This window comes from Xenopus laevis, chromosome 3S, assembly GCF_017654675.1.
Source record: "Xenopus laevis strain J_2021 chromosome 3S, Xenopus_laevis_v10.1, whole genome shotgun sequence".
Classification (NCBI taxonomy): domain Eukaryota; kingdom Metazoa; phylum Chordata; class Amphibia; order Anura; family Pipidae; genus Xenopus; species Xenopus laevis.
In genome coordinates, this window is record NC_054376.1 from 91,425,758 (window position 1) to 91,497,846 (window position 72,089).

General features: G+C 40.0%; 3 protein-coding genes across 4 annotated transcripts; 2 read left to right on the forward strand and 1 right to left on the reverse strand.

Moving 5' to 3' along the window:
• Positions 1–6,658: 6,658 nt before the first annotated feature.
• Positions 6,659–24,200, reverse strand: LOC108713173 (angiopoietin-related protein 5). 2 transcript variants are annotated; one of them, XM_018256011.2, is made up of 7 exons: positions 24,133–24,200; positions 10,013–10,094; positions 9,337–9,352; positions 8,963–9,054; positions 8,759–8,879; positions 8,257–8,442; positions 6,659–7,128 (listed from the first exon to the last, which is right to left on the reverse strand). In XM_018256011.2, the coding sequence occupies exons 1-7, from the start codon at positions 24,183–24,185 to the stop codon at positions 6,827–6,829; spliced, it is 852 nt and encodes a 283-aa protein (XP_018111500.1). In that variant the 5' UTR covers positions 24,186–24,200; the 3' UTR covers positions 6,659–6,826. The 2 variants fall into 2 exon arrangements, with proteins under 2 accessions (XP_018111500.1, XP_018111502.1); XM_018256013.2 differs by lacking the exon at positions 24,133–24,200 and adding an exon at positions 10,241–10,385.
• Positions 24,201–24,279: 79 nt separating this feature from the next.
• Positions 24,280–30,736, forward strand: mrpl42.S (mitochondrial ribosomal protein L42 S homeolog). The gene is made up of 5 exons (XM_018256014.2): positions 24,280–24,467; positions 26,986–27,049; positions 28,222–28,306; positions 29,393–29,550; positions 30,613–30,736. Exons 1-5 carry the CDS (start codon positions 24,359–24,361, stop codon positions 30,656–30,658), a joined length of 462 nt encoding a protein of 153 aa, XP_018111503.1. The 5' UTR covers positions 24,280–24,358; the 3' UTR covers positions 30,659–30,736.
• A 6,910-nt stretch (positions 30,737–37,646) lies between these two features.
• Positions 37,647–53,645, forward strand: ube2n.S (ubiquitin conjugating enzyme E2 N S homeolog). Its single transcript, NM_001087361.2, is given in 4 exon segments — positions 37,647–37,717; positions 46,478–46,724; positions 48,841–48,981; positions 52,626–53,645. Coding segments are annotated over 4 exon segments (459 nt in total). The 5' UTR covers positions 37,647–37,687; the 3' UTR covers positions 52,667–53,645.
• The last annotated feature ends 18,444 nt before the right edge of the window (positions 53,646–72,089 follow it).

A 72,089-nucleotide genomic window follows, 5' to 3' on the forward strand; every position in this document is an offset into this window, starting at 1 on the left:
AGACCATTTGTAAGCAGTACCCGCTGCAACCAGGCACTCTCAGCACGCTGTACCAGCTGTTAAACCAACCTCCGCAGCACTCCCAGAAACTGGGATATATGCTGAGGTGGGAGAAAGACTTAAATATCACACTTTCGACTCAACAATGGGCTCATTGCAGTCTTACGGCGCACAAAGGGAGCACCTGTGTGACCGTTAGGGAGACATCTATTAAATTGCTCCATAGGACATATCTAGTTCCCACAAGACTGAACAAATTATATCCTTCGTGCAATCCGCAATGCTTTCGGGGCTGTTCGGACCCAGGAACGTTATTGCATATATGGTGGTCCTGTAAGGCTGTTTCACAATTTTGGGATGCTGTTCTTCGCCTCTTATCCAAAGTACTCCATACTACCTTCCCAAAGGATCCTATGGTACTTTTATTGGGCAAGAAGCCGCACAACTTTAACAATTCGGCCCACAGATTAAGTCAACATATTTTGATGGCGGCGAGGCTTACCGTATATACTCGTGTATAAGCCGACCCGTGTATAAGCCGAGGTACCTAATTTACCTAAGAAAACTGGAAAAATGTATTGACTCGTGTATAAGCCTAGGGGCCCCATGTCAGATTTCAAAATGTGAATGTGTAAATGTGTAATCATGTTTTATGGCATAGAAATCTATCTAAAACTATTTAAAAGAGCCTCCCCATAATTCCATCAGCAGGAACATGACACTGCAAAAATATGCTTACCCTGAGAAGGATCAGTGTGGGCCAGGTTATAAATAGCCATTGAACCTCACATACTGGCACCCAGTACATTTGAATGTTGGAGTTCCCTGTGACTCCCACCATAAGTCACAAGCTTGGCATGTTTCTATCTGACAACAGCAAGAACTTGCCAGGCAGCATTGTTCTCCGCCCTATGTACCTGGCGTAATGATGACAGAATGAAAGGGGAGTGACAAGGCAATTTATATGTACATGTACAGCTCCACAGATAGCACTCTGCTGCTGGCAAACTTGGAATCAAGCTTTAGGACCTTTTAACAATGGCCGCCAGGGGCCCTGTGAAAGAGCTGCAGGACGGTTCACTGTGTCCACTCTCCGGGCGGCGCGTCCTTCCCTGCCGGCGTAGATACCGTAGATATGCCCAGCAGTGCGACCCCCTGTGACCCGAGCTACCCACGTGGCGGCCATGGGCGCCGCCATTTTGGGAGCGAACGCCGGCAGGGAAGGACGCGCCGCCCGGAGCTCCTGGACCTGCTCCGGGCGGCGTCACAGACAGTCCTGCTGGGGCCGGGTCACAGGGGGTCGCACTGCTGGGCATATCTACGGTATGACCCGTGTATAAGCCGAGGTTGAGTTTTTCAGCACATTTTGGGTGCTGAAAAACTCGGCTTATACGCGAGTATATACGGTATCATTGCAGCTAATTGGAAAAAACCGGGAATACCTCTGGGTTCTCTCAAGGCAAAGATAATTTGCATCGCCGCTAATGAGAAGCTTACTTATACTTTGAAGAATGATATGGCGGCCTTCGACAAAATTTGGCTTCCATGGCTAGCTCATGAACACGACCCTCAGCTTTTCCAAGCCCTGCATTCATGATGCGGACTATATTGGTTGGCTATAGATAACTCCCACGCCTAGACTCCCTCCCAATTGTACCATTATAGATACCCCACCGCCTTATGACTTTGTTATTCTTTACATTGTATGCTAACAGTACGCCCTTCCCCCTGTATTTCTGATCTTCCACCCCCCTCTTTTTTTTTTTTTTTTTTTTCTCTCTCTTATCCTTCCCCACCTCTTCTTTCTCTGTACTGTATAATGTTTGTATTGTTTATGTCAATTTATAGCAGGTTGCCGTGTGCCACGGATAGCCTGATTTATGCGTACTGATCTCAATAAAACTTGTCAGTTTACCTTTTTCTGATTGGACTACACACAGGGCAAGCGAAGGGGAGGAGGTGGTGATCAATTAAGTATGCTAATTATTACAATTGGATACCTGTTGTAATGTCTGCACTTCTATTTTGTGGTATGCTTGATAAAGGGGCTTGCCCCGAAACGTTGCACGTTCACACGAAATAAATAGCAAGGGGTAACCCTGCATTTAAATTGCCTTGAGTGCCAGTGTATTTCTATACAACTACCACTGTACTGCTCTGCTCTCCTAATGCCAAAATATACATTTTAGTCTTCTAAACTGTTCTCCCCGCTAAAATGTTAGCTTTGAACAAAAGGTACAGAGAAATCGACCTAGTTACTGTTGGGGGGAGGGAGGTGCAGGAGGTATAGGGGGTCTACTGCAGTGTCTACTGGTTTATATATGTGATGACACGTTACCTTTAATTTCAGAGATGAGGAGACAAAATAATATGTATCCTAAACAGAGCTGCCACCAGGTTTACCTAGAAGTTACTGGGCCTACAGCGAAATTCTTTAAAAGCAATATTTTAAATTGTATAATATATTATATACAGTATATATTAAAGCAATTATCAGTCTAAGGGCCATGTTTATTTAGATTGGAGATAAATATCTGGAGAAGTTGCCCATAGCAACCAATCAGCAATTAGATTTAAACAGCCACCTATAAATTAGAAAACAAAAGCAAAGATGTGACTATGGGACATCTCCAGAAATCTCTCCAGATATTTATCACCAATCTAAATAAACATGCCCCTTAGACTGATAATTGCTTTAATATATACTGTATATAATATATGATTTAATATATTGCTTTTAAAAGAATTTCTCTGTAGGCCCCATAACTTCTAGGTAAACCTGGTGGCAGCTCTGTTTAGGATACATATTATTTTGTCTCCTAATCTCTAAAATTAAAGGTAACATGTCATCACATATTTAAACCAGTTTTATAAGGCTATTTAATTTTTAAACAAGTTTTTTTTTTCATATTAGAGTGATCTAATTTCATGAATCCTTAGGCAAAAAGTAGTAGTAGAATCCTGCATGCAAAATTAATTTTTCAAAAGGGAAAATGTTTATATTTAGTTTTGAAATTTGACATATTCTCAGTTTCCCAAGTGCTTTTAGTCATGTAATTTCTGCTCTGAAACTTCAATCACACGTTACTGCTGCACTGCAAATTGAAGTGACATCCTGCCCCTTTACTCCTCAGCAGCCTATCAGCACAACAATGGGAAAGTAACCAAATAAAAGCTCCTTGACCCCTGCATTGTTAAAAATGCTCCCATGCCCCCACCTGGTGTTAGTGGTAGATATGAGAATAGCATTAACACCTAAATTATGACTGCTCCAGTTACATTTAGTTGGTGAAACAATAGCTTTCTGAAAGCAGTTATATTGTGTAGTGCTGGCTTGGTATGGTATAATGAATTACAAGCAATGTACATAGTGTAATTTAGTAATAAATACTATACCATAAAAGTCAAGTGTTTCGGAACACTCAATATTCTGATGTAATATACTCTGGGGGTTATTTACTAAAATTAAATTTTTTTCTGGTCAGAGTAAAAATGAAAACACCATTTTTTTGTGGGAAAAAAACCCTCAAATTCTTCAAGATCTATTACACCCCGAGACTGAAACCTGCTGAGGTAGTGTAGAAGTCAATGACAAATGTCCCTTTTACAATTGGAAGATATCATGATCTACACTGGGTTTTGTACGATAATCTGAAAAAAATTTGGTTTTTGGGTGATAAGCCAAAAAAAGTTTCTGGGCATCAAATCCAGTGTGTTCCAGTTTAAGAGGGTACACATAAAGGGGCATGGTTGGGCAACCTAGCTGCAGACAAAGAAAGTGAATTCCTGACTTCTTCAATCTATTTTTGTTTTTTATGACTTTTAGTGCCTAAAACAAGAGTGACACTTTAGGTATGCCGTAGCCAGCCCAGGAGAAGGATCTTTTATTTAAAAAAAACAGGTTGTACATGTGCATTTAAAGGCTCTACTGCTTAATCATTGTGACTTTGTGATAAGAGTTACATTTAACTAGTCCTTGAAACAAGACTGATGACTTTCTGTATAGGACGGCATAGTCTGCTGATTGTTATCTGATCGCTATACTGATTGCTATCTGTACCACTGGGGACTGTAACCTCAAGCATACCATCATCTTGATTACTCTTAACAGGTCTTTCGTGAAATTATCCAGTTATTTAGAAAACAACTTGCAGTCAAACAAAGGAGACCTTCACTAGATTCTTATCAGGCATTTTTCTGGTTACCCTTTATTTATATCTAGGAGGAGGTCCCCTGTGAGGTAATGGTTGGTATATTGGAAACACAGGAGCATATTTATCAAAGAGTGAAGTTAGAGATCATCACAGTCCACTAGAGTGAAATTCTGCCACTCTCCATCAATGGGTGAAAATCAAAGTTCATCCTTTGATAAATACACCTTTCAAAATCCCATAGAAATGAATGAAAGAGTGGTGAAATTTCACTCTAGAGGACTGTGGTGATCTCTAACTTCACTCTTTGATATATATATACCCCACTCTTAGGGGCAAATTTACTAAAGGGTGAAGTGACTAATGCCGGCGAAAATTCGCCAGCTTGACATCATTTCAGTATTTACTAATGGTCAATGGCGTAGCTTTGCTAGCGAAGTTACGCCTAGCGGTACTTCGCTCCCTAACACCTGGGGAATTCGCACTCTGGTGAATGGACGTCACGTAACTACGCAAATTCACTAAGATGCAGATTTTACTGAACGTTAGCTCTTGCGCCAGACTTGCCTTTGCCACCTCAGACCAGGCGAAGTGCAATAGAGTAGATAGGACTTCCTCAAAAAACAGTTGAAAATTTTTCTAAGTCCCAAAAACTCTAGTGTCTTTTCCTTTTTCAGGGTGATAGGCTTCCACCCTACATTTCCTTACATTTGGCACCTAAACTATACACTGGGCTCATGTGTAGGGCAATATAATAACTTAATTTTATTTTATTAAGGTTCCCAGGCTTGTGTAATGTAATGTATTTGCTGCAACATATACGTCCATTGAACTTTAACCTCCCGCCATATGCAAATTAGGCAACGATATCGCAACTTCGCTTTGCTTAGTGCAGTAACGCTAGCGCAACTTCCCCATTGTTCGGCGCCCTGGACTCAACTTGGGATTTTAGTGAATTATTGTTGTCCTGGCGAATCTACGCCTAGTGAAGTGTTGCGCTGTGAGCAAAGCAAAGCAAATTTTCGGAGGTTAGTGAATTTGCACCTATAGGCTTTCAGGAGGAGAAATGCCTGAAACCACCAATAACATCTCCCACTCAATATAAAAGCAACTGCCTATAATCATTGGTACAGGAAGATTTGTCAGAATAAAAATAATGGTCATTAGTAGACCAAACACCATATGTAAAAGCAGAAACATATAGTTTCCATTATACTATATGAAGCATGAATGTACATTGTTTGGTATAATTTTTTGGAGAAACTGTTTACATGACATTAGCCTTTTAATTAACTCAGCTGATCATATGGAGCCAGGGCCCTTCTTCTTTCCACTTATCATACTACAAAGTAAGTGGTTGGGATCCTAGAATAGAGTTTACCTTAGTTTTATAACTTGACTACAACATAACATTATGGTGTTATTTATTAAAGTCAGATTTTTTTCTGGTTTTAAAGGTGAAAATACAATTTTTTAGGAGGAAAAAAAACTTTTTTGTGATTTATTAAACCCTGATGTAGCTAAAAGTCAGAATAAAAAAGTACTCCATCTCAAATCTACTGAGGTCATGCAGAAGTCAATGGCAGATGTCCGGTTTAAAATTGGAAGATATGGAAGCTTTCTGGTTTGCAACCAGTTCTGGGTGCTATGGTCCAAATTACCCTTGCAACTATGCACTGAATTAAATAAGTTATTGGAATATATATAGGAGGGGCCTGAATAGAAAGATGACTATTACTATAGCAATAACTATAATTTGTAGCCTTACAGAGCATTTGTTTTTTCAGATGATGTCAATGACCCCCATTTGAAAGCTGGAAAGAGTCAGAAGAAGACAAATTTTTAAAATATGGAAAGGCTGTCTCCCATAGACTCTATTATAATCAAATAATCCAAAATTTTAAGAATGATTTTTCTCTGTAGTAATAAAACAGTACTTGATTCAAACTAAGATGTAATTAATCCATATTGGAAACAAAACAAGCCTATTGGGTTTATTTAATATTTAAATGATTTTCTAGTAGACGTAAGGTATGAAAGATCTGTTATCCAGAAAACTCCAGATACTAAGCATTCTGGATAAAGGGTACCATACCTGTTTAAAAAATATTTTAAAAATGAAGACGGATTGAAAAATTGCTTGTTTTGACCATTTTATAACATTCTAAACCTCGCCCCTTTAAAGCAAAGATGATTTCAGATTGAAATTTAGTATAGGGCAACCCTTTTGAAATAAAAAAAATAACAAAAATGGTATAAAGGTGATACATTTATTGGCTAGCTATAATCATAGCAAGCTTTCAGAGCATTTTAGTTCCTTTTTCAAGCTGATTACCTAATTTTAGTTCCTAATTCAAGATGATTAGCCAATAAAGGTATCACCTTTATACCACTTTTGTTATTTTTTTTTATTTCAAAAGGGTTGCCCTGTAACATTTTTACTGGCTAACACGGTACAGCAACTTTACCTGATTGAAATTTACAAACTCCCCTTAACAACAATCACATCATATCAATTTTTTATTTTTTTTCTCCAAAACACTACATATAAAATAAAATATCATTAATAATGGAATTAAAAAAGGAAACACATCAAACGACAATATCCAGAAATGTGACTGTACATGATATTAGGCAATATCTCTAGATATACAATATAACTATCGGTGCAAAGATTATGAAATAGAGGGATCATTTCCAACAAACATGTTACTGTATTTCAGTGATTCCGTGGCTCTGTATGTCCCCCAGTACACTGAAGAGGCCCAGCCCACATTATTTCCTTGAGGGCACCACTGACCATTCAGATTCGCATTGCCGCAGCTGCTAAACCACCATCCAGAATTAGACTGGTAGCGACTGCAACTTGTAAACCTGGTGTCACCAATCTTGCATGTATTACAGTTGACATTGTCCTTATCTTTGGTGCTAAAATAGCTGCCATCTTGATTGCTGTTCCCCACTCTAAAAGCATCTCCTGCAATCAAACAGGCAATCATATTTCCTTACTTTGTGTACTTTGTCTTTTCTTATTTTAACCAGTTTCAGTTACCACATTTTTCATAAAGGATTCATTAAGGATTAATTAAAAACATGAAACTTCAAGCATGTATTGTTATCAGTGTTACTTTACCTGCAGAGCTAATCAGCAAGATTTTCATGGTCCCTGCTTGGGCAACCAGTTGTTGAAAACAAAAAGTGCTACCCGCACTTCATTTCTCGGCAATTGATTGCTCTGACTTGCTGCCGAATATCATTATAAGTTTACCCCCCCCCCACAAAAAAATATTAACAATTATTATTATAATTACAATAATAAAAAAAACTTGTTTTCGATGGCAAGGTTTTTAGCTTGTCAAATACCCACTTGTGGGAAAAAACCCTCAGTTTTTAAGGTCCTGCGGGCCAGACAGATTGCAAAAAGATCAAGGAACGGTAAGGGAAAATGAGGGTGAAGTAGAATGCAGGAGTGAGATGGAGGGAAGAAAAGGGAAACAGTAATGGGAGGAACAGAAGGTGGCAGTAATGAGGGGGAGAGCAGAGCAGAATAGGAAGTGGAGTAGAGTAACTTGACTTTCTTGATCCCCACTGCAAAAATTTTCTGTGACACTTTAGCATCCCATAATGCCAGTGGGTAGAGTAGAAGGAAAAGGCAGCAGAAAGAAAAATAGATATAAGGAATAATAAACAAATGGATGAGTAAAGATAAAACAAGAGAAGAAAGGTAGGAAGGGTAAACCATATTAAAAAAGAAGCGAGAAAAGCAGGGAGACGGAAATAAAAACAAAATAAATAGAAAGAAATAATTAGAAAATGGTAGCGTGAAGGTCGGGGGACATGTTCTCTTGGTTTTAGAGATAGGAAGAACAAAAGACAAAGGGCATTATGCAATAAAAGGCACTAAGTTTGCCCAGGAGCATTAACCCATAGCAACCAATCAGAAGGTTATTGCTCCTGGGCAAGCTTAGTGTCTTTTATTACATAAGGGGCAAAAAGATAAAATGTAAGATGGATTGCAGAAGAGAAAGGAAGCAGAGAAAGAGAGCAGCCCTGATGACTTGCATTCTGCTGGGCAACTAGCACTCCTGTCCAACACTTTTCTTACCCGCACTTCCAGAATATTCTCCCACAGAGAGCTGGTACAATGTGCTCTCAGGACCAACTATGAATGAGCTGTACAAGGCAGAGGCTTCATTTTCATCAAAGGAGGCAAGGGTGATGAGCAGCTTAGAGGTTCTGCCATACTGGTTGGTCAACATATAGATTTTATCTAATCCTAGCCAGTGTTCACCTTAAAAGGCAGATAAAATAAATTAAAACACAAATAAAGTAAAATGTATGATATTGTTTAAAATCTTTGCCTGTTCCTTTGACCACACAATAAATACTTCTACTTGTAATTGTTGTATTCAGATTTGTAAACACAGCACTATAATATAACTATCTTTATTTATAAGATATTTGGTACACCACAAACTGACCTCTTAACTGTCAATTGTTAGAGCTATGTGTACCAATGATAATTACTGTGACCAAGAAAAAGTGGCAGCAAAAAAAGTAGTCTTTTTCACTTGAAGCATTATAGCAACTACTCATAAAGCTCATACCAGAGAGGTTTCCAAATCCTAGTTTGTAATCAGCCCATGTTCTGTCGAAGAATAGACCATCTTGTCCATTGTGTCTCTGCATGAGTGTCCAGCCCCCATAAGCTTCCATTGTACAGAACACCTGCAAAGAAAATGACGTTACAAGTTTGCTATTTACATCTACAGATAAGCACACCTATTTTAGCACAGCACATATATTTATACCTGAAAAGATGTTAAGGCCCCCAGAGGTTTTATTGTGTAAATTCCACTAATAGAGTTGTTGTTCCTTTCCCAGATGTTTGAACAGTCATAACCTGTAAACAAATGGAAGATTATATAAATCCTGCAGTAGATGCATAAGAAGCAGCAATAGGCAGGTTTCTCATTAAATTAATTGTTTGGGGCTAAAATACTTCTTCTTCTGATACTTTTAAACTGTACATCCGTTTTAAAATAGAGCCCCCATATATTTAGGCAATCCCCACTTACTTTATGTAAACTAAATTGCTTAATCTGCACCATATGAAATGGTAATTTAAAGGAGACATCCCATTACATGAAAATGTTAAGAAGGAATAATATAAAATGCATCTTACCTTGAGCAGGATCAACCTGTATTAATCAAATGAAACCGAATTAGCAAAAAAAAAAAATAGTATTTTGGAGCACATAGATAAATAAACAAAATAATGGGTAAACAGGCAGACAAATGAGATGTGAGATGGGAGTACACAGATATAACCCTTCCAACTGTCTGCTGTTGTTAAAGGAAAACTATACCCCCAAAATGAATAATTAAGCAACAGATTTATATCAAATTGAATGACATATTAAAGAATCTTACCAAACTGGAATATATATTTACATAAATATTGCCCTTTTACATCTCTTGCCTTGAACCACCATTTCATGACTCTATCTGTGCTGCCTCAGAGATCACCTGACCAGGAATACTACAACACTAACTGTAACAGGAAGAAGTGAGGAAGCAAAAGGCAGAACTCTGTCTGTTAATTGGCTCATGTGACCTTACATGTGGTTTGTTTGTGTGCACAGTGAATCTTACGATCTCAGGGGGCGGCCCTTATTTTTTAAAAGGCAATTTTCTATTTATGATTACCCAATGGCACATAATACTAAAAAAGTATATTATTATGAAAATGGTTCATTTACATGAAGCAGGGTTTTACACATGAGCTGTTTTACTCAGTATCTTTTAATAGAGACCTACATTGTTTGGGGGGTATAGTTTTCCTTTAAGCATGTACTGACCTGAGCTATAACATATTGAACATGAAGTCCCAACAACAGTAGGCAGCCAATCTGGTTCAATTTTAACAGGTTCATTCTCCAACTGAAAAAAACAATTAAGTAATTCTAAATATCTCCATATCCACAACCAAAGGAAAGTCAACAGTTTAATGTTCATATTTACATTCATAATTACTAAAAAATATAATTGAGAAGCCAGGGAGATACACAGTGAAGACAGATGCTTACCTTTGTCACCACACTGTAAGTCTACTACCTAGCCTGGTGGCTCCCTATTATATAGGTGACCCATCCTACAGGATTCTATGTGAAAACCTTCAGATGTTATTGTTCTATCAATCTCCTGTCTTTTACCCTCCAGGCTGGAAGTGATACTATGTACAAACACCAAAAAGAGATTGCTTTGTTTCGGGATATGTAAATTATTTCTTTTCAATTTCAAAGACTTCACCAGTTTTGCCAGTCTAGCATGTTGGTAGACATGTACTCACTTTCTCATTCTAATAGTAAAAGTGAATGTTAAAATATTGTCTGTATTGTAGTATCCTGTCAATTTATGGTGAGGCTGGCTAATGGGAGCCAAACATTGCATTGCAATAAAAATGCAGAAATAACAATATTTGCCAAATAAAGTATATCTTTAAAAAACAGTTTAAGTATAATGGCATACAGAATCTTTTTCAAGCACTAATACAGGTTTAAAACACTTGATATTGTCACTGATTGTTTTACACCATTACTGACCCGGGGAAAATGCACCTGCACCTGCCTGTAGATTTCTTTAAAAAAAAACGTATATATTTAATTCACTGGGGTTCCTTAGATATTGGCACCAACAGTGAGACTTTTCCTTAATCTTTAACAGAGTACTGCTGCTTGCCATAGGTAGCTTATCACTGATATTTACAAAAAGTATACAACTAGTGGGCACAGTGTTGTTAAAGTCTTTGGCAACCAGGGTTGTCCGAATTCAAATAGACATCCAGTAAATATACCCATTTCAGATGTACGTTGTTTTTAAATGCATACCTCTGTACTAATATATGATCATGAATATTGTGTGAATACATGAAGACATTATGGACTCAGCATAAAATTGTCTGAAGCATGTTTATTGTTAAAGTGTGGTGTGTAGACAGTTTTTGTATTGGGTGGCTGACCTATCATCCTCAGGCCCAGATTTGTGGAAAGGCCACCAAGGCCCAGGCTTAGGGTGGCAGGATTTTAGGGGGCGGCATACTTCCCAACCACACCCGCATTGGTTTAGAAACGCTGGGGATGTGCATGAGATACAATAGTTTTATAAATTTCCTGTCTACCAATCCCCATTGCTCCGGTCCCAATGATGAAAATTTGCATGAATAAAGGGGAGGGGATGGGGGCACCCACTATGTAAATCCAGCCCTGATCATCCTTGGTCTCACCTACCCAACGAGTCCAAACACCTTTTTAGGAAATTAACATGGCAGTTTATTTTTTATTACAATTCTTATGCACCACAGTATCAGTCCCACTCTTACACACATCTCTATTAGTGGAGTATCCATCAGAGTGTAACAGAGAAGGAGAACTTCAAGAATACATGATATCAGTTGAAGAGTCCACAGTATGAGCCGCAAATTAACTTTGTTTGCTTTGGAGCACTCTCATTCTCAAGAAAAAACAAAAACTCCCCCCCCTTATGTTTCACCTAACTAGGTTTGCCCTCATGCTCCATCTGATTTGTGTGGTACTGAAGCTGGCTTTGATGGTATCTTGGCACCAACACTGGTAACTAACAATAATGCTCCGCTTGCTGACACTGGGGGTTCCAAAGCTGCTACTGGCATGGTCTCTGCTGTGCTTTGTAGTCCTTCTACTCTGGCCCCTGGCCATGTTGACCCTAGTGCTCTCCTGCTTAATTCCTGTTTTTGATCTTTAGTTTCTATGTGCTGACATTTGAATAAATAGACTGCACTTCCGATTTGCTGCCTTCCTCAAAATCTTAGGCTGTTTACAAACTTTTGTCTACTGTCTGGCAACTGCTCTTACCACTAGCAATGTCAACTTTTATGCTCATTGTCATGGTACATGGATGAACATAACATTATCTATGACCCCAGCTCAGACTCTCAATCATGCATATCTCCTTCCTACTACTGCTCCCAAGCACCATTGTCCTACTGGTTTCAACCAAACCTCTTGGGGCAAGATTAGGCTTTCTAAATCAGCATCTACACTAGTATATGAATCATGTTTTTAAGCTGGCCATGTACTTCCTACTGTGAAATCCCAAGGCACTTTTTGGCCCAAAAATACTTATATGTGCACTGCTAGTTTTAGCATTTCTGAAATTAGCCTGTATGGAAACGTAATAACTATGACTTATCTGCATTTTCTGTATTCTCTGGCCATCAGAACTACTGTGTATCTTAAGGCTAGTGTCACATAATGCTGCAGTAAAACATGATTCACTGACTTCCACCCATTTTAAGAATGCGCTGATAGAAACAGCCTGGCCTTCAGTGTGGAAATGAAAAGATGTGTTGCAAAATCTGCCCTATGTGTGGGGGCTCTCTAACAACCTAAGATCCCGGAAAAATTGAATATACCCATGGAGCTCAGATTTAAATTAGTTAGCTCTGTACTGTGTACATAATGTCAAAAAGCAATTTGACAGTATTTGTACAAAAGCAAAGATATCGTTTATTTTAGATCATATAAAGAGTTTTTGTTTATCACCGCAAGCAATACAATAATGTACATTTCATGGACTTTTAACCCAGAAACTTTAAGCCATATCTCAAATATCAATCAGTCTTCTTCTAACATATAAAAATGGACTGATGGTAAAGGGATATTAAAATAAAAAAAAAGTTGCCAAAGGCTAATTCACCTCGGGTACATTCTTGGTATTTGTAACTATACAAAAAACAGGTTTGAGGTTTCCAGCATATCTAATTAGGTCATGAGTATTATCTGGTGGAAAAAGACAGACAAAGCCAATGCTAATTTGCTGGACATGAGTGGGTTCACATAGTCTTTTAAAAAGTCAATGTCTCTTCGCTGTAAGTTTCTGTGATTTACATTTACTTTCCACTGTCTTTCAGACAGGCGAGTGATTTGCACACAAATGACAGCAACAAGCATAATATGAGCTCTAGTTAGAGTTTCATTTCAGAAGCTAATTTTTATTGATAAATGGCAAGGAGGTGGTGGTGGCAACTTGATAGAACTAATCAATTGGTTAGCACAGTCAGGCATTCAAGCAAACATGAAAAAAGTGGCCTCTTCCACCAAAGAGCTTACAGTCAATGAGCATTTGTTCATAACATGAAGAACTATAGACACTTTGCTTGTGCTTCAGGATTGTATTTTGCTACTATGACTGCTAAAATAGTTAATTTCATAGCATGTCTTATTGCTAAAGATTTAGGGTGAAGGAAATGAAGGAAAATAATTATCACAGCACATGACATTGCTTTAGCAATTTATGTGGTGCTACATGTGTATCGTTGCATAATTCTGTACATTCTGCAAGTATACATGGTATGGTGGCTTATCAACTTTATGATCATAACTTTGTAACTAAAAACCCCTGTTTCGTAAACACATGCGCTTGCATTTATACTGAATTACTTATGAGACAGGGGATCAGGGAATGTGCATTAAAAAGTAGCACTTCTATTATACTTAAATATACTTTAACTTAGCCTTTTGAGTGCTCCCACAACCCCCCCCCCCCCTTTTTGTATATTGCATTGTAGCCGGAAGCTGTGGCGGAGCTTCATATATGGTTTGTAATAGCACCCCATACCCACCCCTTTAAACTAATGGCGGTCCTATGCTTTTAAAAAAATGGGCGTTGGTTGAGGCAATCTCCCTGAGCAGCATTGTACAGCCTGCTCAGGGAGGATCTCACTCCCAAACTTCACGTGATTGGGGGCAAACAAAACCGGTTCCCTCCCCCAATCCTTTTACTCTGCAATTCTTGTTCTCATACACAAGGAGGGGAAAATTACCAAATTGTCACCCAAAAAAAATATTGTCTGCCCACGCCTCTATGCCTAAGGCATACAAATTTTTTATATTAGCAGACTGGGACACTACTCTGCAATCCCAAATCAAATGAAATCACCTACCATATATCCCTTCTTCTCAATTCAGCGACATTGTGGTTCTGGCCCATTTTGCACTATCTTTGTTATGTGATCTAAATTTGATGTAGGCATTTGTAGTGTACCAGTGTAGAGATATTAAGTAGCAAGCAGAATCTGGGGCCTCTTCCTAGTCTAAGGCAAATATTTAATATACATTTATTTTGTGATTCACCTAATATATTTTTTTTGTTCTACAAATCTGATCTTGAGCACAGCAATATCAATATTCTTTTAATGAAATTTAGCAGTTTTGCATAGTTAATGTATTTACATACCATATTGATTCAATGTTTCATTTGCAAAACTGCAACAAATGCGGAAAGAAAATGTAAAAGTTGGATTTTCCTAGAAAATCTGACCAACCTTGCCATCTTGTGGCAAACCCTGGCACTGAATGGGCACTAATGAGATAGTAAATGACCTTGACTTTTATAGAACCACATATTTTTGCACCAATGCAAAGTATTGAATGTCTTGCAAGAGACTTGTAGAGACAAATGGACATACTGTATTTCACTCAATTTTACCATTTTTCTTCCTATAATTTAAAAAGAAAAACAAATCTTTGCCCCAGAGAGTTTTATGATAGGTGAAAGGCAAAAAGAAGCAGACTTGTGAAATAAATCATTTTTTCAATTGCTTTCCATGTTTTGTTTTTACAAAATTGAAGTGGAATGTTTTATGTTCCTGTCTTGTGGAAGCTCGGTAATCCAGGTGCAGATTCTGAACTGTTCCAATTTGCTACATTAGTTAATACATTTCTCAGCAGCATCTGTGGAATATTAGCAAAACAACTGCCTTTAATGAAACTATTCAGCAGCGCCAGAGATAAGCAATGTATCAACTAAAGTTTGGCCCTAGGGCCAAATGATCGAATTACTACAATGTGGCCCACCCAAGGGGAAAGATTTACTTGTTTGGCGACTTCACCAAACAAGCAAATCTTGCAGTGAATGGCCACCTTTAAGATTAAATCAGAAACCTTTAAGATTAAATCAGACATTTGTGAGGAAATAAAAGCTGAGACACATACCAATAAAGCATTTTTAAATAATATGAGTAAATTCACATACCTGTGATTAAATATAGACGAGTCAAACATATAATTAGCCACAGTAAATGCTCTTTTGATGCAAGTTTTTCAAAAGCAAAATGAGATCAGCTACTGATTAACAATCTGAAAGCAAGGACAGATGCAAATACAATGGTTTTTGTGAGTAGATACAGCACAGCCAGTAACCACTTGGGTGTATTGTTCAGAAACACTGGCATATATTATAATCATGTCTTTCTGATGCGCCAAGCATTCAAGACCCCCTGCCCCACATGCTTGCATACAGGAGAGCCAAAAATGTAAAATATTGATTGGTTAAAGCAGAGAGTGGAAGCCAAAAAATGCATCCTATCCCACTACCTTTTTTTCAAAATCCTAGACTTGGCACCTTCCAATGTTTACATTATTCTTAAGATAGCAGGACTGTGTTATACCCACTATTGGACACTACATTATTGGGGTGACTTAATGCTCAAATTCAAATATGTGCCTGCAATTCATGCTTTTTTTTTTTTAGCTAAAACTCACATTTTAGAAAGCTATTATCGACAAAACTCGAATTTTAAAATTCAGCATCTAAAAGCAGCCAAGTTCATGGAGAATTTAGAGGGAGTGGGGGTTCCAGGCAAAATGTAAGAGATTTTTTTTAAGATAAGATTTTATAAGTATTTTAAATTCATTGTGCTTGTAAACTTTACAAATTCGAGACATTCAAAATTTGTTTTTTATATTCTGATTTTTATTTTAAGTAGAGAAACCTCTAAAATTACACAGATTCGAATAGGCCTCTAAGAAGAATTTTTTGAATTTGAAACAATTGGTTTATGGTATTGCAAAAAAAAATTGCAAATGTAAAAATGACTACTATTGGATTATGTTAAGATAAAGTTACACACTCCCTCCCTAATTGTAATAGGGTTATTTGCTTTTATCTCTGCTTTCCTCTTATCACCCTCACACTGTTTAAAACTATACCCCTCAAACAATGTAGGTCTTCATGTAAATAAACCATTTTCATAATAATATACTTTTTTAGTAGTATGTGCCATTGGGTAATCATAAACAGAGAACTCCATTTTAAAAAATAAGGGCCACCCCCTGGGATCGTAGGATTCACAGTGCACACAAACATACCAAACAAACTATACATGTTAGGTCACATGAGTCAATTAACAGACAGCGTTCTGTCTTTTGCTTCCACACTTGTTCCTGTTACAGTTAGGGTAGGACTTTTTTTTTTTTTTTTTTTATAAATTATTGGTCTAGCTCCTTCCATGAGCCTATTCTTACCACAGGATACCTCAAATTAGATGCTTACCCTTCATAGATTTTGATCGCCACCAAAATATCTCAAAAACACAAGCTCCAACACTCATGTATTCCCAGTGGACATGATAGTATGTATATATTATAATTTATGACCTCATAGGCAGTGAGCTAGTGCAAATTTAAGCTCAATCTCCATGCTTTTCTACCCACATTGAAGTTTTTTTCCATGATTCAACCATAATTGTTGTAGTTCAGTGGGACAGTCAAAGCACCAAGTACAATTAGCAAAAAGCCACTCCTGGTAACTTTTAAGAGTCGAATGTCCTAGAATTAAACCTGAAATTTGTCTCTTCTAGGGCATGAGAGAGCCATTGTGCTCTCTGCAATAGCGATGTGCCCCCCACTGGACCCGCTCCAATGGAAGATGGAAAGAAGAGCGGTGGGGAGGGGCAGCATCACATGACCTGCCTCTGGGCAGCTTGGGGGCCCCAAATCACCCATGGCTCCTAGTTTCCCATGTGCCAACAGGCACAGCTGCCCAAAATTCAGAACAGGAGGTAGACAGTGGAGCAGGGAGAAAGTATACAGATGTACAAGGAGCACATGTGAATGAATACAAGTAATTTAAACTAGTCAGATTTTCCAACTTTAGGCAACCCCAGCTACACTTTTGGTATTGACTCCTCGTGTGCTAGCCTTTGCATGTAGTAAGTTACTGCCACCACTAGGTGGCAATACTACATTTTGTACTTTTCATCCCCTTAGCATTTTAAAAAAATGAGAATTCCTATCATACTTACCGTAATTCTCTTTTCCTGGAGTTCCCCCATGGCAGCAACTAATGGGTTAATCCCCTATCATGAGAAGGACAGGCTTAACAAGCAACCAATTAATTGTCCATAAGAACCCTCTCCCTCCCCCTATTCCTTGTCTTTGTCCAAGCCCCGAGGGTGGGAGCGAGTGCTGCCATGGGGGAACTCCAGGAAAAGAGAATTATGGTAAGTATGATAGGAATTCTCATTTTTCCTGGGTTCCCCCATGGCAGCAACTAATGGGAAATAAAAAGCTAACAGGGTGGGCAATAATCACAAAACGCCATCTGCAATTCAAAAAAAAAAAACTTTACTGATGAGGAACTAAATCAAGAACTGCAGAAGCAAACTGAAAGGCATCTGAAGGATTGACTTCCAACTTATAATGTCTCAGGAAGGTTCTGGTTGATCGCCAACTAGCTGTCTTGCAAATGATGTCAGTAGGAACCTTCCTCTCTGCTGCCCAGGATGTAGCCACTGCCCTCACAGAATGTGCTGTGATTCCCACTGGAATCTCCATCTTCTGCTCTAATCACCGAGATTAACCATCTGGCCAAAGTCGCCTTCGTAGCAGGCTGACCCTTCCTTATTCCGGCTGGAATGACGAAGAGACTCTCCGAACTCCTCCAAGGAGAAGATCTCTCCAAATATACACTCAAGCTTCTTACAGGATCCAGAAGGTGAAGAGTCTCCATTCCTCTGTTCTCCATGCTTGATAATGCTGGTAAGACTATCTCCCTATTAAGATGAAACTGGGAAACCACCTTTGGGAGTATTGAAGGAAGTGGTCTCAGAATGGCTTTTTCCTTGTCACACACTGTGAAAGGCGGAGAAGCCGACAAGGCATATAAATCCGAGACTCTACTTGTCGAGGCCAAGGCGATAAGGAAAACTGTCTTGAGCGTTACAAAGTAGTCAGAGGCTTGTTCCAGGGGCTCGAACGGAGCCTTTGATACACCCTGCAGTACTAGAGGAAGGCACCAAGGGGCAGACAGTTTTCTGCTTGGGGGTCTTAACTTTAAGACTGCTTTGAAAAACTGAATTATTAATTCTTGCTTTGCCCAATGGAAATTAGTAAGGGCTGTAAGAGCAGAAATTTGCACCTTTAGTGCACTCAAGCTCAATCCTTTCTCGAAACCTGTCTGGAGAAAGGATAAAATACTGCCAATAGGTGGAGAATATGGGTCCACAGCCTCCTTGGTAGCAAACTGGATAAACCTCTCCCAAATACGATGGTATGCAGCATTAGTCGAAGGCTTCCTTGCCCTTAAAAGCGTAGACACTACTGGAAGGGCAATCCCCTCCTTTAGTAACCTTGACCGTTCAATTTCCATGCCATTAAATTCAAGCTTTGAGGGTCTGGATGGAAGACTGAGCCCGGCCTCAAGAGACCTAGTCGACTCGGAAGTTTCAGGGGAGGCCTTACTGCTAAGCTCAGAAGAAGAGGAAACCATGGCCTGCGTGGCCAATATGGGATCACTGCAATTACCTTGGCCTTCTCCTGACAGATCTTCTTCAGCACTGCATGAATCAACGGAATTGGAGGAAAGATGTATCCCAGTGGGAAAATCCAGGGTATTGAAAGAGCATCCCCTGCCAGCGCCTTGTGATGTGGTTTCCAGGAATAAAAGCGGGGAAGCTTGGTGTTCCAAGGGGAGGCCATGATATCTACCCACGGAACCCCTAACTTCGATGTTATCCATGAGAACACTCTCTGATCCAGCTCCCACTCGTGATGATCTATGAATCTCCTGCTTAGCCAATCCGCCTTCTGATTCTGTGCTCCAGGTAGATGTATTGCCATCAAACTCTTGACATGAGTCTCCGCCCACTGCATGATACATGCAGTTTCCTCTAGCAACTTCCGACTCTTGGTCCCTCCCTGCTTCCTTATGTACGCTACTGCTGTAGAGTTGTCTATTCTTAACTTTACATCCTTTCCCTCTAGGTGATCCTGAAAGGTAAGTAGAGCCATCCTCACTGCTCTCAGTTCCAGAATATTGGACGAGTCTCTCGACTCTAGAGAACTCCATTTCCCCTGTACACTGAACTGTAGGTAATGCGCTCCCCAACCTAAAGTACTCGCATCCGTGGTCACCAGACTCCAGACTGGCTCTTTGATAGGCAGACCGTCCTGCAGATTCCTTGTTACTAACCACCATTCCAACTGTTCCCTGAGTCCCTCGGGGATTACTATCTTCTGGTTCATGGAGCAACGATTCCACTCCTGTAGGAAGAAAAACTGAATGGCTCTCGTATGCCAACGGCTCCATCTCACCATCTGAAAGGACGACGTAAGAAGCCCTAAGAGGCGAAGCCACTGTCTTGCTGACAACCATTCCTTCGCAAGAACCTCCGCTACTACTTGCTGTATCCTGTTCACCTTTAATTCGGGAAGCGATACTCGATTCCTCTGCGTATCGAGGAGGGCTCCTAGATAGATCAGCTGTTGTCTTGGTACTAAACTGCTCTTCTGATAATTCACTAGCCAGCCGAATTGCTGCAAGACTCGAAGCACCCGCTCCGATATGGTCAGTAACTGCTCCCGGGAGGATGCCAGAAGGAGGAGGTCGTCCAAGTAATGGTAAATTCTGACTCCCTGTTCTCGTATCAGAGCGATTAACGCCACCAGAATCTTCGAGAATACTCTGGGAGAGGTGGACAGACCGAAGGGGAGACAGACAAACTGGAAATGACCCTGTATCGTTGCGAATCTCAGGAATTTGTGATGCTGTTGTGCAATCGGGACGTGTAAATAGGCATCTTGAAGATCGATAGATATCATCCAATCCCCTAACTGCACCATTTGAACAATTGTCGAGAGTGATTCCATCTTGAAATGTTGAGGACTGATGAATTTGTTGAGTTGTCTTAAGTCCAGAATTGGTCTGTATTCTCCTGAGGCCTTTAACACGAGAAAGAGAGGTGAATAGAAACCTTGAAATCTCTCCTCTTCTGGCACAGGTAGAATTGCCCTCTGGAGAAGAAGTTTCTGGACATAGTGATGAATAGCCTGTAACTCGCTCACCACTGTGCGTATCCAATTGTCTTGAATTGAGCCAGCCCAAACCCCAGCAAAATCCTTTAAGCGACCTCCTACTTCCTGGAGTTTGGCTGGCAGGTCTTCAGAAAAATCTTGTATTCTTGCCTCCTCGAAAGGAAGGAGAAGGTCTTTCCTTCTCCAACTTAACAGAAGATTGTCCCTCCTTCCATGTACGTGGCCTTCCATACTCTCTTCCCGGCCTATAATTCCTCTGATTATTGGAGAAGAGGTTATCTCTGAAGGATCTTTTATTAGTAGAAGAGAAGAACCGGTTCTGGCGTCTCTCTTGCGGTAGAAACATAGTCTTTCCACCTGAAACTTTCTTGATGGCCTCATCCAGCTTCTCTCCAAACAACTTCTGACCCAGAAAGGGAAACACACAGAGATTATACTTGGAATTATTATCCGCCTGCCATGAACGAAGCCATAATGCACGTCGAACCGAGACCGAAAGGGCCACACTCCTAGCTGAAAGTCGTATAAGATCTAGAGAGGCTTCTGCCATGAAATCTGCTCCCAATTTGAGTTCATTCATAGCCTCAATGATTTTCTCTCGGCTAATCTTCTTCCTTAAGGCTTCTTCGATATTCGCCACCCAGAATCTGAAAGCTCTAGACAAGGCAGAGAGAGCTACCGCTGGTTTAAGGGCAGATCCGGAAACCGTGTAGGCCTTCTTTAGCTCCTTATCCATCCGTCTTTCCATAGGGTCCCTGAAGCTGGTAGCATCCTCCACTGGAAGCGTGGATCGTCTAGCCAACCGAGCTAAGGCTGCGTCAACAGCTGGAGGAGAATCCCAAAATTTAGAGTCTTCCAGAGAAAAAGGATAAAGTTTAGCTAATCTATTTCTGATAGATGATTTCTTCTCCATCTTGCTCCATTCCGAAGCGATCATTTCCTTTACTTCCTCAAAAATCGGGAAAAAAATTGGATCTCTTAGGTTTCGACATGAATAATTTCTTAGTGGTAGAAGATTTGTCTTCTTCTTCCCCACAGTTCAAGGCTTCCTTAATGGCCTTAACTAATGAATCCACCATCTTGAAATCAAATAAATGTGTAGAATCCGTCTCTGATTCTTCCTCAGAAAGGATTACTGAATGTTCATCCGTTTCTGACTCCTGCTCGCTCCCATCTTCCTCCTGAGAAGTCTTTCTCGATCTCTTCCTAGACTTCTGAGCTGAGGAGGATTGAGTCGCAGAGCGCATTCCCTCTGTGACAGCTCTTTTGATCATCTCCAAAACATCTGAAGATTCATTGGAGGTCTCTCCAGCCACCTCAGTAAGGCACTCCCGGCACAGGTATTTCCCATTCAAAACCCTATTAGGGCATGCTCTACATATGAGAGTCGCTGTATCTTCCCCAGCGATAGGTACTGAACCTTCCTTGGAGCCAAGCTGACCTTCTATATTGCCAGAACGAGACCTTTTCGCAGAGAGCATGTGAAGAGAAAAGCACAAGACAAATGATAATAGAGCGCATAGAAGAGAGACAACAACAACGAAAATGTCTCATGGTCCCACCTAGAACTAGAGCAACGAGCGCTACGGGCAGTGGGGGAATCCATGGTAAGGGCTACTCAGACCAGGACACCGCAAACAGCAAACAGCCAAAACAGCAACCCGCACTGCTACCTTGGCGTCCTTTTAAATACCTTGGACGCCACGATCCGAAAAAAACCCCGGAAGTGACGTCACTTCCTGCCGATGGAACGCAATGGCGCTGTGGAACGCAAAGCGCTACCAGCACTGGTTTTCCCCCCCTACCAACAGCGCCTAGTCTCTCCCCAACCACGCAAGTTACCCTGGCTTCCTCAGAGGAACGTGGAGGGGGAGAGGGGGGGGAGAGACCCTCTGACAGGCAGAGCGCCGAGCGGATACCCTTTGCAGAGGCTTCACCGAAGTGGAAAAAGGCCAAGATGACCCAGGTGAGACCAAAAAAAAAAATAGCCTATCCAACTCAGACAGGAAAAAAAAAGACAAGGAATAGGGGGAGGGAGAGGGTTCTTATGGACAATTAATTGGTTGCTTGTTAAGCCTGTCCTTCTCATGATAGGGGATTTACCCATTAGTTGCTGCCATGGGGGAACCCAGGAAAAAAAAATCCTTCAGTGCAAAAGAAAAAGTCCAACTTTGGCTAAAATTCTTTTTATCTTTTTTAACAGATATGGAATCATCCCGATATCTACCCAGGTACAGCTAAAATTTCCCTTCCCTCTAAATGCAGGGGTAGTATGATACTTTGTAACCTTTTACAAATGTTGCTAATTAACCTTATCCTAATTTTGGTTGTTATTTTTGTTACTTTATTTCAATTTATAAGGGGTGTTTCCTTTTAAGGCAATTGTTGACGTTGGACTTTTTCTTTTTTTCAAGCACTATGGACTTATTTTTTGATGCTTCCAATTATGGACTATAGCATGTAATATACACCTGTGGACACTGCATATGTCCATTTAGGGAATTTAATAATAATTCTCATTGTTTACGCATTTTGCAATTTTATAACGTCAATTGTATATGCTAATTTATTAATTGATCACCCTATTTATATTTCCTGCACTATGGTTGCCACATGCTTGACAAAGGTGTGTGTCCCCAAAACGCTGCATTCTGCACAATAAAACATGCAGGGTACTCCCTGCAACTTGAATTAATTGTATGCTGATACCTTCTTCCTATATTTTTACATATATCCATTCATTCTTTTATGGTAAGTCCACACTGGGCATTTTGGGGAGATTTGGTCGCCTGGCGACTAATCGCCTCATTTTTGCGGCGACCAATCTCCCCAAGCGCCTTCCCTGACTCTGCGCCGGCAGGGGCGATCCTGGCCACTCCGCCGCCTGAGGCAGCAGCACTTGCTGCTGCCCCCCTCCCACGGAAATTCGATCTTAAAGTACCAGGTGCAGCATTTTTGCTGCCCCTGGTACCTAGTGGGGTGCTGCTGCCTGAGGCGACAGCCTCAACTCGCCTCATTGGCAAAGCACCCCTCTGCGCCGGCTTAAAGTGAAAAAAACGCCGGCACTAATCACACACGGCGGTTTGTTTTCTGAAGTCGCCCGAAGTTGCCTCACAGGAAACTTCTGAAAATGAATCGCCACATGTGATTAGCACCGGCGTTTTTTCATTTTAAGCCGGGGCAGAGTCAGAGAAGGTGTTTGGCGAGATTGGTCGCTGCAAAAACGAGGTGATTAGTCTCCAGGCGACCAAATCTCTGACCCTTAGACTTTTCCACTGCATACAGTATATATTGTGCTATTTTTGGGTTACTTTGGACCTGGCAACCCTTCTTACCCCACAAAATAAAAACACTACAAATAAACAGGCTTCAGTAACCCACTAATAAAAGCAGGACCGCCATCAGAAATCGCAGGGCCCAATACGACAAAATTTCCTGGGCCCCCTGGGCTGCGCCCACCGCAAGCCCCACCTACAGGTCCACCCTCCCCACCCCACAGGTCAGCCCCCCACCACACAGTAAAAAAACAAAAAAAATATTGGTGGCTAGGACTCCACATGTTAATAAAAAATAAAAAGATATTGGTGGTCAGGGCCCCCCATAAAAAACATTTGTGGTCAGGGCCCCCCATTAAAAAATATTGGTGGCTAGGACCCCACATGAGAAAAAAAATTGGTGCCCCCCCCCATTATGAGAAAATTGGTGGCCAGGGCCCCTTAAACCTCCATGCCTTCCCAAAGTCAGCAGCTCTCAGAAATATGGGGGGCACGGCTAATCAAGTAAGTGTGGCGCCCCTTACCCCCTGTCCCCCCCCTGATGGCTGCCCTGAATAAAAGCATAGACCTTACAGAGCTGAGACCAGGCAGCAAAAGTGTAATAGATCTTCTGCAGCCCTCCCCATGTAATCCTGCTGCCCCAAACAACTACACTGAGAGCTACAAGGCCGCGTATTCTACTTATGTATCCATTCGAAGACGGCGCCGAGCGTTCGTGACGTCACCCGAGGCTTAATGTCACGTGTGCGTGACGTCAACGAGGCCTATTCACTTTGGAAGTAGCGGTGACCCAACAGTAATGGCAGCCGCGCTGGTGACAGCCGGTCGGCTGAGGACTTTGAGCTGCGCGGCTCTTCGCTCAGGGCTCTCGGCAGTATGCCGCTTTCGACATAAGGAGCCGATCGCAGGTGAGAAAATATCCTATACGCGATTTTCTATGTATATACACACTGGTTACCTTAACCGCATTCGCACATGGGAAACGCTTCTTTGACCTTGTACATGTGCTAGACAAGGGAAGAACAGGGCAACAAACCCGTTTAAAGCACGTTGTTAATGGTTTTTGCAAATGTCATTTCTGGCTCTGACCCCTGGATATAATAATGTATCTGAATAATGAAGCTGATTAAAAGACCTGGAGGGGATCATGTGACTTTTGCTACATGACATGTTTCAAGAGTCATATCCAGAGATCAGGAAGGAAGAAACCCTGGTTTTCCACTGCATTTTCAAAAGCCTTTAAAGCGGGTGGTTCACCTTTAAGGTAACTTATTATGTTATAGAACAGCCAATTCCAAGCAACTTTTCAATTGGTTTTCATTATTTATTTTTTATAGTTATGTGCCTTTTTCTTCTGAATGTGCAACTTTCTAATCGGCGTCGCTGACTCCCTTTTAAAAAACAAATGCTCTGTAAGGGCTCTTACAGACGAGCGTTTTTACCTGCGCTCCCCTGCGTTGTGTTTTTCTGCGTTCAGCCGCAGGGGAGCGCAGGAATAGACGCATTACATTTTTTCCAATGGGGCTGTACTCACACAGGCGCGTGTAGGCGCCGAACCCAGGAAAAATGCAGCATGTTGCGTCTCAACCTGCGTTCGGCGCCTACACGCGCCTGTGTGAGTACAGCCCCATTGGAAAAATGTAATGCGTCTATTCCTGCGCTGCCCTGCGGCTGAACGCAGAAAAACACAACGCAGGGGAGCGCAGGTAAAAACGCTCGTCTGTAAGAGCCCTTAGGCTACACATGTATTGTTATTGTTACTTTATTTTCTTCTATTCAGGCCTCTCCTATTCATATTCCGGTCTCTTATTCAAATCAATGCATGGTTGCTAGGGGAATTTGGACCCTAGTTACCAGATTGCTTAAAATGCAAATCGAAGAGCTGCTGAATAAAAAGCGAAATAAGTCAAAAACCTTCAATAATAAAAAATGAAAACAAAATGCAAATTGTCTCAGAATATCACTCTCTACATCATACTAAAAGTTATCTCAAAGGTGAACAACCCCTTTAACTGTTATTCTTAAATGGTTGCAAAAACGATATGTATATACATAGTGCAAAAAAAGATGGGGAGGAGTACACCACTCTGTGATACAACCTCGCTGTTTTAGCATTTCACAACGTTTCCAGTCTTCTCTTTTGAAATGTGTTGCTGGCATTACATTCAAAATAAGCAGATATGTTTCATCATTTGATATGTTGACTTTGTACTATTTGCAATTAAAGGACAAGGAAAGTCTTTTTCTCATTACCTCTTCATCCCCTGCATGGACCTGATCGTTTCTCCAAAAACCGATTAGTTCCTTTGTAGTGACCTGTGGCGTATGCACCAAAACGAATCCTCCCTCTGGATGCGAAAGCTCGTTCCCTGATACACTTGCTACAATAACAGTGCGCATAGTGGTGGTAGGGCTTTGGAGTAGGCTTGTGGATGAGCCCTCTCACAAGTGTTGTTTTTTTTTTTTTTTTTTACGCACATGTGCTGCCTTGGGTATTTCTACTCTGGAATACAACTTCCTGCTTTTCAGTTCTCTAACTCTGAGTTAGTCAGCGACTTGAAGGGGAGATTAGTCATCCCGCCAGCGATTTACATTCCAGCAGACGGTAAGGCAGGGGATGCAGGTGGGGGAGATAAATCACTCCGAAGAAGAGTAGATTTGTCGCCGGGGCAACTAATCTCCCCAAATCTGAGCGTGTGTCTCTGCCCTTAGACATCCAGTCACTACAGCCTTTATACATTACTTTTTTGGCTAACTATATTAGAATTTTTTTTTTATTTTGCACAGCCTATACATTTACCCAGTTATTATTTTTATACTGAACAATTCCTTTAAAGGGGATGTATGGTCAAAAATTTAAATCCACCTTTGGATTTGGGGAGTGAATATAAGCATTTTTCCAATTGCAAATAATTATTTATTATGAGATGTTTTTGAGTTGCATATTCCCCACATACCTGCTCATGCTTCAGCAGCGTGCAAAATCTTCACGGCCGTCTCTTCGCCTGCTTTTATTTCTAGTCCTGCCTGCCAACCAATGAAAAACGAGTAAGCAGTCTTGTTTGCAGGCGCCTGCTCAATGTGCATGTGCCTCAACGTCACTACCACCGTTGCTTGACTGCCTACTCGTTGGATAAGAAATGTGGCAAACTTAACTTGCATAATTCCATTTACGATATTCACTTTGGTTATTGCACTATTTAAAACATACAGAAGCTTTATTAAAACATGCTTATATATTTTAGAATTATGTTTGCTCCCCAGAAACATAAGGCTCTATGATTACCATTGACATTCATGGAAAGGCTCTGGTTTCATGGTTTCAATTTGTTTGAAAAAAAAATAGCAAAATGTTGCATGTGTATCTGCTCTAAGGACTTCATCATTACATCATTTTTAAATTAATATTTTTTTTTTTTTTTATAGATGGAATCACGAATCCACTTCGTTACAAATCAACATATTCAGCACTTCCAGATGATTACAACTGGTATGTTTGGTTTATACTCGGATTCTTGGTTTGGTAAAGGATAGGTGTAGTCATGAATATATTTTTTTTTTACTTTCAATTTAAGGGGATGTAAAGTTAAAAAAAAAAAAACCCATTTTCAGGTTCCACCTTTAAAAACAGAGCTATATTCATTATACTTCCACTTAAAAATCTGTAAAGTTTTCATGAACTGAACTGCAGGGTTGTTTTACGTGTTCATTTCTCACTGCGGTTAACCTCCATGTGGAACAACCTACACGCTGCTTTCCTGCAGTTCAGAACTCAGAGCTGCACTGTTGATATACAAGTTAAGTAGTTGTCAGCAGAATAAGGATTTCTATGCACAGTAGTTGGAGGGCAAGAGGAGAAGGGTAAAATGCACTGCAATAGGTTATATCAGTTCATGCATTGTACTCTGGTAATCCATTAAAGAAGATAAGCACCCTTATTACAGTTTTTTTTAAATTAAAGACATTTGGCAATTTAAACAACTGGTTTTATTAGAAAAAAAAATGGTGCGTTTTCAAAATATCTGGCCTTTGGCCAGTAGAGCAAAAATATCTTAAGGCATAATGCAGAGCTTCATTTGCATGTAGGTATTTTGAAAACACTCCATTTTATAAAACTAAACCAAATTGTAAACTGCTGTAAGGGCAGTCACACACATGGAGATTTGTTGCCCTCGATGCCTCCCCATAGGAAATAATTGAAATCTCTGGTATGACCAACATATCACTAAGGGGGAATATTTATCAAAGAGTGAAGTTGGAGGTCGCCACAGTCCACTGGAGTGAAATTCATTCTATGGGATTTTTATCAATGGGTGAAAGTTCATGCTTTGATAAATACGCCTTTCAAAAACCCATAGAAATGAATGGAGAGTGGCGGAATTTCACTCTAGTCTAGAGGACTGTGGCGATCTCTAACTTCACTCTTTGATAAATATACCCCTAAGTCTGCCAAAGTTGCCTCTGGAGGAAACTTCATGCAACTTAAAGATATGTTGGTCATAACACCAGTGATTTCAATTATTTCCTGTGGAGAGGCGTTTTCGGGAGATTTGTCTTTAAGATGCAGATTGTTGCAGTATTTAAAAGGAAAAAATTAAATTGTATGATTTAAGAGAATCTATACAGTTTTTTTTTTTAATTCTTTATAATGTGCTTCTTTAGCAAAGTGGAGTTGGCCCTGACATCAGATGGGAAAACAATTGTCTGTTACCATCCATCGGTTGAAGTCCCGTATGAACACACAAAGGTAGGACAATTAATCTGTTTAATAGTTAAAATTTAAGGTTTTATTTTGTGCGTACAAAAACTGAGCAAATCCTTTTGGCTATTTTTGAGGGAAAACCTTTCTACAGAAATATCTACTTTAAAGGTCAACCAAAACCTACCACAGAAAAGTTACATACAATTACATACAATTTTATCCTACTCCATAGGGCTGCTACTAGTGCTCAAAAGGTACCGAAGCCCTGCATTTTTCCACACTGCGATGTCAATAAAATTCCTTCAGCCACCACCCTCTTTGTTTCACAAGATAAGAAGTATTTTAAACAAACACAAACATTGAGTTTGTAACCAACAAAAAGTATGGTTACAAATTAATTTTAAATGGCCAGTAAATTCCTACCACTAAGCTAACTTTAATCTATTCTGAAGTCAGAACAACCCTATTTTTTTAGTTATGCAGATTTATCAAAGTGTGAGTTCAGATTTTAATAAATAAAGACTCGCCCACATTCTATTCAATCCTATGGGATTTTTAGAAGGATATTTATCAATGTGTGAAAATTAGAACTCACCATTACAAAAATCCCATAGGAATAGATAAATCTGCCCCTTAATGTGGAAAACCTCCAAGCGCTCTGTATTATAAGCTCCTATACAAGTATACCAAATATTATAACCTGGTGTAATAATGGTATGTCGATGTCATGCACAAATAAAGAAGAATGGATTGCAATGTTTGATTTCTTGACATAAGCAGCTCATTAACATGCCATGAAAAATAAATGTGTTTCTGTGTTTAAGTCATTGTCTGGCTTGTTTTACAATAAAATGATACAATATAGGTGTATAGATAAGAAATATCATGAAGAGGACACAGTCCATTTAAATAAGCCATAACTGTTCTAGTTACAGTGAGCAATATGTATTAAAAAATTGAAATACATATAACAATAAATGCTTTTATTGGTCAATACTGCTTCACCAAGTCTGATATAGTCAACTCCTCAGGGACAAATTGTAGCAGTTAGCTGGTGATTGTCTCTAGAAACATTACAATGAAAGCACCATGCTTCACTACTAATGATTAATCTCTAATGTTTTATAACAGCCTCTTCCTCAGAAGGACCCATTAACCAGCCACACAGAAACACATGAGCTTGTCCTAAAGGCCAGACTTAATGATGTTAAAGCTAAACCTGAGCCAACGATAGAAGAGCTTAGCAAAATGTTTTACACAACCAAACATCGTTGGTATCCGGTGGGACAGTAAGTAACTGCTGAACTACATCTTCCTTTTTTTAAAGGGGGTTGTCCCCCAGTTGTTTTTCCTTTAATAAATATACCCCATGTTATTCCCATATGTCCCAGATTTAAATGGGTATTGATCAAATATGCAAGAGTAACTACTGCAAAATATGTTGTTGACACACATACCATTACAATACATAGCCACAGACATTTGCTACACACATGACCTGTGCAATCATGATGGAACTTGATTTGGTTCCTTTGTTTATTATAAAAAAGGTATTATGCCTTTGCTTTACATGACATGAGATTGTGTCAGTATTAAGGGTTACAAACAAATGTAGTGTGAACTTTGGATATGTTGAATAACCAGAGCTCAACAGGAGCAGGGAAAGAATAAAAAAAAGAATTTATAATTTAGTGCTCTTGATTTACAATATGGATCAAATAAAACGACATTGCGAGTTATAGTTCCACCCAGATAGGGAAATAAGAGGTATTATATAGTGTAATAGTGTAATACTCTGTTTGCAGTGTGTTAATGTTAAGTTTTAGCTCCACCATCCCACACACATCATATGTGCATATATTATTAAGGCAACAAAAATATTAAACCAAAAAAAAAATGCAACATACAACAAATATTCAAGTGCCAATGTAAAATAGTGGGCAAATCTCAGTGAATTTTTTCAGCATACCAAATATTATATCCTGGTGTAATAATGGTATGTCTGTTGATGTCATGCACAAATAAAGAAGACAAATCTGTGGTCTTTTGTGCTCCACATCAAGTGATCTGCCTAACTACTTACAGGACAATTTATTCATTCAGGCATATCAAGTATAAGAGTCAGGTTCTTCACTGCACTGCAAATAATGTTTATTTATTCAAACAGTTTACAGATGCCATATGTAGTGTTTATCTTTAATTCAGTTTACTTCAAATAGATGTATTGGCATTAATCAATAAAATATAATGCATACGTATGTAATGGTAAGGAACTTGGCAAACCTTTCCTTGCCAAAAGTATTTATCAAAGCTGCAATTAATTATAATATATGCACTTGTTTGATTTCCAGATACCACAGAAGGCGTATGAAGCAAGAACACCCAAAGGACCGATGATATCTTCTATTCCACATTTTTTACAATACATATCTATCGTTCATTCAATGTTAATAAATATTGCACATTTCCTCATAAGTCTTATGATAAGGTTGGCACATGGTATAAAAGAAAAAATGTCTCGGGGTGAGGGGAAGAAGATGAGTGGAAAGATGAAAGGCTACAGTTTATTAAAATCCAAAGGGTAAAGAGACGATGGGGCATATTTATCAAATATTGAAACTAGAGCTCACCATAGTTCATCTAAGTAAAATTCTGCTGCACTCTGTTTTTTGGTGAGCTTCTTTAGCAATGGGTGAAAATGTAAGTTCACTGTTAGAAAAAATATGCCTCTAAAAATCTTATAGAAATGAATAGTGTGTGGTAGAATTGTACCCATGTGAACTGTGTTGAGCTCTAGTTTTACTCTTTTCTAAACATGTTGCTGTAAAAGGAAGAAAACCAGGAAGGACAAGAGACAACAGGAGGAGAGAAAGTAGGAATACAGTAGTAGAAGTAAAAGAAAACAAGGAAGAAGAGTGTGGGAAACTAAAAAAACATTTGAAGTACTGATTTGGGTTTGTACCCATATCTATATATTTATTTATATAGTAGTACATATGCACACAGTGCTTTACAAAGCACAAGGGTATAGTTGTAAATTAAACCATAAAAATAGATAGAAAATAGAGTATATGTTCAAGTGAGAGGTGTTTCAATTTCAGTTGGGACGAGGTCCCTGCCCCGAAGAGCTTACAGTCTGTTAGGAAGAGGAGACAGACAAAAGGGGCAGGGACAAGCAACACACAAAGCTTTGGAAAGAGTGTGGTAGCTATTACTGATGCTGTTTGGTTCATGGAAAACTGAAACTATGAGATGTATGCCATATACCATATTTTCAGTGTGAATCCAAACGCATCAGTTAATAGTGCTGCTCTAGCAGAATTCCAAATTGAAATCCATTTTTTCAAAAAGAGCAAATAGATTTTTTTTATATTTAATTTAAAAATCTAGCATGGGGCTAGACATGTTGTTTCACATATGACTTCAGCCATCAACTATCAAACAGCCAATCACAGCTCTTATTTGACATCCCCATGGAGTTTTTCATGTTTGTGTTGCTCTCCAACTCTTTTTTACAATTAAATGTGGCTCATGAGTAGAAAAGGTTGGGGATCACTGGAATAATGGGATAGTAACAGGATACCAGCTCCCTGACACCTACATTGCTAAAAATGCTCCCATGCCCCACCAAGTGGTACATATGAGAACAGCACCTAATAGTAAATCACCCAAGCCCCACCACAACTCCTCCAGTGAAATTAAGTAGGAGGAACAATCTGAAAGCAGTTCCAGTTTGAAGTGCTGGCTCTTTCTGAAGGATAACAATGTGTCAGTTCAGAAACAACATTTTAAATAGTAAAGGGAATTATTTTCAATATAAATTGTAATTTGAAAATTAAAAAGTACACCATAAAAATCACGACAGATTTACTAAGTAAAAAAGAAATATATAGAACCAATCAATACAGAAAAAAACATTTATTTTCTAAACTGAAGTCTCAGAAAACAGAAGTATAATCAATTGCAATGGACAGATATGTGTGTTTTGTTTGCACTGTTTTTTTTTTTATAACACATTTACCCTTAACCTTAGTGCCATCCCTCTTCAAGAAAGTGTGATGGATCACACCCCTGTCACGGTTGTAGACCAAGCAAATAGTCCAAAAATGCGTGGCCAGGTACAGGTCAGTTCAGGCCGTAAACATCAATATCTGGATCAGACAAAGGGTCAAAAACAAGCAACAGTCCAAGACAGTAATTTAGAGCACACCCAGGAAGTTGCAAGCAAAGGCCTATATACAAAACCCGGTCCCTGGTGTTTATTTAGATTTTTTGAACCGGACGCATGCAATGATGTCACGTTCTTGCACCCAACATCACTGCATTGACACCTTATGTCATGGAGGGAGACTACTTACAGCAATGCATTTCTGTTGACCTTGGGGAGTTCTTCAGTTAGGTCTCTCCATTCCTGCATTGTGATAATATTTTTTCATGACAGAATACCTAACAAAAGTCCTAACTCTTCATATCTATAACTTACTTGGGTGGTTAATTACAGGGGGTAGTGGAATCCTCCTGGCCCATACCTCCCAACATTTGAAAAATGGAAAGAGGGACAAACACTTTGGCACGACTAACATTTTTTGGCCACGCCCATTTTATGGTCACACTCCTAATTACCATGTCCATGTTACAAAATTTAGCAGGTTATTAAAGTCTGAACACATTTCTGGGAGTTTTATGTTATAACAGTTTTGCTAATGAAGGTGAAATTAAATTAAAAGTCACAGTTCTCCCAAGATACTTGCTTATCTTAAATAGTTACAAATGTATCTGCTTATCTTAAACTGTTAAAAATGTATCAAAGTGCAGGTGCTGGGTATTCTGGGCTCTCTGGCAAAAAGCTGTTGTCAAAATGGGGACTGCCCAACTGAAAACGGGACAGTTGGGAGGTATGCTGGCCTTCTTTTTTTTTTTGGGTAGATACAAACAAATTCGACATTAGTTTGATGCTTCCCAAAAACTAAAGAGGTTGTTCACCTACCAAACACTTTTATTTCAGTTGAGTTGTTTTAAGATTGTTCACCATAAACAAAGACACTTTAAAATTGCTTTCCATCTTTTATTTTTTTACAGTTTTCCCAAAATTTAAAGGGGAACTCTGGCTTCCAAACCAAAATTTGATAAAGAGGCCCACATAACACAGAAACCAATAATATACCCATCACAGTTACCCGTTTCTTCAAAAAGTATGAATAAATGCCATTTTCTATGCAGAAATCCAGCTGGTTAACAGTTCTTCTTTATCTGCATCAGGGAAGGAGGGACTAAATACTAATGTTACAAATTGTAACAACTTCTCCACAGTTTACAAACAGCATGCAGGAACTACATAACCCACAATGCATTGCACTATGTTCCGTTCCTTTTTGAAATCACATGTGCGGGGAATTGTAGGATTTGGAGGATGCAGGCTGAGGACAGATTGCTGCTGATACAAAGTAACCGTAGTCAGAAAGCTCCGCAAAGTAGTCAGATAGATCAGCAGGAGAGCAGGGGGCTAGGCTAAAGGTGGCTGTACACGGGCAGATTAAAGCTGCCAATATCGGTTCTTTAGACCGATTCGGCAGCTAATCTGTCCGTGTGTGGGGGCTCCCAATGGGCTTGATAAAGGGCTGGAAAACCTCGAAACGTCGCTTAGCTTGAGGCACGAATAAAGTACCAATTTTTTCACCATAATCGGAGTGCTGCTGAAGTATTTTCATGTACGGCTCCCAATGGGTCCTCCCTGATCGATATCAGGCCAAAAATCAGCCAATTTTTTCTGCGATCCAGGACCATATCGGCTAGTTGAGGCGGTCCTGTGACCAGTCGGCACCCATTCATATCACTGTAATCTGATTGTTCGGACCCAGGGCTGAACGTTTAGATTCACCCAATATCGCCCTGCCATTAGTGGCCAAATCAAGATCTGCTTGTTTGGCGACCTTGCCAAATGAGCGGATCTAATAGTTTATGGCCACCTTTAGGGAACTGTTCCAAACCATTAAAAATCCTGAAAAGTCTGCATATTTTTTAATTGATGTATATTGCAAAGTTGCTTGAAATTATGTTTACTTTTCAAAAAGCTTAAGTTATGTTTTTGTGCAGTTTCCCTTTAATGTTTCTGTCTGTCAGCTCAGTAATCCAGGAGTGTTCTGAACTGTTTCAATTTGATATGTTTCGTTGATAAAATAAGATACTAAATTTTTCAGCAGTATCTGGAATATTAGCAAATATTGCATCAATTCTAACAGCTGCCCTTAAAGGGGTTGTTTACCATAAAAACAATTTTTCAGTTTTGTTGGTTTCAGATTGTTCACTGAAAATCAAGACTTTTTCCAATTACTTCCTATTTTCCTATGACCGTAAAGTTTTTCACCTTCTAAAGCAGCTCTGGGAGGGGGGTCGCCAGCTCTTTTAGTCAAAACTCACAAATTCGAAATTGGGAATAATCAAAACTCGAATTCGAACTTCGAGATTTATCAAACCTTGACCCTGGGAACAATTTGCATTTGACTATTTACCACCTAAAACCTGCCGAGTCCATGTAGAAGTCAATGGCAGAGGTCCAGTGACCCATTTGAAGCCTTCCTGCCATTCAAGTTTTTTTCGGAGAAAAAACAATTCAGGTTTAGTCGTGATTGACTCTAATTCAGTTGGAGTCCGTCATATAAGTTCGAGTTTTAGACATTCAATTTTTTTCTTAAATAACCTCCCATTCGAATTTCTAATATATTCGAATTTATTAAAAAAATATTAAAAAATGTTTTTAAAAAAATTCACATGAATTCGAAATTCAGGCTTGAGAAAGGGCCCAGTGGGCTCCAAAACGTTGCCTTGTATGCATCTACTTTTGTTTTGGGGCCAATAAAGCAAAGACCGGCGAAGAGGCGCATGCGCAGTTGGAGCAATTTACCGGCTTGCGACAACTGCACATGCTCCGAAATGGACGGAAATTGCCGAAGCGACGGAAGACACAAAGACCCAGAAGCTGGCTGTGGTGAAGTCCAATGCCTTTTTTCCTGGGGGGGGGGAGGCGGTCTATGTGGGGTGGGGGGGGTAGGGTTTTTTTGCCAAAACACTTGAATTCTCCTTTAATAAAAAAAGAATTTGGATTTCATGTTTAATTTGAAAAGGACTTTTATTATACAGCTTTTTATGTCTGAGTGACAGTTCCACTTTATAGGAGTGGTTCACCTTTAAGGTAACTTTTAGTACGTTATAGAATGGCCAATTCTAAGCAACTTTTCAATTCATCTTCATTATCTATTTTTTATAGTTTTATAGTTACTTGCCTTTTTCTTCTGACTCTTTGCGGTGTCGCTGACCCCTTCTAAAAAGCAAATGCTCTGTGAAGCTACAAATGTATTGTTATTGCTGCTTTTTTATTCATCATCTTTCTATTCAGGCCTCTCCTATTCATATTCCAGTCTCTTATTCACATTGGTGCATGGTTGCTAGGGTAATTTGGTCCCTAGCTACCAGAATGCTTAAAATGTGAATTAAAGAGCTGCTGAATAAAAAGCTAAATTACTCAAAAACCTTAAATAATAAAAAATGAAAACCTCTACATCATACTAAAAGTTATCTCAAAGGTGAACAACCCCTTTATGCTGCTGATTCAGACCAATTCGGCAATTTATCTGATCTGACCATGTATGGGCCCTCTGATGAGCCTACCTGACCAATATCTGGTAGAAAATTTACTAGATATCCACGGGTGTCCCTGGGGCTGCTGCCAAGTGTTAATCCCATTCCCAAGTGTTAATATTTCACACCAGCTACACAAGCAAGCACTCTTTATGGCATCAGATTGTAGAAGAAGTAGGCGTTCAGCTACTGCAGGTCTTATAGCACAGCTTGACTGCAGCGACATTTCTTGTGTAACTAACTAACACTACAATGGGTGAAATTAAAACCGTATACTAACATGCCCTATCATAATGTTTGTCTTCTATACCCGCTACACAAGCAGTGGTGCTTAACCGCTGAACAAAACACATCGTTCCTTAGACTGAACGAACATCCTGACTACAGACACCACAGGGTTGCCAGCTGTAATTTTCAAAACCAGCCAAAGTCAGCTACACAACCAGCCCAAAACTAGCCAAGAGGCACTTTAAAAGTAGCCCGAAAATAGCACATGTGCAGTGAAAAAAAAATTCTAAAAAACACACGAATATATATGAAGATATGCCCTTTTCAAATTTTTCCATGAAGCAAAATGGGACAGATGGGGGGCCCAGGAGGTATAGGGGTCCCATAAGGCCCTAATTCATGTACAATTACAATAAATATTGGTAAAAGTATTCAACCTTTTTAGGTGGCCAGCTGATTTTTGTCCCAAAATTTTCTGAAATTGAGGAAAGTCACCAGAAAATGTGTGAATGCTTAAGAGTGCCAGGAGACTGGGGTACAGGTAGGGTTGCCACCAGCAATGTAACTAGAGGGGGGCAGGCCCTGGCACAGGACGTGCAACCGCGCCCCCCGTATGCCTGGAACCGCCCGGAATTCGTGGCGCATGAGCTGCCGGGGGGCCTAGCCCAATCGCACCCCCTACTTCCCCGGTAGTTATGCCACTGGTTGCCACTTTTCCACAAAAAAAATACCAGCCTTACTATATATTTATCTTTTTACCCTATTAATTACATTGGGATCAACCATCATTTTTACCGGCCAGGCAGGTAAAATACTGGCCAGGTGGCAACCCATAAGGTACAGGGTAATGATGTGTGGGTCAGGGTTTCCCTGACCTGACTCTAACCCGCCCTGCTAATACCCTTCCGGGGGACCTTTTATAGACCTGCCACGCCAATGACATCACAAAAGGGGCCGGGTGAGCAGACGCAACACTATAAAACCGGAACCCGGAAGTCGGATGCCGGCATTTGAAGGTGGCGGGCAGGGAGAGCAGGAGAAGAGCTCAACCCGCACTTGCCTGCCACCTGCAAGGAGCACTGCAAGGTCGACCCAAACCCGCCCGACCCGCGAGTATCACTAGTACAGGGAGTAAAATCTGGTAACTTCCATTGCATGCTGGGTATTGTAGTCTTACATTGAACTTGCCAGTTGGCAAATTAGTAAACAAAAACTACATTACCCAACATGCATTGGGAGACACAGGCTTGGCACATTAGAGCAAAAAGAGCCAAAAAGTAGCCATATCTTGGCTAGTTTGTACTTTCAAAATCCGCCTGGGCTTTAAATTAGTAGCCCAATTTGGCTGGAAAATCGTCAACCTGGCAACCCTGAGACACCAGCAAGTCTGATTACATCATTATTCATATGAGAGTGACGAGTCACCTTACAACTACAACTCCCATAAGCGTTTGCGCTGTCGCGATCACGTCACCGGAAGCGGATGCCGCGCTTTCACTTGTGCGTGACAGGGAGATCCGGTGGCACGCAGAGAGTTGGAGGCTGCACACATTATAAGACAGAATGGCCGGGCTGCCCCGCAGGATAATTAAGGTAATTGGTAGTTTGGGAGTTAGTGGAAATTCTCTGTAGTTCTGTCTCGGACTTTAAGCAGCGGCATTCACTCGAATGAATGGGGACAAGGCCCGAGAATGTCCCCGCCCTCCAGCCCGCTTCAACATGGCACCCGCCGGGTGGTACTGGGCCTGTAGTGATGTCCGAGGCAGTGGCGAGTCCAGGATTCTTGTCTGTGAACCTTCCCATAATACAAAGGAACCTTTTATGTGTTGTGATTGAAGCAAAGCCTAGTGCCGGCCACACCCACGTCATCTTCTTGTCGTTTGTTGTTAGTGTTTCGTTTCCATAAGGGAATAGAAATGGGTTTCCCTCTGTCTGTAAGAATGAGTTACACTGTAGCACGTCTGTACTGTACACTCGCTGTACCCATTTCTATTCTACTTGTCTGGCCGGACTGACAGCAGTGCTGTTGTCATTAGAACGTTCCATATATACGTCTGGGATTGTACACAACGTCTACACCTATTAGACCGCATTTATTGCTAGAATATAAACCCCTGCAGCCTGGCCATTGGGCGGCTGATAAGGAGGATATTCGTATACTGATATAGGATCCGTTATCCAGAAAGCTCTGAATGACGGAGAGGCTGTCTCTCATTTTATCCAAAAAATGTTTCCACATTTTTTTTCTGTAGTAATAACGCAGTAAAGTTTATATGATCCAAACTAAGATATCATTAATCCTTCTTGGAAGCAAAACCAGCCTATTGGGTTTATTTAATGTTTATATGTTTTTATAGTAGACATATAGGGGAACTATCACGAATCAAGTTTATGTTCACTATCCCTCTCTCAGCATCTGTTTCTCTTCATTCTGTCTTCATGCAGCAGTTGGGTGTCAGATATTCATTGACAGTTAGATCCAATATATCTTATAGGGGGGCTTCCTTTCCTAGCAGATGTATTAGAGCTCATTCAAATAACTGATTCCAAACTAAATGTAACAAAATGCACAAATTCTGCATGTAGAGAGTCATGATGTCTAGTAATTTAAATAGAATGAGCTCTAATACATCTTCTAGGCAAAAGGAGCCCCCCATAAGATATATTTGTTCTAACGGTCAATAAATATCTGAAATCCCAACTCCTGCATGAAGAGGGAATAATGAGAAACGGATGCTTAGAGAGGAATAGTAAAGATAAACATGATTATTAAAGAAACAATGCAGAATTTATATTTGATTGTATTTAGAAAGTTTCTTATTTCAGTATACCGAAACTTATATTACATTTCCATTTTCAAGATAATTCTTCTTTAAAGGGATACTGTCATGGAAAAACATGTATTTTCCCAAAACGCATCAGTTAATAGTGCTGCTCCAGCAGAATTCTGCACTGAAACCCAATTCTCAAAAGAGCAAACAGATTTTTTTTATATTCTATTTTGAAATTTGACATGGGGCTAGACATTTTGTCAGTTTCCCAGCTGCCCCAGTCATGTGACTTGTGCCTGCACTTTAGGATGGAATTACTTTCTGGCAGGCTGTTATTTCTCCTACTTAATGTAACTGAATCAGTCTGAGTGGGACTTGGCTTTTACTATTAAGTGCTGTTCTTAGATCTTCAAGGGAGCTGTTATCTGGTTACCTTCCCCTTGTTCTGTTGTTAGGCTGCTGGGTTGAAAAGGGAGGGGATGATATCCCTCCGACTTGCATTACAGCAGTAAAGAGTGATTGACGTTTATCAGATCACAAGTCACATGACTGGAGGCAGCTGGGAAATTGACAATATGTCTATCCCCATGTCAGATTTCAAAATTGAATATAATAAAATCTGTTTGCTCTTTTGAAAAATGGATTTCAGTGGAGAATTCTGCTGGAACAGCACTATTAACTGATGTTTTCCCATGACAGTATCCCTTTAAGGTATGAAGATCCAAATTACGGAAAGCTCCAGGTCCCGAGCATTCTGGATAACATGTCCCATACCTGTATAAGGATATGTTTGTGAATCACCATATTTAATGCAGTTCATTATGTTACAATAGGAATCCAAAGGTTCCACTTTTATTTGTGCTCTGCATTCTACAGTAACTGTGCAAACTAAATATTCGTGTGAAGTTGCTTATAGGTAAGTGAAACCTACACAGAGGGATCCAGGTGACATCGGAACCACTTACTACACACATTAATGTAGACTCCTTTATATAAATCATGTTTATACAGTGATATTTTCTGTGTATTTAAGAGGGTCCGTGGGATGCAACCTAAGCAGAATGAGGACTCCTTTTTGGTCACGCATGGTTAAGAATCCTTGTTGTAGGTAAACAATTTAGAGAGGTAGGCTCCCTCTTATGTGGTGTTTAAGCTTAATGTGTGGTCTCTCAGAAGGCATGTTCTTGCTACAGCGGCGTGTGAAGCTTGTGCCGGAATATTATCTATTCACTTGGCAAAACTTCCAGTCTCATCATTTGCTTGAGGAAGGCAAGACATATAAACGATTCTGAGGTTGCCTCATCCTTTTAAATCAGGTTTAGCCAGACTCCCCTTAGGCTAAAACAATGCCACAGATGTATTGAAAATTGGTGGTATGTAATTCCTGGTGGCACATTTTGGCTCACATTTGCGACTTGGTTGATTGTGGCCACATTAAAATATGCAAATGTATGTATATCTTATAATGTATTACATGTACAGACAGGGGGAACAGGCGTTACATAATACAGATATACAGTTACAAAGATTGAATGTCACATGAGGCATTGGAGGAAGTAGATCTCTATCTTTAAAATATGTAAATATACTATGTGGTTGAGTAAGCTACACAAATAGTTCAGTAGTGCTGCCATTCACAGTGGTATGGGGGTGGACCAATACGTGCCAATATTGGACCGAGTACTGTGCACCAAGAAGTAGACTTTAAAGCTTTATTGTGATTAAATATTTTCAAAGTTCATTTGTTTGATATGGCTACCTCTACTTCCAATCCAAATCCAATTTACTTGGCTTTTCTTCATGTTCTAAAGGGGTTATTTATGTGGGGTTGATGTATGTTGGGTGGACAACCCAACCAATTTTTGTTCCTAGGATGTCTCAGTACATAAATGAGGAAGGTTTGAAAATGTGTATTTGGCTGGGCTTAAAGGGTCAGTAATATTGATATGTTTATTTAAATCTGACAGTAACAAGAACAATCCATTTGTTCCACTTTCACATGTGACACATTTGCTTTTTATGTTAATGGGGAAGTATTGCCAAAATGAAAATGTAATATAAGCTTCAACATACTGAATTAAGAAACTTTCTAAATACAAATAACCAATTTAAAAATTTAGCACAGCTTCTGAAATAATCAAGTTTATCTTTGCTTTCCTCTCTCTCAGCATCTGTTTCTCTTCATTCTGTCTTCATGCAGCAGTTGGGTGTCAGATATTCATTGATAGTTAGATCCAATATATCTTATAGGGGGCTCCTTGTGCCTAGAAGTTGTATTAGAGCTCACTCTATTAAAATCACCAGACATCATGTCTCTCTACATGCAGGATTTGTGCAAAAGGCAGTTATTATTAGATTTTGTTTGTACTGGAATCAGTTATTTGAGTGAGCTCTGATATATCTGCTAGGAAAGGGAAATATTTAATTGATTTTTTTAGAAAGTTTCTTATTTCAGTATGCTAAAGTTTATATTAAATTTTCATTTTTGCTATAGTTCCCCTTTAATGTAACCCTGCCTGCCTACTGAAGAGCTTTCCCACAACCATTCTATATGGGGATTAAAACTTTATACTATTCCCACTTCTTTTATTCAATGAGGTCATTATAATTAAGCAGTATTGGTGAGCTGTGACGGGTCCCCTTTAAATGATGACCTAACAAGATCCAAGATGGGGTGTTGCTGTGAAAAACTGTGAAGAAACAGACCATTGCTAATATAGGACTGCTGAGCCTCTGAGCTGGAATGTTAAAGGGGACCTGTTGCCCTAAAAAGTAATTACAAATCCTATTTTATAATATAAGTCAAAAGCAAAATAAAATTGACTTCTAATATGTTCGTTATTTTAATTTTGTTTAGTCGTGGAATTCACAATCACATCAAGCAGACAGGAGTCATTTTGTGGACACTGTTATTGATGCAATTATCTAAAAATTGTGTTTATGTGCCAGAAGGCAGTGGCTACACACCATTGTGATGAGGAATGTGGGGAGTGCAAAATGGAAAGTGAAAGTAATTGCTTAAGGCATAGAGGAGGGGCAGGCAATATATGATTGACAGTAGAGACTTTTAAATGAGTTTATACCAGGTATTGAGGTTCTAATTAAAAAAAAAATTTGGGATTCCTTTTGAATTTGAAAAGGACTTTTATTATACAGCTTTTTATGTTTGGGTGACAGGTCCCCTTTAAAGTACAGTAAATACAGCATTTGTACCCCTTAGATTAAAATTACTAAAACCCGAACTGCAGCCCATGACCCGAACAACAACCCGCATATCTACCCACTTTGATCCGCTACCCGGATCCGCCAATGCCTTATCCGCAACCCGCCGGCCACCATCAAACAAGTGATGGTGCCGCAAACTGAAGTGATGTCGTCAGAAGTGGGCGGAGACAGAAACAAGTTTTGTAAAACTTTAAAAGGAGTAAAATATAGACAATATTACATAAGATAAGAAATTTAGATGAGACCCGCATCTATACCCACACCTGAAAATCCTTCCCTCATTCCACAGGGTGCCTGCTTTTTTTTGCAGGTAACCCCTGGGTACCCGACCCGCTACAGGGCTCTACCTTAGATTTCCTTTAATGCAAATGGAACACTTGGGGATTGTGTACGGGGGACCTCTGCAAGGGATGCATTGAGTATAGAAGGATTATAGAATTACAGTACAGCAGTCAGACTATGGATGCAGAATACTATTTGGTATCTGGCTGCATCCCGTCACTTTTGCCTGTTCGGGAGTTACGACTGTTCAGTGGAATCAAATGCAGAACCTTAAACCTTTAGACTTTAAAGCACTGGGCATTGTTGAGATTTAATATTTGATTATGACTGCCTGTGGAATCTGGAATCTATTCAGTATTCAGCCAAACTGATTGTGGAGGATGAGGTACTTTGCCTAATTTGGTGCATCCCTATTACTTATACCACTAGAGACTTCATCACTATTGCTAAGCTTTAAAATGATTAGGAAAGGGTTGGACTGCCTGTTTGTTAGGCACCTGCTAGTGATTGTAATTGCTCGGACCCTGGGTCAGCCTGGGGTACTATTCTGGTGAGCACCGCCATCTTCTTTGTTCTCCAGGGCATCTTTTGCTGCTGTGTTCATGTGCTGTAGAACTAAAGTTGAGCTTTTGGATTCTAGTTCCAGCACACAGACTAGCTGAAGAGATGCCTAGGACATGTGAGATGACTAGTACCCGGAGCTGGTGTGGTTTTCCAGTGAAGGGGAATGCCGTCCCAGAATGATTATAATCATGGGTGGGTGCCTAACAATTTGGTATTCCCTCGGTGATTAGTCCTTTACTTCTCCTATAACCATTGAGACTGCAAGTCTTTAAAAATTAACTTCATATAAACTGAGGGTGTAAATAGAGTGGTGATAAGTTGAGCTTCTTAAAGGAATCTAAGAGCACAACATTAGGGGGCAGATTTATCAAGGGTTGAATTGAAAATTCTAATTTTCACATTTTTTTTATGGTCAAAACTCTCATATTCAACTAGGGGATTATTCAAATTCGATTCGAGTTTTGAAAAAATATTGAATTCGATTTTAGAGATTTATCATACTCTGGCCCTTTAAGAACTCTCATTCGACTACTCACCACCTATAACCCGCCAAAATTGGTGTTTGAATCAATGGGAGAGGTCCAGGGATCAATTTGGAGTTGTTTGCAGCCTTCCTGACATTTGAGGTTTTTTTTTTTTTCAGAGAAAAAGACTCAAATCAATGGGAATTAAAGGAGAAGGAAAGGTTAAAATTAAGTAAGCCTTATCAGAAAGGTCCATCTAAATATACCAGTAAACCCCCAAAGTAGTGCTGCTCTGAGTCCCCTGTCAAAAGAAACACTGCATTTCTTTCCTTCTATTGTGTACACATGGGCTTCTGTATCAGACTTCCTGCCTTCAGCTTAAAGGGGAAGGAAACCTCGGCGCTAACCCCCCACCCCCCCTCCCGTGTATTGCCCCCCCTCCCTCCTCCCCCCTGGCCTACCCCTCCCGCTGGGCAAATGCCCCTAACTTGTTACTTACCCTTCTGCGCAGGTCCAGTCCAGGGAGTTCACAGGCGACATCTTCTTCCACGCGATCTTCTTCCTGCTTTGACCGGCGCATGCGCAGTAGGATCGTTTCGCCGGTACGATCTACTGCGCATGCGCGTGACTTTTGGCGCATGCGCAGTAGATCCGTACCGGCGAAATGCTCCTACTGCGCATGCGCCAAAACGCCGGTCAAAGGAGGAAAAAGATCGCGTGGAAGAAGATGTCGCCTGTGAACTCCCTGGACTGGACCTGCGCAGAAGGGTAAGTAACAAGTTAGGGGCATTTGCCCAGCGGGAGGGGTAGGCCAGGGGGGAGGAGGGAGGGGGGCAATACACGGGAGGGGGGGAGGGGGTTAGCGCCGACGAGGTTTCCTTCCCCGTTAAACCTAATTGCCCTGGGCAAGAGCATGCTCAGTTTGCTCCTCTCCCCCCACCCCTCCCTTCTCTACTGTAATCTGAGCCCAGAGCAGGGAGAGACTCAGGCAGGAAGTGATGTCACACCATGTTAATACTGCAGCTCCTATCCTAAACAAACAGAGTTTCTAGAGCTTTTTACTCAGGTATGGTAAAACATTCTACAGAATAAATATAGCATTCTAGCTTGCACTATTGCAGCTAATCTATTGGCAATAAAATGCCTCCGTAGCTTTCCTTCTCCTTTAAGGGGGTTTTTAAAAACTCGCATGAATCGAAATTCCAACTTTGATAAATGTGCCTCTGTGTGTATATTTGAGAAGTTTTTAAAGAATTTTAAATATTTTTGTGAATTGAACTCTAGAAAGATGTCATTAATCTGCAAATATATATTATGTAATTGAGGGAGTGGTACACTCACCAGTACCAAACATGGTCTCAGAAATGCTATTCTCTTCACTAACATACGAATCACTGGCTCAGTCGTGGGAAATGCCTTCCTTTGCAGTTTCCCAAGATTGAGCTGAATTGCCAGAGGTAATTTTACTTGCAGCAATTTAGGGTGAAGACACACAGAGATACTAGAAGCAGCTTCAAAATAGACTATAGTGATAATTGGCTTTGCTAAGACAATATGTTTTTTTTTAGCAGAGGCAATTCTCAGTGTTGTCTATGGCAGGGTATTATTTTGGCATTTTGTAACCATAAAAAGTAGCTGCCCATAGTAGTGTACTGTATATTTAACCATGAATGATGAATCATATCATGTGCCATTGCCCTAAAGGTCTCTGTTCTGCAGAGAAACATATACAACTCAGGTAAAGTGTCTATTATCTGTCCACCTTCACTGCACAGCCATTAACTAATGTGTGTAAAGTGTGCGCTAACATTGTGTGCATCACAGTTAGGCTGGAATGCCCGAGCCCCTCTGCTTTCAGGAATCTTTAGTCCTCTACACCCCCTTCCCAGCTCATACACTGGAAAACATGCATATTATAAGATATATGTCTCCAGGGTCAAATAAGGAGAAGTCTCCTTTTAGAGTTTATTTTGTCCACCACTGTCATCTGGCACAAAACTGCAAGTTAAATATTAAAAAATGCAAAGGGACCTGAAAAGTGCAAATTAAGAGGAATACAGCAGTAGCATCTGCAGATGAGAAACTATTAAGAGAGCAAAAGGGTATAAATAGGAGGATACATGGGACAGCAGAATAAGGGGGCATCCTGAAAAAATGAAGTGTCAAATCCACTTCCCCCTATTCATTAAACACTGTCTCTTATTGTGTATAATGTGCCTGGGGTGTCAGTACCCACAACTGTACAGTGTTTATTATGCTCTTGTGTTGCCTCAACCCAATGTCACTCACTATATGAGAAGCTAATGGATCTCACATTATTAAAGGGGACATGTGACTTAGACACAAACATCTGTATAATAAAAGTCCTTTTCAAATTAAACATGAAATCCAAATTCTTTTTTTTTATTTAAGCATTCATATCTGTAGTAAACTCAAAATATCAGCTGTCAAATATTGCCTGCCCCTCCTCTATGCCTTAGGCATTGAGGCGGGGCAGACAATTCCTTTCACTTTCCATTCAGCACTTCCTAGATGTCACTGCTCTCCCCACATTCCCCCGTTCTCTTCACCATTTAATTGTGTAGCCAGGGCATGGGGATGGACATCAGGTCCCCCATTCTGGTGCACAAACAAGATTTTGAAATGATGCAAGGCTTGTCTTAATAACAGTGTCCTGCCTGCTTGCTATAATTATGAATTCCCAGACTCAGCTATTTTATATTTTGTAATTAAAATTCGTTTTGCTTGACTAATATGATAAATAGGATTTTGCATATTTTTTTAGGGTGGCGGGACCGCTTTAAGTGATGGGTGTAATTTTTCATGGTGAAACTTGGCGAATAGTGTCTCTCATCACTAGTTTACTATCATAGACTGCAATACAGCACACTCATTTCTCTTTCTTCTATGATATGCCCTGTGTTTATTGGACATAAGCAGAGAGGTAAAATCAAAACAAGGATGGGTTAAGTTACCTCCCCAAGCACAAAGTGTGTGTTATCTCCTCTGTCACTAGACATTTTACATTTGTCCGGTTTGTATTGCAGGAAACCCAGCGTTTACTGGCAGAGCCGGTCCCGGGGATTAAGGCTGAGCCAGATGAAAACAATGCTCGCTATTTCCACGTGGCTATCGCTGGTCCACAGGATTCACCTTTTGAGGGAGGGTCATTTAAACTTGAATTATTTCTTCCGGAAGAATACCCAATGGCAGCTCCTAAAGTACGATTCATGACCAAAATCTATCACCCTAATGTAGACAAGTTGGGAAGAATATGTCTAGATATTTTGAAAGGTAAGGTTTTTTTAAAAAAAAATTATTTATTTATTTAATTCTCTTATTAAAGGGATCCCTTATCCAGAAACTAGTTATCCAGAGAGCTCCAAATTACAGGAAGATCACCTCCCATAGATGCCATTTTAATCAATTAATGCTAAAATTATTTCCCTTTTCTCTGTAACAATGAAACCATATCTTGTACTTGATCCCAACTATAATGCAATTAATCCTTATTGGAAGCCAAACAATCCTGTATTAATATTATTATTTAAATCATTTTTTAGTAGACATATAGGATTCTGTATTATCAGGAGCAAAGTTTGCTGCGCTTCTAATCTCCTATGGCAACCAATCGGCTGTCACCTGTTTAAAAGAAATCATATTGGTTGCTATGGGTTACTGCTCCTGGGAAAGCATTGTGCCTTTTATTACATAAGGGGGTTAGTATGGTGAGCCAAATTAGGGAACCCTTATCCAGAAAAGCTCGGGTGCTGAGCATTCTAGATAAAAGGCTCCATATTTGTATTATTTTTAAAGGCAATCAGATTGTGCCTTTTATTACATAAGGGGGTTTGTATGATGAGCCAAATTAGGGAACCCTTATCCAGAAAACCTCAGATGCTGAGCATTCTGGATAAAAGGCTCCATATCTGTATTCTTTTTAAGGCCATCAGATTTTTTTAATGACCAAACCATCATGGTATACAGCATACCTATAGTGTTGATCATACTCATTATAAGACCCAAAAATAAGTTACATTACCTTCTTAATTGTTGTAGAAAGTAAAGAAAAATTCTTCATGCAGTTGGTTGGGTTTTTATGCATGTTTTAGTTACCAAAACACCTGGGCAATGTGTAACTACTGCGGTGGTTATAGCTCTAATATATATATATTGGTAACAGGTGATGGTTGTGTGGAAGAAAAAGTACACCTTTAAACCTCAAACATGGTGTTTTCTCAGCTGGCAGGAAAAATTGCAGTGGAGAAAATAGGAATAAGGTTCAGTTAGCATTGACCGGCACAGCATCCGTCATGTGTGAATGGAGAAAACGCCACATGGTGTTGGCCTTAAAGGGCGGACAGTAACATCAAAAAATAAAATTGTTTTAAAGTAATGAGATATCATGTACTATTGCCCTGCACTGGTAAAACTGCTGTTTGCTTCAGAAACACTACTTTTGTTTATATAAATAAGCTGCTGTGTAGCAATGGGGGCAGCCATTCAAAGGAGAAAAGGCTTAGGTTAAGCTGGCCATAGACACAAAGATCTGATCGGTCGAATCGAGGATTCATATGATTTTCGGACCATGTGTGGAGAGTCCCAACATTTTTCGTCCAGCGGAGATCGGTCGATCAGACAGGTTAAAAGTTTTCTGTCGCTGCGGGTAATATCTCTGCGTGTATTGCCGATCGTATGATTTTCAGAGGAAGACTGTCCCTAGCTTCGGTCAGGCATAACTTTAGTACGATTGCTGAATTAAAAACAAAAGAAAAATGATTATCCTTTGAAAAGCAGAACACTATAACAGAAATGGGGTAATGTAATAAAAGTTTGTAACAGAAAAAATATGCCTCTTTGCAAAAAATATTTTCCTTTGTGTGAATTTAATATAGCTTTTACAGTGCACAGTGAATGTAATAAAAGTTCTTAGTGAAAAAATCGTTTTGGTTTGGTCCAAAAGATTCCGACATTTTCAAGCACTTAAAAGTGGTCAATGCGCATTGAAAATTCTCTATGCAAAAACAGTTTAATGAAGAGTATTTCATTGCGAAATGCAAATTTTTAGAAGAAAAAAGGGAAATAATTAAAAAAAAACTATACAAAATAAATAATGAAGACCAATTGAAAAGTTGCTTAGAATTAGCCATTCTTTAACATACTAAAAGTTAACCTAAAGGTGAACCAACACCGTATACATGCTTATACATGTCATTGGTACTGGATTACAGAGTAAAGAGCTGGGTTACATTGTTTAGTAGTTCAATTGGAGAACTATACATCAAAAATCTGTGTTCTGGCTCTGGTTTAAGGGATATAAATATATATCCACAGACAGATATACCCATTGGACCTTTGAATGTAATGACAAAGCATATTACTGGAACTAATTTCTTATTTCCATATATAGATAAATGGTCGCCAGCTCTGCAGATTCGTACGGTGCTCCTATCAATTCAGGCTTTGTTAAGTGCTCCCAACCCAGATGACCCTTTAGCCAACGATGTAGCCGAGCAGTGGAAGACAAATGAAGCCCAAGCCATAGAAACAGGTATTGTAAAGCAAAGATTTTTCTTTTTTGATATAGTATACTGTATTCTTTTTATTATTGTACAATACCAGTAAAATTATAGAAATGCAGCAAAAATACAGAAAATAAAAGTGCCTTTTAATTTTTGCTCCCTGACTTTGCATTTCAACATCCTAAACTAAAATCACCCCATTATTTCCTTGGTGACCTACTGATATTCAAATGTGTGTCAGGGTGATATCTGTGAAACTACAGTGCGCCTCTTGTTTATTCCCTAGACACACTTTCCCTCTTTTAAAATCTTTCATGATGCCTTAAGGCAATTTATAACTGAAAAATACACTTTTTTTAACGATTTAAAATATGTATGCACAGAAATGTGAAGTTGGAAAGCGAAGTATGTGCTACTGATAATATGACCAGCACCTACTTGAAGCCTATCTTAATATGTGGAACCTTGTTTTAAAGGAGAATTCAACCCATAATCAACCCTCCCCCCACCCTGGGTAGACCCCCCTCCCTCCTCCCCCCCCCAGCCTAATGCCCCCGGGCAAATGCCCCTAATTTTTTACTCACCCCTCCGTGCAGATTCTGCCAACAGGAGTTCTTTCTTCTGTCTTTTTCTGAAGTTTCGTCGCATGTGCAGTTGGAGTAAATTTCTGGTCTGAAACCACTGCGCATGTGCCGAAAGTCACGAAAATTTTCGAAGATTTTTCGGAAATGTCCGTGACTTTCGGCGCATGCGCGGTTGTTCGGGACCGGAAATTTATTTCAACTGAGCATGCACCGAAAAATGCCGTCAATACACGAAGACTACCGGAGAAGAAGAAGACGGCTGCCGTGAACGCCGAGGCCTGAAGCTGCACTGAGGGGTGAGTAAAAAATTGCTGCAGGTAGGCTGGGGGGAGGTAGGGGGGGTCTACCCAGGGTAGGGGGGAGGGGTTTCTTTTTATTACGGGTTGAATTCTCCTTCAGCACATGACAGTTACTGTGCCTTTAACATTCCTTTGCTGTGCTCTCTATAATGCAGGCACAGTATTAGACTCCCAAATTATTGTTGCAGTTTAAAAAAATAGTGGTTCTGGTGTTTGTGCACATATAGACAAACACTTATACAACGCTTCACAAGTGCAATTTCTGCAAAAAGCTTTTCAGTTCTTTAGACCAAAAACACTAGGGATATTTAATTCCTAGATAGAGGAGCAGAGATGTTGCTATGCCGCCTCCATTCACTCTCTTGGGATTTTCCAGACATTAGTAGTACAGTTATGGGATCTATTATCCAGAAACCTGTCACTTGTCCAGTGGCTAAAAAATACTTTAATATTAATTAAAGTAATTCCCAAAAGGTCACATCAATGTGTGTTTTTGGAGAGGCAGTGTGTATTTACATAAAATTGTTAATTTCACCTCTGCTAAAATAATATGGCGCCATTTTGCTTATCTAAATGCGATTGTAATGAGTAATCACCTAGTGTATGTCATTAATCAATGGCGTGAGTCTTATATTACCATGGGGGCTGTGAAGTACACAATGAGATCTTTATACATGAGCTTTCTTCCTGTGCTAGAGCTTCCATGCTGTTTACCTTAGGGGAAGGTAGGAAGTAACGCAACGCTGTATTTTCTGTCTGCTGCTACTCACAGTGTGCAGGATAGTGCTGAGCGCAGGTGGAGTTGCAACTTAATGTGCAGCACCTCCCTTTAGCCCTTCCCTGTGCCACTGTGACTACAGTTCATTTGAAAAGAATGGACTGCGTTTATTTCTGCAGTTTGCCAGGATCACTTTATAAATTAGAAAAAGACTGAACTCAAAGCACTTCAAATCTAAACCAGTTCAATCCAACTGTTTCCACATAGTAGGTCAGCTACTTGCTATACTGCATGTTTGGGGCCTAGTTTACAGTAATATGACATCAAAAAAAAAATAAGGTCTGTGTGCAGTCTCTTAGGGCCACATCGAACCTGCGGGGATCCAGATGGACAGCTCTCATCCAAGACATGGGGAATTAGTACAGAAGACTACTTTTATACAAATAAACAATTCAAAGTGGTTGTAAATCCAACTGTGCTCTGTTGCACAGGCGAAATGACCAGACCGCAACATAAAAACGCAGGGACTGGAGGCAACACAACAGAGTGGTGCTCCTTGCAATAGGAGGAGGAGCACTGGCTTAAGGTGGCCATACACGGAGAGATCCCCTCGTTTGGCAATGTCGCCAAACGAGTGGATCTCTCCCCTATATGCCCACCTTGAGGTGGGCAATATCGGACTGATCTGATCGTGGGCCCTAGGGCCCAACGATCGGATCCTAACAATGGCTAATAGGTGGTCGGATTGTGGGACCGCATCAATGAACAGATGTGACTGCGATCCGACGGGATTTTTAGTCCCGTCCGATCGACATCTGCCCGACTTTCAGCCAGATATAGATTGAGTAAGATTGGCAAATAAGCTGCCAACTCGGTCTGTCTGCAACTTTTATCGGCCCGTGTATGGCCACCTTTACAGTGGCCATAGACGGGCAGATTAAATCTGCCGTTATCGGTCCTTTAGACTGATTTGGCAGCTTATCTGCCAGTGTATGGGGGCTTCCAACTGCCCCCCCCCCCCGATCAATATCAGGCCAAGATATCAATCGAGGAGGTTTGATTTTTCTGGCAATCAAGAACAACATTGGCTAGTTGATGTTCTCCTCTTCCAGTCAGTGCCCAGTCTATTCCTTGTTATCCAATCATTAGGGCATTAGGGTCTTAGGTTAGTGATTATAATTAGGCTTGGGCGAATTTGCAACGCCATACAAGTCTATGGGCGTCATTTCCGCAGTTGAAACAAGACGAAAAAATTCGCCCATCCCTAATTATAATAACTTGAAGGGTACCAAACAAATTGGCACCCCCAGTGGTTAAGAGAATTTTTCCGTTGGTAATGTAATGGCTAGTGCTATTATCTGCACTCACTGTTGCTTCTGGTTTTTAATCTGTGTCGCAGAAGTCAGATCTCCTCCAGCCAGAGCTCAAAATTCCCACAAAACCTTTCACTCTGTTTTACATCTATGTTAATCTGCTGGTTTCTGTTGCATTATTTCAGTGGCAACAACCACCTGTACGGAGAGTGGCAAGGGACAGGCCAAAACTGCTTTCAATTTAAGGGGACTTCAACTGGGGATCCACCAAATCCACTATTTTGGATTCGGCCGAACACCAGAATTCCTTGTTTTGTGACAAAAAGTCATGTGAGTTCCCTCCCCACATGCAAATTAGGATTTGGATTCGGCCAGGCAGAAGGAATTGGACAAATCCGAATCCTGCTGAAAAAGGCAGAATCCTGGATTTGCTGCATCTAACTAACTTCAACCCATAAATGTTTTTTTTTTGTAAAACAAAAACGTGTTTTTAGTGCATATTGGAAAGTTTATGTTCCCTATACTTTCAACAGTACACTCTGTTAATAGGTTTCCAAATAAAAGATCCCGCCATTGTACTTGGAATAGGGTTTGTGTGAATTCATTAGCTGCCAAAATCTCTGCCTGTTATATTTTGCCTTTACAGACCAGCGTTGTGTATATTTGAGATCTATAGAATAGCATTGTTTCAGCATGTATTAGATGCCTTTATATAAAACATTATATATTGTTCTAATTGTGCTCTCTCTTCCCTTGCAGCCAGAGCATGGACTAGGCTATATGCTTTGAATAATATGTAAATTCGGCTTGATCTTCAAGTGCACACCATTTCTCCTGTTCTGCCAAGACCTCTTCCCTTTATTTTTGTTCTGTTTTTTGTTTGTGTTTCATGGACACAGTCTTAATAAAATATATGGAATAAAAAGCCCAGACATGGTCATCTTTGGTGATTAAATGTACGTTAGCAAATAATATGTCTTGTTCTAATTCACTGTTGTATCGCATGTGCAGAGGCTGTAAAAAAAAAACCTTAATTTCAGCATGTTCTACAATGTTCTAAAGGGGTGGCAAAAGTTCTTGATGTCCATTATACCCGTCTTCATTTGAGTACGAGCGCTGGGAATGAAGGTAGAGTTAGGTTAGTTGTTAAAGCTATGTTTTTTTTTATTTTTTAAGGAAAAATACAATCATTTGTTTGTTCTTCAAATCAATGTTATTGCCCCGCCTCCATTTATTTCAGTAATTTTAAAGGCACTTCTCTTTTTGCCATCGGTCAGATCTATATTCCTAGTAAATGTACTCGCACCTCCACCTTCCTCTGTAGGATCGATTTTACTAAGCAGAGGATTGGAGACGAAACAAATCCACCCATAAAGCAGCGGATGCCAATATCGGAACATTTTTTTTTTTACCCTGTATATTTAAATTCTTCACATTTTTAAGGAAATGCACTCTACATTGTACCAAGTTAACGAAGCCTAACCTGTTTGCATTTAATTCATCCTTTTTATTATTGTCTTTATTGTGTTTGGTAGCAGCTAACCTGCGCTTTGTCTATATGCTCATAGCCAGCTACTTCACACCAAGTAGATGGAGGGGCTTGTTTGAGGAAAAATGCAAAAATGTATTTAAAAAACAAAACAAAAACAAAAAACTTTCACTAATCTCTTCCATAAAGTGGTAGAACATCCAGAGCATGTGACCATGTAACCATTTTATATGGCTTGTCTTGAAAATCTGTAAATCTTATGTATTAGTAAAATATTTTTTGTTATTCTACTTTTGTCTTTGTACAGATTTTGTTTTATTTCGTCTGTCATGTGCATAACTAAGAGGTTTTTATTTTAGGAATTAGGGATGTACCGAATCCAGGATTCTGTTTGGGTTCAGCCTTTTCCAGCAGGATTCAGATTTGGGCAAGTCCAAATGTCTGGCTGAACTGAATCCAAATCCTTAAAGTCACATTAACAAGCTGCATTTCTGTGCATGTACTCTCGCATTTCAGTTGATTCCGTTTGGGATTTGGTAGATTCATGAAAGATTTGGAATTCAGCGAAAATTCCAAAATCGTGAAATCTGTGCATCACTAGTAAGAATGTTATTGCTGTAGTGACATATACAGTAAAAGCTCCTGAAACAGTTGTTAAAAGGTTAACTGTAAGACTGCAGCATCCCCTTAATCACCTAGAAACCCTTCTCCTTCTCTAACCCACTCAAGCCCCTCCTGCAGGAATTTACTTTGGCTGCTGGCTCATGCGCATGCTCAGTTCTTCTCATCTCTGATTACTAAACACACCCTCCAGTCTAACAGCCAATGAAGGTATAGCGTTACTGGTTCCCATAGAAACTCTAGTTGTCTGATCCTATTTTTTCTCCTATCCGCCTCTCATGAGCTTAACCATTACAGTCGGGTATATGCAGTAGAAATTATGTTGCTTAGGAGGGGAAGATATACCCAATGTATATAAATGGAAGGGAAATGTAAGCATAATATAAAATGTTCCTTAGTTTAGTGTACTGTGTTGCACAAGCTTAAAGGAATTAAGTGTAAGAATAAAAACTAGATAAACCGATTGTATGTGCAAAATAAAAAATGTTTCTAATATAGTTAGTTAGGCAAAAATGTAATGTATAAAGGCTGGAGTGACGGGATGTCTAACATAATAGCCAGAACACTGCTTCCTGCTTTTCAGCGCTCTTGCTTTCCACTGATTGGTTACCAGGCAGTAACCAATCAGTGATGTAAGGGGGGGGGGCAAATGGGTCATAACTGTTGCTTTTGAATCTGAGCTGAATGCTGAGGATCAATTGCAAACTCACTGAATAGTTATGTCCCCCTTCAATTCACTGACTAACTCAGAGTTATAGAGCTGAAAAGTAGTGTTCTAGCTATTATGTTAGACATCCAGTCACTCCAGCCTTTATACATTACATTTTTGCCTAACTAACTATATTCAAAATATTTTTTATTTTGCCTCAAGATTTTCCTGACTTAATCTTCAGTTTTTGCAATGTATTTAAAAAAAATAAGCAGTTTTCCCTGTTGTGCTCTGCGAAAACCAACTATGTTTTTGGGAAATCCTCAGATCAGATCAGAAAGGCTCATCCAAGTTAATTTTCAAATATACTTGGGTTTTCTCTGGCTTAATGACTCTAGAAACCTGGTAGCCGTTTAAAAATCCGATTGGATGTTGAATACTAGAGGGTCTGAACTAGTGATGGACAGGTTGAAAAATATTCTAGCCATATATATATATATATATATATATATATATATATATATATATATATATATATATATATATATATATATATATATATATATATATATATATATATATATATATATATATATATATAGATAGATAGAGCTAGATAGAGATATTGTGTGTGTGTGTATATATATATATATATATATATATATATATATATATATATATACACTGTATATACCTTAGTCTGACCCACCCCTTTTCTGATGTCATTGCTGGGTGCAGTTTGAGTTTATAAACATTTGCTGCCCTGTCACATGTGGGGTTAAGTGCAGAGAGGGCATTTAAGTGGCAGCAAATTTGGCCCTCTACTTACCTCAGGTGTCAATAGGTTGGCCTGAACATGCCCAACCCACAGGTCCCACTGACTAAAGGCCGACCCCCACATCATTAGCCTGAACTGCACATTCACAGTTCTTTTGTTTGTTTTTGGTTGTGGGTGTCTGTGGCCCTAATTCCCAGACAGCAACTCGGAAAGAGACAGAATATAAAGGCAAATCATTTGAAAACCATTAATGATGAAGACCAGTTTATAGGATGCTTTGAACAGGTCCATATAAAACCTACTAAGATTTACTTTAAAGGAGAACTCAACCCCCCATTAAAAAAAAACCCCACCCAGTACCCTACATAATCCCCCTCCCTGCTCTCTCCCTGTATAGGTGATAACACATATAAGTGCTCCTAACCCTTTACTTGCTTATAAAGTGCAGAGTAATGCAGCAGAGCTCATGGGCGCCATTTTCCGGCTCTTTGGATTTCTTTGGGTCCTCTTCTTTCCATCTGGCAATTTCCGAAACTTTTGGCGCATGCGCAGTTGCTACGAACAGGAAGACTGCTCCAACTGCGCATGCGCCAATACAGCGCTCACTTTCTGCATAAATCCAAAGAGCCACAAGATGGTGCCCATGAGCTCTGTTGCGCTTACTCTGCACCTATAGGCGAGTAAAGGATTAGTGGCACTTATAGTTATTATCACACATGCGGGCAGGAGAGCAGGGATGGGGGAATAAGTAGGGTACTGGGTAGGGGGTTTTATTAGTGGGGGGTTGACTTTATGGTGAACCTACTCCTTTCCTTTATGAGCAGAGAGTATTGGTCCAGCTCCTATTTCATGGCCCCAGCCATTGTAGACCCTTGTATTCAAGCATGCTATAAACACAGTGGCCTTGAGATCACAGAACAACTATACAAGTTCATCAAAAACCTTGACTATTGTAATATTGTGTTTGATTTTCTTACTCCTTCATATTTATGTCCACTTACTTCAATATCCAGTCTCAAGAAATCTTGCATCTCCAACGGCAAAAGTTTAAGGGCAGGGGTCATATTTAGACACCCAAAGTGGCTGCTGAAGTATAACTGATAAATGAACCATTCTGCAGTAGAAACAAAATGTAAAACTTAAGGGTTTTTTTCCCCCAGAAACCAGATCTTTTTAAATGTCTCTGAGGTCTTAGAAGGGTAGATTTGGTGTGACATAAGTCTTCCCTTATGAACAGAGTCATTAAACACTGCTAAACAGGAATAATGAATGTAATGGCCACCAATGCTGGGTTTTATGTAAATAGCTAGTTATTCTTCAGCTGAACTACACATATACACTTATGTGACTATTGATGTGAATGTATGTAGCAGTGTTGTCTGGTACATACTGTATATTTCAATTCAAAATCGGGAGTCCACATAATCAATCAGCCAGGCCCAAGGGACTCGCCCCAGTTCAGAAAGGCATTCAACCACAAAAAAGTTTATATCAAAAACGATATAAGTCCCAAGGCCTCTTCCAGTAAAAAAAAATATTAATTTATTGTTATTCACATTAAAATAGTAGCTAGTACATACTACCCCACATACCCCACCTTACGCGTTTCGCACCCTCCGGCGCTTAGTCATAGGTGTATCTGTCATAGGTGTATCTGTTAGAGGTCACTCTATTAAAATCACCAGACATCATGTCTCTCTACATGCAGGATTTGTGCAAAAGGCAGTTATTTTGTTTGTACTGGAATCAGTTATTTGAGTGAGCTCTAATACATCTTCTAGGCAAAAGGAGCCCCACTATAAGATATATTGGATCTAAATGTCAATGAATATCTGACACCCAACTCCTGCATGAAGACAGAATGAAGAGAAACAGATGCTGAGAGAGGGATAGTGAACATAAACTTGATTATTTCAGAGACAGTATTATATTTCAGAATGCTGAGGCTTATATTAAACTTTCATTTTCTTGATAGTTCCCCTTTAAGTACGACTGTAAATAAATGTCATCTTCTCTTCCCTTATTGGTTATTAGGATTCATCAGAGTAAGAATAACATGGGAGCGTTTAATATATATATATATATATATATATATATATATATATAATATCAAAACAGGGGGGTTGTGGGAGCACTCTAAAGGCTTTAAAGTATATATATAAGTATAATAAATGCTATTGCAAATGTACCCAAATAGGGGTTATTTGTTACAAAGTTATGATCATAAAATTGATAAGCCACCATACCACGTCAAGTTAAACCCCGAATGGCGGTCCCTAACTTGTTTTATTTTATATGTGCATTCTAGCATTACCTGTAATCAATGTCCATTGAACGCTGTTTTTTCACTGAGGGCTAAATCCTCCCCAGCCAGCAATCAGGCTTTTAAAGGAGAGATATTCCCAAAACAAACGCCCAATTTTAAAAGCATAGGATCACCACTAGTTTAAGGGGGGTATGGGGTGCTACAACCACTGAAGCTATGCCACAGCTCCTGGCTAAATATACAATATCAAAACAGGGGGGTTGTGGGAGCACTCTAAAGGCTTTAAAGTATATATATAAGTATAATAAATGCTATTGCATATGTACCCAAAACAGGGGGTTATTTTGTTACAAAGTTATGATCATAAAATTGATAAGCCACCATACCACGTCAAGGTAAACCCCGAATGGCGGTCCCTAACTTGTTTTATTTTATATGTGCATTCTAGCATTACCTGTAAAAGCCTTTTAAAAGCCTTTAAAAGCCTGATTGCTGGCTGGGGAGGATTTAGCCCTCAGTGAAAAAACAGCGTTCATCGGACATTGATTACAGGTAATGCTAAAATGCACATAAAGTGGGCCGAAACGTTGGAAAACAAATCTATGCAAATAAATATCACTTGATTTATGAAGAAGAAATTGGTGTGCGGCTCTATGTGAAATCTTTACATAATATTTGAACCAGCACCCACGACTACAAAATCCGGATCCGAGTGCGGCTGCCTGCAGAAGAATTATATATATATATATATATATATATATATGCAGTCCCACAGTACCAGCACTCAGACAGATGTTGCCAGTGGTGCACGATCAGTAAATCGTATATAGTCATATGAAGGATCAGCACACACTGTTCTGTAGTGAAGTAATAGTGTTTATTTGCAAACAAAACACATTTTTATCCGACGTTTCGGTCCCACCTGGGGACCTTTTTCAAGGATATTGTAGTGTAACAAACCATGGTTTAAATACCCACCCCCTGAGTGAATTCTGGCGCCAACATGACGTCATACAGTGAGTACAAAGTGAAAAAAAGTATTTTTGTCCTTTTTAGTTCATTGAGAACTGGGTGCAATAATTTGATTCACCACCGGGTGTCAGTGTCTGCACTTCCCATGCCCTATAGCAGGGATCCCCAACCATTTTTCACCCGTGAGCAACAATCAGATGTAAAAAGAGTTGGGGAGCAACACAAGCATGAAAAATGTTTTTGGATGGAGCCAAATAATAGATGTGATTGGCTACTGGTAGCCCCTATGTGGACTGGCTGCCTACAGGAGGTTCTGTTTAGTAGTACAACTGTTTTTTATGCAATCAAAACTTGCCTCCAAAACAGAAATTCAAAAATAATCACCTACTTTGAGGCCACTGAGAGCAACATCCAAGGGTTTGGGGAGCAACATGTTGCTCACGAGCTACTGGTTGGGGATCACTGCCCTATAGTATGAGAGAAGTCTTAGCAACAATTGTGTCCAAATAAAAGGTTACATAGCAACAAAAATGTTACATAGCAAAAAAAAGGTCAAAGTAACAAAAGAACTTCCTCGTACATACAAGCAGTTTAAAGAAAAACAAATGTTACTTACAGAGCGAGAGGTATTCAATTCAGACCCAGAAATACATAATATATCTGCAAAGTGGAGAAACAGGGACTTTGTAAGAGGAGTCACTGAATGAAAAAATTGCCCAGTACCTAGACGTTCTGTTACAGCCGTGCGTTACTGCCACGAGCAGTTACTTAAAAGACACAACAGACTTTTTGAATGTCATCAAAAGTATTGATTTGTATGTTGATGGTTTACTGTTGGTCACTATGGATGTACAAAACTTGTACACCTGTATACCACATGATTCAGGTGTTGCAGCAGTTAAGAGTCTTATAACTGACAATTCCAGCTACGAGGGTCCACCAGCTGAATATACTTTGAAATTACTTGATTTTGTCTTACGCAAAAACTATTTTAAATTCGAACATCAATTTTATTTACAACGAACAGGGACCGCTATGGGTTCGAGAGTAGCGCCTGCCTATGCGAATGCCTTCATGCATGAGTTTGAGAACAAACACATATATGGTCATGAAACTTTTAAAAGGCATGGCAGCTTTTTTCGGCGCTACATAGACGATATCTTTTTTCTATGGACTGGGACATCAGAACAGCTGGAATTGTACGTTGATTATCTCAACAAACTGGATACGCCTGTTAAATTCACCTTAAGTTACAGCTCACAGGAGATTAATTTTCTTGATGTCCAGCTTTACAAATCTAATCAGGGATTGCATACGCGGCTATACTCCAAAGAGACTGACAGGAATACGCTACTACATTACACAAGCCACCACCCCAGGCATCTCATTGAATCACTCCCTAAATCTCAGATGATGAGAATAGTGCGTATAGATAGTGACCCCAAACAGAAAGAGGCAGACCTGGAGAAAATGGGGCAAAAAATTTTGGATAGGGGATATCCAAATGTACTGATCAGGGAAACAATCAACATAGCATTGGCCATGAATCGTGAGGATCTTTTAAGTCCAAAAGTCAATCGGGTAAAAGATGAAAACAGTCATGACATGTATTATGTCAGCACATACAACCCATATAGTAGCGATATAAGGAAATCCGTACTCAAACATTGGGAGGTAGTATCCAACGATGAGAGCATAGGCAATAAAATCCCTCAAAGACCAAGATTTAGTTACTCTAGGAATACTAATCTTAAGGAATACCTCAGCCCATCAGACCCCGTGGGGAAATACACTCAGCCCCAAGCCCAACATTTTTTAAGTATCCGTCCTGGTGTGTATAGATGCACAGGATGTGTAGTATGCGGCACACTAATATTGGGATCAGAATTCAGACATCCAAGGACTGGCAAAAAGTATAACATTAAACATAGGTTATCATGCACCTCCTCGATGGTAGTTTACATCATTAGATGCCCATGTGGTCTGATATATTGTGGCAAGACCATTAGGCCATTAAAGGACAGGATCAACATGCACAGGGCAAGTATAAGGGCAGCATTGGATCCCAACCGCAAGATAGACCCTGGCAAACAGGATATTGCCCAGCAACCAGTGGCGAAACACTGGCGGGAAGCAGGACATGATCCATCCCAATTCAGGTGAATGCCCATTGATCGTGTGCTTAAGCCCCCCAGAGGAGGAGAACTTGAGAAGTTACTACTGAAAAGGGAGGCATTTTGGATATATACGAATTAGACTGTGTGACCCCCAAGGGTCTGAATGGACAACTTCAATTGAATTGCTTTTTGACATGAAAAATTGATTTCTGACAGAAAAAATGTTTTTTTGACATGAATAAAATTATTGCCTTTTAACAATTTTGCTACTTAGGGTTTAATATCAAGTATTCCTCTTACAAAGTCCCTGTTTCTCCACTTTGCAGATATATTATGTATTTCTGGGTCTGAATTGAATACCTCTCGCTCTGTAAGTAACATTTGTTTTTCTTTAAACTGCTTGTATGTACAAGGAAGTTCTTTTGTTACTTTGACCTTTTTTTTTGCTATGTAACATTTTTGTTGCTATGTAACCTTTTTATGGACACAATTGTTGCTAAGACTTCTCTCATACTATAGGGCATGGGAAGTGCAGACACTGACACCCGGTGGTGAATCAAATTATTGCACCCAGTTCTCAATGAACTAAAAAGGACAAAAATACTTTTTTTCACTTTGTACTCACTGTATGACGTCATGTTGGCGCCAGAATTCACTCAGGGGGTGGGTATTTAAACCATGGTTTGTTACACTACAATATCCTTGAAAAAGGTCCCCAGGTGGGACCGAAACGTTGGATAAAAATGTGTTTTGTTTGAAAATAAACACTATTACTTCACTACAGAACAGTGTGTGCTGATCCTTCATATGACTATATATATATATATATATATATATATATTTATTACTGTCCCTCGGGAACACTACAGGGCCACTCTGTTGTCATTCTTGCTTGTTGTTTAGACTGTGTTGTAATTGACAGTGTACCATTTTCTGCAAACAATTGTTATTTTCACAATAAGAGCCATATGCAGATCTGTAGCATTAAAACAACATGCTTTGGACTGGGAAATGTCTTATACATGACGCAACAGTCCCATCATGTAATAACCACTGCATCATATTCTCCAAGTCCGTTTTTTACCCTAAACTTGAGATCTGTATTCAGTGTTTGAAAAGAGTTTATTTCCTACACTTTTGTCTAGAACAAAATCTATTAATGGTTGGAAAGGTTAATGTCCATCATTGTCATGGCTCCGATGAGAAAGAACATTAGAGTTCATCATACTAATGGCATGGTTTTGTCATATAATTATAAATAAAAGGAAGAAATTTGCTTTGTGTTTGTTTTGTTTTTTTTAACTCATTATTCAGATCTCGTCCACTGTTTGGTTATGAGACACTTACAAATACATAGGCCTGCCTATAATTAAAGGGGAGGCATAACTTATATATTAAGTCAATATTAGATTTAAACACTATGGGGCAAATTGACTTACATGTGAAAATTCGCCAGCGCTGGCTTCATGCACATCACAACACTTCGCCAGGCATAAATGCGCATGAACAACAAAGATCCGAAGTTGCGCACAGGGTACCTAACACTTGCAAAGTTGCGCTAGAGAAAACACGCTATAGTTGGCTAATTAGCATATGGCGTGCAGTTAAAGTACAATGGCCGTATATACTGCATCAAATACATTACACTACACAAGGCCAGGGAACCTTAATAAAATTATATAGAGTTGTTATAATGCCCTACACATGTGCCCACAGTATAGTTTAGGTGCCATATGTTATCAAATGTAGGGGGGAAGGTGGGTACCCCCCAAAAAAATATACAATCTTTTTCAGCCTATCACCCTGTAAAAAGGAAAGAACGCCAGCGTTTTTTGGGACTTGGAAAAATTTTCAAGAAAATTTCAAGTAAGTTGTATCTACTCTATTGCACTTCTCCTGGTCTGAGGTGGCGAAGGCAAGTCTGACAGTAGAAAATCAAAAATCTAGTGAATTGGCGTAGTAATGCTCTTTTGCCAGAGCGAAAATGCATCTGGCGTTAGAGTGCGAAGTTGCGCTAGAGCCTATCTCCTTCGCTCCGACCATTAGTAAATTGGCAAAGTGCCGAAATGACTTCACGCAGGCAAATTTTCGCCCCTTAGTAAATTTCCCCCTATATAGCCATACGTATGTGAACCCCTGTCTGTCCAACATCTCATTCTAAATCCTGTTGATGTGGCATCATTCAGTTGGGCCTATATAAAAAAAAGATGCATCAACATGTAAGATAGATGTTTTTTTTTTCAATAGACAGACCTGACAGATTTACCAGATTAAAAGGAAGCCATGATAGTCTGTTTCTGACTTGTAGGAACCATCGCCCAACCTCCTTTAGGCTCTCAGTGTCATACAACCCCAGCCTCACCTTGTGCCATTGGGAAGTGATGCAGTGGCGTAACTAGATATTACTGGGCCCCACAGCAAATTATTTTTCAGGTCCTGAAATGTCTAGAGGTTGACCTGTTTTACCAATATTTATTGTAATTGGATATGAATTAGGACTTCATGGGGCCCCTATATCTCCTGCAGTCACTGGTTCTGCTTCCTCTATAATTACACCGTTGAACTGATGGATTCTGGGACTTGAAGGCCCTCTGCTTGCCATAGTGGGTGGTGCACTGATTCTTTGGAAAGCAGAGGAATGAGTCAACTAATATATTTATTAAAGTAAAAGCGCTAATGAGCATATATATGAGAGGGAGAGCAATTTAATACATTTATTTCTAAAACCTGCATTCAACAAAATTGGAAATAAGGGAAAACAGAAAGCAACTGAAAAAGTCATTATTTGAGGTTTGCCATTGGGAAGTTCTAAGTTGTGTGAAAGTGAACCTTGAAGGGAGGCCGTGCAGAAAGGCAAACAATTCGGCACAAAGAATACTCAGTTCTTTTGCTTCTATCTGTATCACTTTATTGTATCAGTTAGACATGAAGGACAGAACAAAAAATAAGGTTTATCTGAAGTATTTCTATTATTTTATCATCAATCCAAAGACAGCGCCATTTCCTTCAGTAACACAACCAACAAACAGCAACATATCCTTTAAATGTTCAATATTTCAGGGTAAGAAGAAGGTCAGATGAAACCTTGATACATCAGTTTGGCACCTCCCATTATTGCAACAAATCTTTTCTGCAAATACAGATGAGCAATAAAGTAAGGGGGTGGTTGCAAGAAAAATCCTATTCATTAAAGTTCTAAATGCAATCCTGGCACGTGTGTATAGTTGTGTGTGGCGCCTCTGTCTGATTCCTGTCCTGAATTAAAAAAGAACTCAACTCCTCCACTAATAAACAGCCCTACCCTGCTCCCCCGCATAGATAATAACACCTATAAGTGCCCCTAATCCTTTACTCGCCTATAGGTGCAGAGTCAGCGCAGTGGAGCTCACGGGCGCCATCTTCCAAAACGTAACTTTTCCCACTGCGCTTTCAGTTGTAAGTGACCTCTAGTGACTTGCACGTGTATTCAAATCATTGACCATTCATTTTACTCAATGTCAGACTGGGGTGTGTGGGACCCACAAGGGCTACCATCTCAGGTTAATGTCTCAGGGCCCCTGACCATAGGCCTCCCATACCATTCACGGCCCCCCCCTGGCCCACCCCAGACACAAGCTCCAGCCTAAATGAAATTGATGCCAACCTGCCTCCGCTCCTGAGCTCCCGCCTGTCTACGTTAAACCTTCATCTTGCCATGATTGGGAGTAGGGGCCACATACAGTATTCATCTGAGAGCAGCCTTAGTTGAGGGGCCCACAAGCTTTTACCCGGCTTTTTCTACAGTCTGACCCTGATATTACTGAAAAAGAGCACCAACATTCTTCTATGTCAGCACATATATTTTAGGCAAATGGGCATTTTTCAAGGGTTTCTTTGCATATTTTGAGGGGCGCTTCGCCAATGAGGTGAGTTGAGGCTCTTGCCTAAGGCGGCATAGCCCCACTAGGTACCAGGGGCGGCAAAAATGTCGCTCCTGGTACTTTAAGAGCTGAATTTCCGGTTTTCAAACTGGAAATTCGGCTCTTCTAGCACAGAGAGCGCAGTTAGGCTCTCTGCGCTAGCGTACTGGCCCTCTCTGCCGGCCTCGTGGACCCCCTCAGGCACAAAAAGGTAAGCGCCCGGGGGAGGGGGCGGCAGCAACTGCTGCTGCCTCAGGCTGCGGAGGGGCCAGGATCGCCCCTGCATGGTGTCCAGATTATAGTTGACCCATAGATGGTTTCTTCCATTTCAGTTGTGAATCTCTATTCTTTTTAAATAGATAAAACTCAGACCATTAGGGCTCTGTGGTTTTTGACTTTACTTTCCCTTTAAAGAATGTACTGCAACTCCCACTCTCTCTCTCTCACACTCTCTCTCTCTCTCTAAAGCTGGCTATAGACGTGCAGATTTTACACTTGTATCTGAGTTAGTAACGATCAGACGTCACTAACCATTCACATTCAGATTAAAGTAGTAAAAGAACAAATCAGACGATGTTCTGGCCATGACAGCAATTGTATGAAGCATATTGCATATTGAGCATAGGACTGGCCAGATATGGGATGACTTTGACGTAGTTGGCCAGCTTAAATATATTGCAATATATGGACAAACAATCCCTGTTTTGTTTAAAGGGTAAGGCATTTTTCAGTAGCTGTATGCACAAAATGTAATTCTCTTGGTTGTCGGGTGGTCCCTCACTCCAAATGTATCAGGGTTCTATACAACAGAGTCAGTGGCACCGTCCAAGCCACAAAATATCCAAGGTAAAAGTAAAGTTCACTCTGGAGAACCACATTCGATTCAGTGTATTTTTATTTAAACACATGTTTCGGACAGACATGTCCTTCATCAGGTGCTAGCATGCAAGTGACGTTAGAAGAGCATTTGTGCATGCGCTCTGACTGACATGGCCGATGGCACCGGTCCTAGAGCTGGCTGGGGGCAATTAAAAATAAAACTACAGGAGGGGGGCGTGGCTTCCGGTCAAGAGAATGGCGGCGTGAGGGGTGCGCTCCACAAGACTAACCCGGAGTAAGCTCTTACTGTGTAGCAGATAATGGGGAAAATTGGCAAAGGCAGAGCGGAGCAGTATAGGACGCCGGCCAGCAGGCAGTCGGCGTCCCAGCAGGACCTGGCGCCACTGTTCGCCAAATAGAAACCGGAGCGCCTGCCAGGTAAAATGGCGGCGGCGCAGGCAGAGACAGAAAGGTCAGCGGAAACAATGAGCGATACCGCAGATCCTGAAAGTGGGGCGGAGGAAGAGCAAAGTATACAGACCTGCCTTGCAAACTTGCCTTCCAGAGGAGAGATAAAAGCAATGCTGGAGGAGATGACGGCAGCATTAAAAGAAGACCTGAAGGAGATTAAAAGGGATATGAGCTGTCTGGCCTCCCGTACGGACGACTTGGAAAGTAACCAGAGCAAGCTCCTGCAGAATGATAAGTATATACACTCCCAAGTCTGCGCGCAAGCCAGGATAATCAAGGAGATGCAGAGACAGCTGGAAGACGCCGAGAACAGGAGTAGGAGGAACAATATAAGGGTAAGAGGTCTACCTGAATTAATTACAGGGGAAAAAATCTTACCTACACTACAGCAAATTTTTAAAGGCCAACTCCCCAGAGACAGAGACACAGATATAGAAATTGAAAGGGCCCATAGGGTCTCAAAATCAAAAGCTGCTCCTCCAAATGCTTCTAGGGATGTGTTATGCTGCCTCCAGAGCTTCAGAATTAAGGAAGAAATTCTCCAAGAATATAGAAAGGTCAATAGTCTGAGCTTCGAAGACAATATAATCAATCTGTATCAGGACATTTCAAGTCTTACGCTCAGAAAAAGGAGATTACTTAAACCCATCACTAATTTGCTGAGAGAAAAAAACATTACCTACAGATGGGGTTTCCCGTTTGGTCTAACTGCAAGTAAAGACGGATTACAAGCCACTATTAGAACCCCAGAAGATACACAGGCCTTTCTCCAGAAGTTACTACTGCCTCAGATAAGGGTAACGGGATGGACAGAAGAAGAGAAGGAAAGGCAGGAGCTGGTGACCGAACTACAAGGAGAGTGGTTCATTAAGCGGGTACCTACACCCATTCCAAGGACACCGAAAAGCCTCTTGATAAAAGAAACAAGGAGTGGCTCGGGAGAGAAGGACAGCTAAAGATAAGCAACAAAACTTTTTTCTAGTTTTTTTTTTGTTTTTTTTTTTATATATTTTTTCATTGTTGTATTTTTTTTTAGTATTTTTGTATTTTCTTTTTTTTTTTTTTTTTTTTTTTTAGGGGAGGGGCGGGCAACTTATTCCCCTACAGATGATAAGGGTTTTTATATGCAGCTGGACATTGGCGACGGATACCAAAAGGGGATAATATATAACTAATAAGGGATACGTTTCACTATATGGTGGTTATGTTGATTTATGTGATGTGTTTTATATGTTTGGTGCCCCTTATGTGATGCCAGTATAAAAAAAAAAAGGGGAAGGGAAGCGGTTCAACTTACCCCACGCTGGACTAGAGGGGTATAGGAACGGGCAAGATGGCGATAGGGGTGACCGATACCAAAGGGGAATAATATATAACATACAATAACCAAATGGGGATATTTTCCACTGAATGGTGGGCGTGTTGATTTTTGTGTTGTGTTTAATAAGTATGGGGTCCTATTTTTGGTAGTATGACAGCATAATTAAGAGGAGGGAGAGCTGTTTTATCTTTTCCCCTTCAGTCTATAGGGGCCTATTTATATACCTGCTAGACGGAGTTAAAAAAGGGAACAATATATAGGGGAAATAAAGGAGAATGTAAAAAATATAGGTTTAAGTAGCTAACGGGTTTAATTATCCGAGTTAACGTACAAAGAGTTAAAGGCGGATCCGGTTTACTGCACTTTTGAAATTTAATGATACCGCCAAGAGGTAGGATTGGGGGGTCACTGGCGGGAATAAATGAATTGATCCACATGTATAAGGGTATATGGAGTAAAGGGATTAGTACACTGGAGATAAATGGCCACTATTAGAGTCGGCGTTTTTTTTGTGTGTGTTGGTTGTTTTTCCTTATATGAATACATATGAACATAGGGTGCACTGAATAACTAAATAGGATATGGGATATATTATACTAGAGGTAAAACGGAGACACATATATATCATATAGGGGAAAAGTTAGATGAGATTGTTTATGAAAGAGAAAGGAAATAGTAACAAGGTTGGAGAAAAGGTTTCGGTGTAGGGAGAGACAGCGCCCCCTTGAAGTGGCTAATAAGGTTATAGGTAGGTTCAACCTATATAAAAATATAAGGGTTATAAGGCGTAAATAGTATCACAGTGGTAATAAAGTTAATAAGAGTCACAGGAGGTGTTATTTATTTATTTATTTATTTACTTATTTATTTATTTATTTTTATTTTTGCACTCTCTTTCTCTCTTGGCCTCTCTATCTTTCCCTTGGGATTAGGTGAGATAGGGAGATGAGCAAGTTAGCAAGGTACAGGAGGTATAGTGCAGCTACAAAGGAAGGCTCGTAAATACTATCGAGAGCAAAAATAAGCAAGGAGTGGCTAAGGAGTTTTTATTATCTTTTCCTCGTCTATTCGATAGCCATATAACGAATCGCATCCCGAATAGTGGAATGCTTAAGATACATAGCTTGATAGGGGATCAAACACCATGGAAGAGACATGCCACAGAGAGTCTCTCCCCACCCCCGCCCGTGTCCGTGGTTTTTTTTTTTGTGTGGTCTATTTATTTAATTTTCCTTGTTTTTTGTTTGCGTTGTTGTGTATGTATAGTAAAACAATAAGGACTCTCCGGGTTAGGCAGGAGCGGTACAACTGGGCCCTTTACTATCTAGCCCACTCTTGACAGAAACTTCCCCCCCTATAAAATAATGGCCAAAATAAATTGCAACCAGAGAAGGGCTGTGGCCCTACAGATGTCTGGTGTGGCCGAGCAGGTTCAAGGGGTCCCTAGGGTACCTCTTTTTATCTTTTCCTTCCCTTTTTCCTACCCCAGCCCACTAAAAAGAAAACAGAGATTGGAAATAAAGGAACACATTAGCTTAGCAGGAGTGGAAATGACACCAGACCAATTTATAGTATGAAATTAATGGATTTAAAAATAATTAGCTATAATGTGAATGGCATCAATAACCCAATTAAAAGAGCTCAAATATTCGGCGAATGTAATAGACTGAAGGCCAAGATTGTATTACTTCAAGAGACACATTTTCAAGAAGGAAAATTACCTCAACTGAAAATAAAACAGTACCCCTTAGTGGTGACAAGTAATAACAAGGATAAAAAATCTAAGGGGGTTATGATAATGATACATAAGGACATATCTTTTACAGTCATCGACCAGCTGAGGGATATGGAAGGGAGATACTTGTTATTGAAGGGGAAAGTGGCAGAAAGCATAATAACTGTTGCCAACGTATATGCTCCTAATCAGGATCAGGTCAAATTTATATGTGAATTTACACAGGTATTGGCCAAATTTGCTGAGGGCATCATATACATGGGAGGGGACTTAAATTTGCCCCTTAATCCAATAATAGATACATCAAATAAAAAATGCAATATTTCTTATAAAGGTTTGAAAATAGTTAAGAAATGCCTTTCTGAACTACAATTGGTGGATGTGTGGAGATGTTTTAATATCCATAACATTGACTATTCACATTATTCCAAAACCTATGCATGTTATTCTAGAATCGATTACATTTTTACATCTCAAAAGCACCTACACTACTGCCAGGATGCAAAAATAATGCAGAACACTTTGTCAGATCATGCACCGGTACTGATAAGTTTCCAGCTACCAAGTTTTATTAAATCAGAATTCAACTGGAAACTTAACAATACACTTCTCCTGAATGAAGAGAATAAGGAGCAGATTAGGAGTATGCTACGGGAAATTTTCCCAGCTACGCTTTGGGAAACCCATACATGTGTACAGGGCCGCCATCAGGGGGGACAAGCGTACCGGGCCCGGGCATGAAGGGGGGCCCGGCAGCGCTGCATTTTTTTGAAGATCCGGGCCCCCCTTACGAGCGCCCGAGCCGTACGTCATTCCTCTTCAGTGCCGAATGCGGAAGTGCCGAAAAGCCGAAGCCGATGCGCCGAAAAGACCCGAAGTCACGGAAAAAGCCGAAGTCCCGAAGTCACGAAGCGCCGAAAAGACCCGAAGTCACGAAAACAGCCGAAGCCGAAGTCCTGAAGCAGCGCAAAGACCCGAAGTCACGAAAACAGCCGAAATTGAAGTCCTGAAGCGGTGAAAAGACCCGAAGTCACGAAAGGAGGCGAAGTTGAAGTACTGAAGCCATGAGTTCAATTCTACTGAACACCAGTTTGTGGTTTTTTTTTTTTTTAATCCCCTGGCCACCAATGTATTATTTTAATATTCTATAGGCCCCTGCCACCAATCTTTTTTTTAAAACTTTTGTTTTTGGGGCCCCAATTTTTTTTTTAACTCGTAAGGGGCCCCTTGCCACCATTGTTTTTTTTTGTTTTTTTTTTTTAAAAAAAAAATTAATTTTCTTTTTGGTGGCCCCAAATTTTTTTAACTTGTAAGGGGGCCCCTGCCACCAGTTTTTTTTTTTTTTTCAAAAAAAATTTTTTTTTTTTAAATTTTTTTTTGGGGCCCCAATTTGTTTTTAACTTGTAAGGGGGCCCCTGCCACCATTTTTTTTTTTTCAAAAAAATTTTTTTTTTTCCACATTTTTTTTTGGGGCCCCAATTTGTTTTTAACTTATAAGGGGGCCCCTGCCGCCAATGTTTGTTTATTTTTTAGTTTTTTTTTACATTTTTTTTTGTTGGGGCCCCAAGTTTTTTTTAACTTATAAGGGGGCCCCTGCCACCAATGTTTGTTTATTTTTTATTTTTTTTTTACATTTTTTTTTGTTGGGGCCCCAAGTTTTTTTTAACTTATAAGGGGGCCCCTGCCACCAATGTTTGTTTATTTTTTAGTTTTTTTTACATTTTTTTTGTTGGGGCCCCAAGTTTTTTTTAACTCATAAGGGGGCCCCTGCCACCAATGTTTTAAAAAAAAAAAAAAAAAAAAAATTTAATTTTTTTTTTTTGGGGCCCCAATTTTTTTTATAAGGGGGCCCTGACCATCAATAGCTTTTTACAATTTGTGTGGGGGGGGGGGGTTACTTTTTTAGCGCTGATGTCTGTGTGGTCTTTTAACTGCGATATGGGCGGGATATGGGGCGGAGCTTGGTCGTCAGTGTGGGCGGGGCCCAGGGGGCCCCAAAAATTTTGTTGTACGGGGCCCCGTGATTTCTAATGGCGGCCCTGCATGTGTACTACGAGGGCACTTAATTGCACTATGCTCCAAAATAAAGAGAGAGAGAGAAAAGAAAATTCAGGAATTGCTAAAAGAGATTGCAGCATTAGAACAGACACATAAACAAACGATTGCAGAGGATACACTCAGTAAGTTAGAGACGAAAAGGATACAACTGAAATCTATACTAGATCAATATTCCTATAAAGCATATTTAAGATGTAAACAAAAGACATACGAGCTAGGGGATAAAAGTACCAAGTATTTTGCTAGTATAGTAAAAAAGTTACAACCTAATACCTTTATAACAGCAATAAAGGACAAGCAACAGCAGACTTGTTATACCTCCCCACAAATAGCACAATGCTTCCAGCAATTCTACCAAACATTATATGGGTTGGATCAACTGGGTAGTCCGGCCCAAATTAAAAGTGAGATAGATAAATTTATACAGGAGGCAAGACTACCAGTAATATCTTTGGCTCAGAGACAGTCCTTGGAGGAGTCCATCTCCCATAAAGAGGTAGTAGACACTATACAAAGTATACCAATAAACAAGAGCCCGGGCCCGGATGGGTATAACTCTCTTTACTATAAAACCTTTGTAGATGAACTAACTCCCTATATGCTGCGATACTTCAATTTAATGGACAGAGGGAGCAAGTTTCCGGACCAAGCCAAAGAAGCTCACATTATAGTGATCCCCAAACAAGGAAAAGATCCGCAATGTTGCGCAAGTTATAGACCGATCTCACTTATAAACGTAGATATTAAAATCTTTGCGAAAATACTGGCCAATAGGCTGAAAAAAATCCTTGGTCAAATTATAAACTCAGATCAAGCAGGATTTGTACCAGGTAGAGAGGGGAAGGACAACACTTATAAAATTCTGTCTCTAATCCATCATGCCAAAAAGAAACAAATACCAGAAATGATCCTTAGTATCGATGCCGAAAAGGCTTTCGATAGGGTCTCATGGGAATTCCTACGGCACACATTAAAAGGGTTTGGGTTAGGGGAAATAATTATGAATAGAATTTTTGCCTTATACGAGG

Coding starts and splice junctions, on each gene's coding strand:
- LOC108713173 (XM_018256011.2), bottom strand. CDS start 24,185: ATGGGGAGGGCTGCAGAAGATCTATTACACTTTTGCTGCCTGGTCTCA. Junction 8,880..8,962: donor GGGCCTTAACATCTTTTCAG/GTATAAATATAT, acceptor TTTTCTTTGCAG/GTGTTCTGTACAATGGAAGC. Junction 8,443..8,758: donor AGGATTTGGAAACCTCTCTG/GTATGAGCTTTA, acceptor CTGCCTTTTAAG/GTGAACACTGGCTAGGATTA.
- mrpl42.S (XM_018256014.2), top strand. CDS start 24,359: ATGGCAGCCGCGCTGGTGACAGCCGGTCGGCTGAGGACTTTGAGCTGC. Junction 24,468..26,985: donor ACATAAGGAGCCGATCGCAG/GTGAGAAAATAT, acceptor TTTTTTTTATAG/ATGGAATCACGAATCCACTT. Junction 27,050..28,221: donor CTTCCAGATGATTACAACTG/GTATGTTTGGTT, acceptor GTGCTTCTTTAG/CAAAGTGGAGTTGGCCCTGA.